Here is a 71,534-nt window from a genome sequence, read left to right as displayed (position 1 = left end):
ATACTATACAGATCCAGGTGATCACTTAGACATTTATGAGGTGTTACCCGTTTGATCTTTTGGAGATTCAGTCACTTCTCCTTCATCTTCTTCTAAAGCTCCAGCTACACCACCTACAGCTCCAGTTCCATCACCTACACCTCCGGTTCAACCTTCTACAACCCCTCCACTCTTGAATTGTCATCATCATATCCAGATGATTCACGTCCTGTACTGGATCCTTCGCCTACTGCAGACTTGTCTCCTCCTAGTCCACGATTGCACTCCGAAAACGTATTCGATCCACTCGTAATCCCAATCCTTGTTATACTTGTTTGAGTTATAATAGTTTATCATCACCATATTATTTATGCCTTTGTGTCATCCTTGTCCTCTATTTCTATCCCTACGCCCACAGGTGAAGCGTTACCCCATCTTGGGTGGCGACAAGCTATGATCAAAGATGCTGGTGATACTTGGGAGCTTGTTCCTCTACCTCCAAGTAAATCCACCGTTGGTTATCGGTAGGTGTGTGCAGTTAAAGTTTGTCTAGATGGTCAAATTGATCGAATTAAAGCCAGCCTTGTTGCCAAAGGTTATACTCAGATGTTATACTCAGATATTTGAGCTTGATTACAGTAATATTTTCTCCCTCATGGCTAAAATAGCATGTGTCTGTCTTTTTTCTATCCATGGTTGTTCGCCATTAACCTCTTTATTAGCCGGACATCAAGAATGCTTTTCTCCCTCAAAGTCGGTTGTGTTGGTCGGCTGATCATTATGTTTCTATCGACATACTACTCATAATCTATGCATATATTTGGTCGTTTATGTTGATGATATAGTTATGACGGGCAATGATGAAGATGCTATAATTCAATTGGAGCAACATCTCTTTCAACATTTCCAGACAAAGGAACTAGGCAGATTGAAGTATTTCTTAAGCATGGAGATCGCAAAGTCCAAATCAAGAATTATCATCTCACGGCGTAAGTTGCCTTAGACATTCTTGAGGAGACATGTATGGTAGGTTGTAGATCCATTGACACTCCTATGGATCCGATATTAAACTTCTACCATGATAGGTGAGCCCTTAATGATCCTAGAAGGTATAGGCGGTATGTTGGTAAGTTGAACTATCTCACGGTGACTCGACCTAATTGCCTTTCCAGTGAGTGTTGTAAATCAGTTTATGGGCTCTCTGTATGATAGTCACTAGGATGTAGTTATTCATATCCTTCGATGTATAAATTCAACCCCAGGGATTGCTTTTTGAGGATCGAGGTCATGAGCAATTATTGGATACACAACTGCTGAATGGACAAGGGTCATCTTCTGATAGGCAATCTATGTCTGGATATTGTATTCTAGGTAGAGGTTGGTGTCTTGGAAAAGCAACAACAACAACAACATACCCAGTGTAATACCATAATTGGGGTCAGGGGAGGGTAGTGTACGCAAATCTTACCCCTACCTTGTGGAGGTAGAGAAATTGTCTCCAATAGACCATCGGCTCAAGGAAAGCAATCCAAAGCAATTTTACAAAAAAACTTATGAAAGTAAAGAAGTCATGACAAATAATATGGAAAGCATTACATAGCATTCAAAAAGAAAGGAACGGGAACAGTAAAAGCAACACAAAATGTGGTTGCTCGATCCAGTGCAGAAGCGAATACCGAGCAATGGTTGTGGCAACTTGTGAACTAATTCGGATAGAACAGTTGCTTAAAAAATTAAAGTTTGGAGAAATCAGTCAGATGAAACTTGTGTGGTATAACCAAGTTGCACTTCACATTGCATCAAATCTGGCGTTTTATGAGAGAACTAAATGCATTTAGATCGATTGTCACTTTGTCAGGGGAAAATACCCTCAGGAGACATCGGTACAAAATTCGTGAAGTCAAATGATCAACTTGCAGATATTTTCACCAAATCCCTTACTGGTTCTCGTATCAGCTATATTTGTAACAAGCTTGGTACATATGATTCATATACACCAGCTTGACGGGGGGTGTTAGAATCTCATGGATATTCTAGGATCTTGTAAATATAGTCTAGCTTGATTTACTCCTATAATTATTTTATTTTGATTCTCTTTCCTTTCTTAGAATATGTACACTTTGCTATTTAAACTTCAATGGCTTGAGGGGATAATCAAGCTGAGTTTTCTCTCAGACTCTCTTCTTTCTCACGGTACGTAACATATTCTCTTTTGGAGGGTGTTATTTAGTTTCTGAGTCAAAGTTCCAATTCTGCAGTTGTATGCTAATTCTATATCCAATTGGAATAAATACAAGCAGATCAGGCTCCAAAGTTTAGTTTTCTGTTTAAAGGCAGTAAAAATTCAGCAGAAGCTTTGGATACCAAAATGGAAAAGCATATTGGCAACATCAGGGATGATGAACACGGAAACAAGTAAAGCTTCATAATTAATCAAGATATAGTTGGACCAACTACAAACCTTTCCAAGAGAAATTTCCATTTGGCCAGTGTTGGTGTTAGAGATCAATGAGGGAGTGGTAGGAGTTACTTCAATTGTAGAATTCTTTCTGCAACCATCATGCGATTGAAACGTCACATTTCCTTGCTCACTGACTCCTCTACTAGGAAAGTTTGAGGTACCCATTGTACACGCAGATACTGGTTCAGAAGCTCCAGTACGTTTTGAAGTCAGATCAAGTCGTTCAATGATTTTAGTAACTCCAGCTATTCCAGCACTCATCTCACGCTGAACTTCTCTGCCAAATTCCTTGACAGAGGTGTTGCGTGCTAATAATTTTTCCTTAAAACCACGAGTACCTTTTGAGATTGAGTCCTTATACCTGTTGAAACAGAAACAATAATCTTAGTGGGGGGGTAAAAATAGCTTTCAAGTAAATGAAAAATTGGAGTTCCTCTACCTCGCTGAAGCAGAAGACCATTTGGATTTTATAGATTCAGAAAATGCAAGAAACTCAGATGAGCTTGACCCCTGGGGACCACATGTTGGTGGTTGGCTGAAGGAATTCCAACAAGTAACCAAATAGTGAGGCATACAATTCGGATCAATTGTCGAAAAACTTAACAAAAAATAAATAAATGTAAAAGTAGTGCAGCCATAATTACATTGCACTCAGTAACCACACTGAGGATTAAGAGATGGTGCATCTTATGGATTTTAAGTAGTTAGCTTCATTACACTGCTGAGTTATTTATCAAGCTTGATAGTCCTCAGTCATACCTAAGCTTAAAAGGACCACTTCCATGGGCAGGAACTGATGATGATGCAGGCCCAATACTAGATGAAGTTGCAGAAGCAGCAGACCCATCCCCAGAAAACCCAAAGCCTTGGAATTGTGCTGTAGATTCATTATTCTGTGTCTGGTCTGAACTAACTCCTGCTGGCACAGAAGGAACAACCTGTGTAGGACCAATTCCAGAAGACGCCTGTCTTCTCCTTCTGTTGACAAGACGAACTCTACTTGTCGCAGCAGCAAAATGTCGCATAATTCGCTCCTCAAAATCAGAATCATTCTGCTGCGCAGTATCCTGGAAACACTAAGACTCTAACTCAGTATGACTGAAGCAAAATGTAATGGAAAGAAATAAGCCAATTCCAAGTTTGGCAATGTCACCCACATGATTGGCTTCGACATCTTCGTTGGTATGACGAACATTAAGCCTTGACCTCATGTTCCTTTCAATCTCCACTGCAGCTAGTAACTCTTGGCTGGAGATCAGAAAAGAGGAAAATAAATACGTCTCAATTAGGTATCAATCAGAATGCTTTGCTCTTAAACATATGAAATTCCTTTCAGAAAAAACAGATATGTAGTTCCAGCTGCATTGCGTGCTGCAGCTAGCAGCTCTTGGCCGCAGACAAAAGTTTAATGTAGGATACTAGAACGAGGAAACCTATGTTGCTCGGACTCTTAAAAAGTGCCGCCGGGTGCGTGTCATATCCTCCAAAAGTAGTGCATTTTTGGAAGATCCCACATGGGTGCGGCATCATTTTTGGAGAGTTCGAGCAACATAGGAGGAAACTACATAAATAATACACCAATTCCACGAGAAAGTCAATGGTTGATTCTTATACAATTGTGTTCTTAGCCATAGAATTTCTTAAATACCTCGCAGGGTCCTTCAATGCAAGAACCCTCCAACAAATTGGGCACTCCTTGCTTCTCTGAGACCTGAACAGAATTTACATGATGTTCAATGAGCATATCAACCAAGACAGTGGTGGCTAAAAATGTGCACACGGGGAGGAACTGAATGTTCCTAACATTTAACCAAAACATTATACAGTAACAAGTTTGGAATGTACCATTCAAGAATGCACTGCAAATGATATTCATGCTTACAATCTGTTACCTGAAAGAAAACACGAATTTAAGAAACTTGGGTAAATACATAATGTAACACAATAATCAAGCATACACAAGAATTGCCACAAGAAGTCAAGAATCAAAGGAAGACATCACCATGAGACAGCAAAAACTTTGCAATATCACTTTGATACGTACTTCATTTACGTCAAACAAACTGAAGAAAACTGTCCAATAATTATTGGCGAAAACGCTACTAAACTAGTTCACAAAGTAAAATTAGTTGGGAGAATAAGACAAATCAATTAATAGCATGATGTTCCACTGCGGTTAACCGGTATCACACTAGACCAGAATAAGTAAAATTCATAAAACTATTGTTTAGATGGATGTATCAGCAAGATCAGAAGAGAAACTAGGCACACCATACTCTCTCTTTCTTTGGAGAAGAGGTAAGAAAGAAAACACTAATCTCATCATACTCCAAAGATTACTATAAAAACAAGCAATTTTAACCATAAATAAGATAAATCATACCACTACTTCGTGCATATTATTTGCATACCCTTCTTCGCAAATTACATTATCATTATGCAAATCCTAATATAAGAGGGGGCAGGGGTTGTTAACAAAAGAGTCCTGAAATTAGACCAAGGTTCAGTTGTAGAAGAATAAGATACACATTTGGTGCACATAACTCCTATTGAAAAGGACAAAAAAGTTACTTAAATTATGTACATTAAAAAACACAAAATCAGAGATTCGATGTAATATGATAATCCACTGATCAAATGACGGTCAATAAATAAATACATGACTATCATCTCACACAAAATTTCAACAAGTAAACCACAAGATCCAAACTTTTTCCTCTTTTCTTGTTTTTTCCCCAACAGATTCCATTAAAAAGTTGTCAGAACTTCCAAAGCATGAAAACTACACACTGGTGGAACTCATATCCATTCGGATCAACATACATTAGAGTCATCTAACATCTCCTAAATAAACAGAAAAGCCTTGACTTTTACAAAACAAACAGCATTTATTGGAACAAAACAGAAAATGGATCAAAAAAGGAGCAAAACTTGGAGACAAGATACCTCAGGAGGACTAGCGGAATTAACAGCTCACGAAAATGCTAAAAGACAGAAGCAAAATTGAAACTTGAAAAATTGAGATATTTTGGAACTTGAAGTTGTGTTTGGACAAGCATTTTACTTGAAAAAGGTCTGAAGTTTTCTGAGTGGAAGTGAAATTCCCCCCAAAAACTGGTCTGCGCAGCCAGTTTTTGGAACTTGAAAATATTTTGAAGATAAGTTTTCAAAATCTGATCCAAAATCTATGGGCAAACAAACGCTAGGTAACTTTTAACAAAATATAGCCAATTATGGAAGAAAAAATGCTACTTACAGAAAATGCAAGAAAATAAGCTTGGAGATAACATACCGCAGGAAGATCATCAGAGCTAAACGAGTAAATAAAGCTCTACAAGAACAAAATCCCTAACTTTTACGCTATAGGAGTATAACAGGAAAATACATAAAAAAAAAAAAAAAAAAAAAAAACAAGAGCGAAGCTTGGAGATAACATAGAGCAGGAAGATCATCGAAGTTAAACGGCTAAAACAAAATTCTACAGGAACACAATCCCTAACTATTACGCAATATATATATATATATATATATAAGAGTAAAATGCATAGAAAACAAAAAGCGAAGCTTGGAAATAACATACAGCAGGAGGATCATCGGAGTTAAAAGGCTCAAGACAAATACTACAGGCATCCTCAATGCTATCATCAACCATCATCGCCGCCGATACGTTCGCCATGAAATTCAGCTACCACTGTAACAATGCAAATATAAAAATATGTATGCAATTATAGGAGATAGAGATAAAATGTAGATATATATATACAGAGAGAGAGAGGGGGGGGGGGGGCTTACAGAGAGAGGGAAAGCACAAATGTGGAGAATAAAGTGAGGGAGATGAAGGAAATTGTTAACAAAATGGTAGAAAATGTGTAAAGAGAGAGAAAGCGTGTAAAAAGGTCAAAGAAAAGAATTATTATTATAGATGAGAGAGAGAGAGCAGCAACAAAATCCGATCTCCATTCACACGGTTGTTGGAACTTGGAATCAATCAACTCTTTTGCCTTTTTTAATCCATTTACTATTTTTGTCTCCATTTTATTCTCTAGTTATTAAAATTATTATATTAATACTCCCTGCATTTCACAATAAGAGCTGTTTTTCACTTACTCATTTGCACACCGCTTAAAAAAATATTAACTCTTAGATAAGAAAAAAAAAATTGGCTAAACCATTCTTAATTAAATATCTATTGGGATTTAATCATATAGCACTCAATAGGGGCATATCTGGAAAAATTGAGTTATTTGTTTCTTGATTTGATAAGTGTATGTTCTTTTTAACTCAAGAAAAAAAATTTAAGTGGACACTCTTTTTTATGTGGGGAAAATATCTATTAAGAAAACTACTCACTTCTAAAAAATAAAAAGTATTTTTAAATTTTTTTAATACTGTCTTAATTTTGTGAAACAACACTTACTTTAAAATAAAATAAAAAGAGTGAAAACACCACCTATTTTTAATAGATGGAGAAAGCATTTGATTAAGAAATATGAGGGTCATTGTTGACTCCTTTCGTCCCCACAGTGCTTATCGAGTTATTTTCTCCATCTCAAAAATCAACAATGACGTACTGAAGAACGAGTGTCAAGTCTACTTTGGGCTCATGATTTTCTAATTTTAATGTAATTTTCATGCTCTAACTTATTTAATTATTTGATCAAAAGACTATTTGCAGCGTGGGTCGTGCCGACCTCGCTTACTATGTTTAGTTTTTAACTAGCGATTCGAACATGTCTATTCATTTTAATTAATCAATCTTTAAAGTTTTTATTTTGAAAATAATTTTTAAAAATATTCTAATTGTTATTATATATAGCAACATATACAAAATGTATTTTATGTACCATCACTTTAGTTATAATTAAAAAATAAAGTTGATGAAATTAAGTCTTTGAGATGGAAAGAGTCAAACTTTTTTCTCATTATCATGACAATGAAAGTTGTTAAATTTTTTCTTTCAAATTCTTTAATATTTTATATGTATACCGACAACTTGATATCCATTTCAGTTAAGTAACTGCTCAGATCTAAACATAAGAACCATTGTTGCATATATTGGATTTTTTAAAAGAAAACTAATAAAATATTTTTATTAAATTAATTAAAAAATATATTATAATTTCTTATATTAACAATTATAGATAAAACAAATTGTTACAAAGAAATCAAAATAACAAAGATATATGTTATATCATTAATCACCAAATTTTAATTCTGAAATGAAAATATAAAGTAATACATATTATAAATGTAAAGAAACAATATCAGAGACCGCAAAGGAGAGTAAATAAGTAAAGTATTGACAATGAAGGAAAACAGAGATAAAAGACACTTCCTCCCTTTACTTTTACTTTTCAACATTAACATATCAAGAAAAAAAAATCTTCTTCTTATTTTACCCTTCACATTAATTATTCATTTTCAAATCATTTTCTGAGGCTATTGAGACTATACACCAATAAATATGGATATTATGATAAAATATATACTTTATTTATTAATTCTCAAAGAACGTAAAAAGTCAAAAGTTAACAAGTTATGTGTAGGAGAATTAAAATAACTTTTGGTAGAAATTTGCATTGCTATTGTTCGCCCTCTCTTTACGTTTAAAGTATTGACAAAGAAGGAAAACGGGGATAAAAGTCACTCCTTTTGTTTACTTTTACTTGTCCACGTTAACATATCAAGAGAAATAAAATAATATGGTAATTATTAATTAGTATGAAACTTTAATTATGTTGAAACTATTATGGTAATTATTAATTAGTATGAAACTTCAATTATATTGATTGTATATAAAGATAACGACTACGCATATATTATAGGCGTACATATTTGTATACATGTCATCCTTTTTCTTGTATTCCTTTATTTATCATGGGGACCATCAAGTTAGGCAACGCAAGAAGAGCGGAGAGAATCATGCAGAAGGGGCTGGCCATTAATTTCCATGGAATTAATGAGTGAATATTTGTGTGTTCTTATTATTAATTTTACCCTTTAATTACTCATTTTTAAATTATTTTCGAAGGCTATTGAGACTCACACTAATAAATATGAATATTATGGTAAAATATATACTTTCTCTGTCCCATATTACTTGTCACTTTCCCTTTTGCGCGCCCCTTAAGAAATCAGAAGTAAAAGATGTATTTTATTATCGTATCCCTATCTTTCTCGAATAAATACATTCTAATCAAAATTGACTATTTTCAAGAACATTTATTACTAAGGGTAAGACGAGAAAGATTTAATTAATTTTATCTTGTAATTTTATCTTGGTTTTGTAAACGAACAAGTAACTTGGACATATGTTTTTAGTAATGTGGCCAAGTAATATGGGACGGAAAGGATAAGATGTGAAAGATTTAATTAATTTTGTCTTGGTTTTATAAATGAAGAAGTAATTTGGACATATATTTTTAGTAATGTTGAGTACTTCATTTATGAACAAGTAAAAGTGCACGGACGAAATAAATATGTGTCGGACAATTAAAATTGAAGTGGTTACTTGTATACATGAGCAGAGAATAAATATTCAGTAAAAAAGCAGTTTAGTAATGTGGTCAGGTAATATGAAATGGAGGGAATACTTCATTTTTTAATTCTTAAAGAACTTGAAAAGTCAAAAGTCAACAAATATAAGTGCACGGAGAAAATAAATGTGTCGGAGAATTAAATTTGAAGTGCATGTGTATATACATGAGAAGAGATAAATATTCAGTACTATAACATATGACCATGTGGGATAAAAAAGTAGTTGGTTAAAATGTACAATTTATATAGTTTGTGGTACAAATTTCTATTGATGTGTTAGTCCTCTCTTCACACTTAGGTATATTAGAAGAAATAGAAAAGAAAAAAAATATAGAATAGAAAAATAGACATATATTTTTAGTGATGTGGCCAAGTAATATGCACGAAGGGAGTACTTCATTTTTATTAATTCTTAAAGAATGTGAAAAGTTAAGTATAGTAATGTGGCCAAGTAATATGGGACGAAGAGGGTACTTCATTTATTAATTCTTAAAGAACGTGAAAAATCAAGTAATGTGGCAAAGAAATATGGGACGGAAGGAGTACTTCATTTATTAATTCTTATAACGTGAAAAGTTAAAAGTGAACAAGTAAAAGTGCGCGGAGAAAATAAATATGTGTCGGATAATTAAAATTGAAGTGCATACATGTATACATGGGAAGAAAATAAATATTCAGCAAAAACGTGAAACGTCAAAAGTGAACAAGTAAAAGTGCACGGAGGAAATAAATATGTGTCGGAGAATTAAAATAAAAGTGCACACGTGTATACATGAGAAGAGAATAAATATTCAGTACTATGACATAAATCCACGTGGGATTTATTAATTCTTTTTAATTCTTAAAGAATGTGAAAAGTTAAAAGTAAACAAATTAAAGTGCACGGAGGAAATAATTTTGTGTAGGAGAATTAAAATTGAACTGTACATGTCTATAGATGAGAAGAGAATAAATATTCAGCTAGAACAGAAAAAGTCAAAAGTGAACAAGTAAAAGTGCATGGAGGAAATAAATGTGTCGAAAAATTAAATTTGAAATGCATACGTCTATACATGAGAAGAGAATAAATATTAAGTACTATGACATATGTCTACATGGGATATAAAAATAGTTGGATAAAGTGTACAAGTTATATAGCTTATGGTACAAGCATTCATTGAGTGTACAATTTGTGAAGCTCGTAGTACAAGCTGGAGGAGCGTGTTCGTCCCTCCTACATGCTTATATATAAATAGAAATATTGTATAGTGGTATGCAATATTGAGTTTTCAATTTTTAATTTCTTTAAGATTAATATAATACACCAGATGAAATATTACTTCCCGTGTATTATTATTGTGGTTTTGGTAATTATTTGTTGATATGGTAGTGAAAGGAGGTGACATTATTACACACCCTTTTAAAATTTATGATCGTTGAAGATCCGTCCAGTGAATAGAGGAGAAATCTGAAAATTACACTTTTGCTTAGTTTAGACAAATGATGTTCATTTTTCCCTTCATTAAAAAATAATTCAAATTAAAGTTATGTGTTCATTAAGCTAATTTGAACTCCACCTAGATTAATTTAATGGATGGCCACTCGATCAATTTATACTTTATTCTATTAACTAGATGGCCGCATAGGCCCAACACTTTGAATTATAGTGTATCTATGTGTATGTAGTTGTGTTTGGATAGTGATAATATATATATATATATATATATATATATATATAATTTGATACCATTTCAATTTATAATTTAAAATTTGAACATATAAAAGGAAAAGATAATAATTTAGCAGACCAATTAAGTAGATTAAATATTCCTGCTAACTAATTTTTTATTTGAACAGCATGAGACCTTCCAGTTCTCAGACAGCAGACAAGGGGAAAGGCATAGCCTCAACCCAAGACACATACAGACAGACAGTATTAGGTAACCTTCATTTTAGACCTACATCTTTATTAGAGAGAAATACAATTCGGAACCAATAACTTAGTAGCTTTCCAGCCATCAAATTAGACTTTTAAAGTATTACCAGAACACGTAATAGACAGACCACAAAGATGCTTAGTGGATAATTTATGAATTTCGCATAATGGAAAAGATGCTAAACATTTTGTAGCTACTATAAATTCTCTCTGTCAGTATTTTACAGACCGAAATTTAGACAAAAAATTTAAATTTTATGTTGTAGTTCACGGTAAAACTAATGGTATTTTTCAAACTTGAATAGAAGTTGTAGACTCTATTAAAGACATAAGAAAACCTCTTTTTAAAAGATTTAATGATTTCATTGAAGCACTAGACTATGCTAGAGGAGTGCTGGGTCCAAACTACTATATTTCTCCAGCTCTCAGACAAAACCCAGACAAAATCCCTCAGTACAATGTACAAAAAGACACAGACAAGATAATTTTTGTGATCACTGCTCTACTATGACTGACGTGGTCAAACGATTAAACCAGCAGAAAGAGACATTGGTTCAAGAAAAAATGAAACTCTTGAATAAAGTGAAGACATTAGAACAAAGACTACAAGTTGTTAAGTTCGAATTGATGCAATCTCAGAGTTCTCCATCTCAGAGAAAAATGGATGAGACGGGTGTGCATTCCCCAATGAATGCAGTCAGACCCACTGTATCGGGTAAGGATGCAGCTAGTCCGGTTCAAACGATAGCCGGTAAAGACTTATCAAATCCGTTGATGGTTGTCACTTTACCAAAAAGTGAAGATGAGGGATGTTCAAGACGGAGATTACCAAAGACACTTACGCAAGGAGCAACTTCTACAAAGAAAAGCACACTTGCAAAAAAGAAAAAGAATGAAAAAATAGAAAGTATAGTAAAAGAGACACTAGAAAATTTTTTCTAGACAAAGGAACAAGATAAACATATAGTTAAAAATCCTAGCTCGGAATTATCTCCAAGTCAAGGGATGTCACCAGTCCATAGTTCAGATTTCGAATGAGATGATATTAATTTCCAAGACAGTGCATTTCAAGACTCTCAAGATCCAAATGATGTAGACTCAGGCATGAGTTTTGATTCTATTGCACTACAAAATTTAGACACATAAAAAAAATTATATATATATGTGTATAATCAAACAGACGTAGTGGAGGAAATAGTTATGATGAGATAAAAGGCTGAAAGATTCGTTGAAAAAAGCAACGACTAGCAGACATTTGCAGAAAAAGAAGGCTTTATTAAAAGCAACTTTAATAAAGTAGTCACAGTAAATGGATAGATCAGCTAAAAGACGAGTAAATAAAGTTTCTTTTGAAAAAGTTCACGTGACGATGGGGCCCAAAGAGCATCCGGCTGAACTCAAGAGATTCTTTAGCATTTGAAATCCGAAGTTGAAGTCCGCCAGACACCTATAAATAGCAGCATTTGTGAAGAAGCAAAGGCATCACCAACAAGAGCATCAGCCACCTTTCTCTAGAAAATTTTCATATTCCCCTTCTATTTCATCAAATGCTCCAATCCCTTGCCCAGTCAAAAACCTGTGTAATATAAACCCTATTGTAAATCTGTATTAAGCTTTTAATAACTACCCCCTAGTGTGAAGTAGTTTTTTGGGGTTCCCCGAAAGGGAAACCTCTCTCCTTCTTCAAACCATGTAAGTTTATTTACTATGTTTTCTGTACTAATCTCCCTATTATATAAATTATTTTGTGATTATTATGTTTAAGCAATTACTTCCTTATCATCATGAATTTGTTATTCTTAGTATATGGTTATTCTCTTAACTTCTTATTAACCTCGATGGATTAACCTGTTCCTAGGTTTTAAAGAGGCATTTTAATGTCTAAATAATAAAGGACGATGTTGGCCGGGGTTACCGGGGTGTGGTTAAAGAAGACTGTTATTAAGAACGAAGGTTAAGAGAAAAAGATGAACAGTATAACAAGATTCGTGATTGCACAAAGTTCAGATTAAAAAAAAAAAGTCCTTATATATATATATATATATATATATATACTAGTTATGTGAGGCCCGTGCTAAGCCCGGGCCCAAACTCAAGATATAAAAGTAGATATTTTAATTAAAGAAATATAATTTGTGTTAGTACAAGTGTACAACAACAACAACAACAATAATCATATACCCATTGTAGTCCCACAAATGGGTAATTACGTTAGTAATAATTAAATTTCATATAAGTATATTTTCAATATATGAAAGCAAAATTTTCATTCCACTCCTTTAATATTTTAACTTCCATTTTGATGAAATTATTTACGTCAAATCAAATGTGGAGCCAGAATTTGACATCTATAAGTTATGTATCCTAATTTTCTGAAGTTATTTAGTTTTAAATAAATAATCTAAATCTTTGGAGGGAGCGCTTCCCCCGAATAGGCGCGATACAATGCGAATTATCTGGATTAATTGGGCTCAAATGCGGATATCAAACACCAAACATAAAATCAAAGAACATGAAAAATGAGGTAGGAGGTTCGATAACTTTTGAAAAGTAGACCTTAAAAAAAATTGACTTAAATAAATAAGATTAGGACCTAAAAGTAATTAATTAAAAAGTTTTAAAAAAATTTGAAAATTCTTGTGAGGACTACAAAAGTCCCTAAGTTTGCTCTTATAGATAGTAGTAACTAGCAATACATGCCCGTGCGATGCACGGGCCGAACATGTCTATTCACTTTAATTAACCAATCTTTATGGTTTGTATTTTGAAAATAACTTTTAGAAACATTCTAATTGTTATTATATATAGTAACATATACAAAATGTATTTTATGTACCATCACTTTAGTTATAATTAAAAAATGAAGTTTAAAAATTAAAAACATATGATGGAATTAAGTCATTGAGATGGAAAGAGTTGGACTTTTTTCTCATTCTCATGACAATGAAAGTTGTTCATCGATGTGAAAAAAAAATTAGTAAGAATAGGAAAATTAATATTTTAATTCTATATTTTTTCTTTTAAATTCTATAATATCTTATATGTATACCGACAGGTTGATATCCATTTTAATAAACTAACTGTTCAGATCCAAACATAAGAACCATTGTTGTATATATTAGATTTTTTAAAAGCAAAACTAATAAAATATTTTTATTAACTTAATTAAAAAATATATTATAATTTTTTATAGTAACAATTATAGATAAAAAAAAATTGTTACAAAGAAATCAAAATTAGAAAGATATATGTTATATCGTAAATCACCAAATTTTAATTCCGAAATAAAATATAAAGTAATACATTTTATAAATGTAAAGAAACAATAATCAGAGACCGCAAATGAGAGTAAAATAAGTAAAGTATTGATAAAGAAGAATAACGAGGATAAAAGTCATTCCCTCCCTTCACTTTTACTTGCCCACGTTAACATTTCAAGAAGAAGAAATTTTTCTTCTTATTATTTTACCCTTCACATTAATTACTCATTTTCAAATCATTTTCTAAGGCTATTGAGACTATAAACCAATAAATATGAATATTATGATAAAATATATACTTCATTTATTAATTCTTAAAGAACGTGAAAAGTCAAAAGTGGACAGGTTATGTGTAGGAGAATTAAAATTGAATCGCATACGTGTACACCTGAAAAGAGAATAAATATCAGTACTATGACATATGTTCAAGTGGGATAAAAAAGTTGTTGGTTAAAATGTATAATTTATATAACTTTTGGTACAATTTTGCATTGCTATTGTTCATCCTCTCTTCACGTTTAAAGTATTAACAAAGAAGAAAAACGGGGATAAAAGTCACTCCCTCCGTTTATTTTTTACTTGTCCATGTTAACATATCAAGAGAAAAAAAATTATTCTTATTATTAATTTACCTTTTACATTAATTATTCATTTTCAAATTATTTTCGAAGGCTATTGAGACTTACACCAATAAATATGAATATTATGGTAAAATATATATTCCTTCCGTCCCATATTACTTGTCACTTTCCCTTTTGCATGCCCCTTAAGAAATCATAAATAAAAGACATAGTTTACTATCTTACCCCTATCTCTCTTCAATAAATACATTCTAATCAAGATTGACTATTTTCAAGAACATTTATTACTAAAGGCAAGATGGAAAAGATTTAATTAATTTTATCTTAGTTTTGTAAATGAACAAGTAATTTGGACATATATTTTTAGTAACGTGATCAAGTAATATGGGACGGAGAGGATAAGATGGGAAATATTTAATTAATTTATCTTGCTTTTGTAAATGAACAAGTAATTTGGACGTATATTCTTAGTAATGTTAAGTACTTCATTTATGAACAAGTAAAAGTGCATGAAGGAAATAAATATGTGTCGGAGAATTAAAACTAAAGTATATACATGTATACATGAGGACAAAATAAATATTCAGTATTATGACATATGTCCACGTGGACTAAAAAAATAATTTAGTAATGTGACCAAATAATATGGAACAGAGGGAGTACTTCATTTATTAATTCTTAAAGAACTTGAAAAGTTAAGAGTCAACAAGTATAAGTGCATGAAGGAAATAAATGTGTCACAATTAAATTTGAAGCGCATACATGTATACATGAGAAGAGATAAATATTCAGTACTATGATATATATTCACGTGGGATAAAAAAGTAGTTGGTTAAAATGTACAATTTATATAGCTTGTGGTACAAATTTGTATTGTTGTGTTAGTCCTCTCTTCACACTTATATATATTAGAAATATATTTTATATTGATAATAAATATACATAAATTTGTACTGTTTTTATGGATATATATATATATATATATATACTATGTTCAAAACGCGATTAATATAACATTGTAGTTTATGCTTCGTATCTAAAACTTTATTATATTCGTGTTTGCTACGAATACAAAGTCGGCAAAAATTTATTAATACTTTTTAAAAGAGAAGACTTGTTTAAAAGGAAACTATTTTCCTCTCTTTGAGATAAAACAATAGCAATATTTAAGCATCAGTTGATACTTTCAATTTTAATTCGATTAATTTAAAGGTGTAAAATACTTATTATTTTTTATTAAATTTTGATTTTCTATTTAAATGAAGAACTACTATTTTTTAATTTTTGGTAAATATTTTTGGTTTAACTCATTTTACTTGTCATGTTGTCTTTTGCACGGTTTTTTAAGGAAACGTCAATTAGAATTATAATTTCACTAATTTACCTTATTAATTATTTGATCTCCATTTAATATTATTTTTTCTTTTATGACATTAATCTCTTTTCACATTTATTAGAGTAAGGAAAAAATGAAAAAGTAATTACATTCTATCTTATTTTAAAATATAAGTATTTTAAGTGTATTTATTTTAGTAAACATAACAAATAAATAACATGGTGGAATAGCAAATACAACAGTTCAATATCTAGATTACATCTCAGGCTAATATAAAAAAAGAAAGAAAATTGTATGGTTTGGCTACTTAACCTTTTGAAGAAAAGCAATAATATGGGGTTCATGTTTTTTGCTGTACAATAATTTCGTTTGCTTCCACTAATGAGTTGATACGTATATGACAATGAATCCATCATTATTGATTTAATGAGATACTTTGAAAATTACATGAATATTGTTTGATTTTTTAATATGGGATGCACTTTTTTTTTTTTTTTACATTGTTTGTTTTTTTAATACGGGTCCACTTTTTTTTTCCCGTGAGTTTGGAGATGGTGGGTCCCATTTTTTTAATATTGGTTGGTGTTTAATACGGGGCCCACACTTTTATTTTTTTATTTTTTATTTTTTATGGACAACAAACGAAGAAGCATGGGTCTAAACCCATGCTTCTATATAGTTAAAATTAAAATTGTTAAATTATTTTTTCGTAACAAAAGAATCCGCCAACCCAACCTAAATATGACAAAAGTCACTAAATTATTTTTTATAACAAAAAGATCATGTAACTTTGTATACGTATCACAGAAAGTCATCATAAGAAAACAAACAAGACATTTTGCAATCATACCTATGTAAAATTGATGACTTTATTGTTTCAAAAAATGGTCTAGTGGTTTTTTATGTTACCTAGGCAAAGTTCATTAACTTAGGGTGTGTTCGGTATGGAGGAAAACATTTTTCAGAAAATGTTTCTCAATTTTCTCATGTTTGTTTGGTCAAATATTTTGGAAAATATTTTCCTCAAAATTGGGGAAAATGACTTCCCTAATAAAAGTAGAGAAAACAAGTTTACAAGTTCATTCCACCAATCACCCTACCACCACGCAACCCAACCCCAACCACCAACCCCAACCACTCCCAACCCCCACCCACCCCACCACGCCCACCCACCACCCATCCCTCCCCCTCCCTCCCCCGCTAAAAAATATTCTTTTTATTGGAAAAAAGTTTTGACATTATTTTTGGTTTTTTGCACCCCCCAAACCCCGCACCCTACCCCCGCACCCCCCACAAAAAAGTTGTTTTTTTTGAAAAAAAAGTTTTGATTTTTTTTGCACCCCCACCCTACCCAGCACCCTACCCCACCCCCGCAACCCCCACAAAAAAATTATTTTTTTTGAAAAAAAAGGTTTTGACTTTTTTTTGCACCCCCACCCACCCAGCACCCTACCCCACCCCGCACCCCCACCCCCGCCCCCACAAAAAAAAAATTTTGAAAAAAAATCTTTGACTTTTTTTTTTGCACCCCACCCTTACGAAGCCCCCCCCCCCCCTCCCCCCCAACGCAAAAAAAATTAATATTTCGAAAAAAAAGTTTTGACATTTTTTTTGGTTTTTTGCAACCCCAAGCCCCCCCACCCCACACCCTACCCCCCCCCCCCCCCAAATTTTTTTTTGAAAAAAAGTTGACATTTGGGTAGGGGGTGTAGAAACCCGCAAAAGACAATAAAAAACTTCATAAAAAATTGTTGGGGTTGGGGGGGGGGTGTTGGTGTGGTATGGGTTCCACGCAAGGGGGGTGATGGGGGATGTGGTCGTGTCGAAAATTCAGAAAAAAAATTAAAAACTTCAAAAAAAATATGTTCTGGGGGGAGGGTGGGTGTGGGGTAGGGTGCAGGGGAGGGGTGGTGTATGGGTTATGGGAGTGGTTGGGGTGGGGGTGAAAAAAATAAAAAAAATAAAAAATAGAGGGGGGTGGGGCGTAGGGGTGGGTGGGTGGGAGTGGGGTGTGGGGTATGGGGTTGGGTTGGAGTTGGTGAGGGTTGGGGTGCAAAAAATAAAAAAAATATATTTTTTTTTTGGAAGGGGTGGGGGCGTAGGTGGGTGGGTGGGTGGGTTGGAGTTGGTGAGGCTTGGATGAGTATTTTTTAGAAAACGTTTTCTATCAACCAAACGAACATGAAAAAATAAGTAAGAAATTCACTTATTTTTCACTACTCAAACGAACATGAGAAAATAAGTGGAAATTCACTTATTTTCTAGGAAAACATTTTCCTCCATACCGAACACACCCTTACTTTTTTGTCACAAAATATATTTTAGTGATTTTGACTAAATAAATAAAAAATTTAACTTTTAGTGAAATTAATTCCTGACTCCTCTAGTCCCCAAATTATTAGTGAAGACATGTTTCTGTTAAGCAAAACTTTATCTCTTACATTCTTTTGTGGAATGAGATATATAAGGATATGTTTTTGTTAAGCAAATGTATCTCTTTCCATCTAATGAGTTGTTTGGTTGGTGGGATAAGATAAACAAGGATATGTTTTCATTAAGCAAAGTTCTATCCCTTTGACTCTTATGGGTGGTTTGGTTTGGTGGGATGAGATAAATAAGAACATGTTTTTGTTAAACAAAGTTCTATCTTTTGCACTCTCATGAGATGTTTGGTTGGTGGGATGAGATAGATAAGAATATCCCATGGGATTAGCTGTCCCCACTTTCTATATGGGATAACAAATCGCACCATCTTAGTACAAAATGATTGTAGGATTAATTAGATTCATAACCAAACGAAGGATCAAATAATTCCATAGTTTATCCCAAGATGTAACTCTTATCCTATAAACCAAACGACCCGTTAATACTTGGTGGATCAAACCAAATTAATACTTCAACATTAAACTGAAGCCAATCCACTTAATGTTTGTAGGCGTTTGACCATAGAAACCATAAACTTTTTTATTTTTTTTTGGAATTTTGGAGTTGGAGTTGTGTTTGGCCATAGTTTTTGAAATTGTATTTTTTGGTTGAAATGTACTTGTTTTGGTTGTGAAAAAAGTGAAAAACCTGAAAAAACAAGTTTTTATTGTTTTTCAAATTCCAAATACAACTTCAAGTTGTATTTGGAATTTTCATGGCCAAACACTAATTTTCGAAAAAAGTGAAAAAAAAATTCTGAAAAAAAGTGAATAATTTTTATGGCCAAACGGGTCCAAATTGTCTCTCTTATTTGAACTGAAACTCAAAAAGTATGTACAAATTAAACCATTTAATTAAGATACAATTGATTTGGTACAAAAACAGAACGAATGGACTAATATTAATAATAATAACCTAATATTAATAATAAATAACCTTTCAATGTACATGGATTAGAACTTAAGACCAAAACGAGCACAAATCCTAACGTTCCTTTAGCAAATAATTCAGAAGGGATCATTTTGGATTCATATAGTATATGTTTTCAAGGTCAATATAAAGGTTATATTTTACCTACATTTATTATAAACTTTCAAGTTTGATTTTTTAATCAGTTGTGCATAAGTCAACTTCTAGAGTCAAGTCTAGATATGATGAGGATCAAATAATCAAACACGAGCTTGTTTAAAAGACTAGAACCATTGAGAAATGAATCTTTGTTAGTGAAGAATGTTTTTGTTAACCTTTAGTGAAATTAAATCCTTACCCTTCTAGTCCCCAAATTATTAGTGAAGAATGTTTTTGTTAAGAAAAACTTTATCTCTTACATTCTTATGAGTCATTTGGTTGATAGAATGAGATAGATAAGGATATATTTTTGTTAAGCAAAATTCTATCTCTTTCACTATTATGAGTCGTTTGGTTGGTGGGATGAGATAGACAAGGATATGTTTTCATTAAGCAAAATTTTATCGCTTACACTCTTATGAGTAGTTTGGTTGGTGGGATGAGATAAACAAGGATATGAAAGTTCTATCTCTTACACTCTTATAAATAGTTTGGTTGGTGGGATGAGACAAACAAGGATATGTTTTCGTTAAGTAAAGTTCTACCTCTTACACTCTTATGATCAGTTGTTTGGTTGATGGGATAAGATAGACAAGAATATCTCATGAGATTAGCTATCCCCGCTTTTTATATGGGATAGCTAATCGTGCCATCTTAGTACAAAATGATTTTGAGGATTAATTATATTTATAACGAAATGCAGGATAAAATAATTCTATAGTTTATCCCAAGGTGTTACCCTTATCCTACAAACCAAAAGACCCCTTAATCCTTGGTGGACCAAACCAAATTAATATTTCAACATTAAACTGAAGCCAATCCCCTTAGTGTTTGTCTCAATTATTTGAACTGAAACTCAAAAATTATGTACAAATTTAAAACCATTTAAGTAAGATACAATTGGTTTGGTACAAAAACAGAACGAATGGACTAATAATAATAACCTTTCAATTACACAGATTAAAACTTAAGACCTAAACTAGCACAAATCCTAACGTTCCTTTAGCAAATAATTCAAAAGGGATCATTTTGGATTTATATATACGTTTTCAAGGTCAATATATAGGTTATAGTTTACCTACATTTATTTTAAACTATCTAAGTTTGATTTTTTAATCAATTGTGCTTAACTTCTAGAATCAAGTCTAGCTATGAGAAGATCAAATAATCAAACACGAGCTTGTTGAAAATACTAGAACCATTGAGAATTGAATCTTTGTTGATTTATCTCATACAACAAACAAGTCAAGCAAAGATAATGACTTTCAACACTAATTATATATTTATTTTAATTTACATATTTTATTATTATTACTTTTTATTTTTTGACCCTGGATCTATAGTATTTTCATATTTTTCATTAATCGTGACTCGAATCTGAATCTATCGATCGTGGGTGGAAGTGTTTTACCAACTGAGCAACACACATTTGTTATTTATTTTTTAAGTTATTTTACTCTTTGGTGAATTGTAAAAAAAAATTATAATTTATATTTTAATACTAACTTCTTAATTCAATATCCAACGTAAATTAAATTTAAAACCATTTAATTAAGATACATTGGTTTCGTACAGAAACAGAACGAATGGACATAATAATAACCTTCCAATGTACACGGATTAGAACTTACGATAAACTAGTACAAATCCTAACGTTCCTTTAGCAAATAATTCAAAAGGGATCATTTTGGATTCATATATACGTTTTCAAGGTCAATATATAGGTTATAGTTTACCTACATTTATTTTAAACTATCAAGTTTTATTTTTTAATCAATTGTGCTTAAGTTAACTTCTAGAATCAAGTCTAGATGTGATGAAGATCAAAGAATCAAACACGAGCTTGTTGAAAAGACTAGAACCATTGAGAATTGAATCTTTGTTGATTTATCTCATAAAACAAACAAGTCAAGCAAAGATAGTGACTTTCAACACTAATTATATATTTATTTTAATTTACATATTTTATTATTATTACTTTTTAATTTTTGACCCTGGAGGATCTATAGTGTTTCCATACTTTCGTTGTGTGACTCGAATCTGAATCTATCAATCATGAGTGGAGGTGCTTTACGAACTGAGTAAAATACACTTGTTATTTTTTTAAGGTATTTTACTTTTTGGTGAATTGTAAAAAAAATACAATTTATATTTTAATACGAACTTCTTAATTTAATATCCAACGTGATTATATGTTTTAGCTTAAAAATTTCAAAGGATATTTTGATTTATTAAAACATCATCTTTTAGTTAGTTTAAAAGTTAAAGTTAGAAATAATCAAACATTTCCATATATTTGTATATACCTCAACTCCGTAAACGACGTCGTACATAATTTCATCATCCTGTTCAATTTACCTCTGCGCACTTACTTTGTCCAGTCCAATGTTTTTTTTCATTTCCATGGCGTGTTTGTCTGCAACTCAAGTGCATACTCTTTTATGGACTTCATCCTTAAACCCTACCTTCCAACATTTCAACCCTATCTCTACTTATCGAATTCCAAAACTTTTATTGTACCCAAAGCCTTTGAGAGCTTCCTTCAACTCATCCAATATCACCAAGGATTCAACGCTCCGGGAACTCTGTCATGGTCACGTGCCCGAGCACGTGATTCGACGGTAAGCTTTCATGGCAGAATTCACACTTAAACTTGGCCTCTACTGTCATTGAACACTCTAACTTACAAAATGATCATCTAGACACCTCCCAAATTTGTGTGCCACGTCAGCGTCAGGTGTCCACGAGACACCGTGGGGACGAGTTGAGGTGTCTAGATGTGCATTCTCAAAGTTGGAGTTGGAGTTGGAGTGTATAGTTGCCAGTTGAGGCAAATTGAGGTTTCTATTTATGTATTATGCCAAACATTGAATTAAAAGTATGAGTAGTTTTTAATTGACGCTTTAGTCTAGTTGCTCAGTTTTTGATGTACACTGTGGATATTAAAGTATTCAGTACTTCATAAGCTCCAACTTTTGATTAAAAAAGATTAATTTTTGCTTGTGAAGTAATTCTGTAAGTGATCTTTAAATTTTAAAGCTTTAGACAATACATTTGATAAAAAAGATTAAATTTTGCTTGTGAAGTGATTCTCTAAGTAATCTTGAATTTTTAAAGCTTTAGATAATATTTATCGGAAATCTTTATAGTATCTGTTTGAAGTTTCCGACTATAGAGTGGTTGAACTTTTAGTTTTGTAATAAAGGCAGCATACATTTTCCTTAAAACTGCTCGAAATGATAAAGTTTTAAACTAAAATTCAACGCACAGACTGGAATTTCAGATTTTTGGAAAGTGAGTTTTTTTTTTTTTTAAATTGCATTATTTAAAAGGTTGGATCTAAGGACAAACTGATATATGGAGCACAAACTGTAGGGCAGAAGAGATTGGATATGTGATACCGACAGAAGTGCAGCTACAGGCATTGCCTTTCCTCTTTTCGGGACGTGATTGTGTGCTTCATGCTCAGGTTGATATATGCTTTTGAAACATTCCTTCAGTGTTGTAATTGTTGAAACTTGACTGCATGATTGTTGATATTTTTATGCATTGCTTCTGAAAATTTTGCAATAATGATTAATGTATGGGGTGCTGTTTCACTTTTCTCAAACTTCAATGTTTTTTTGAAGCTACTCTATCGTCCTTTGCAGCATCTCTTATTTAGTAGATAATGAGCTACTCTAGGTGGGTGAAGATTTGTTCTAACTTACCAAATTATAACAGTACACACATCCTCCTTTATGTCTCTTTGGGTAATTCTAGTACTATGTACCGTTGAGCATATTCTTACAGATACTGGGGGTGGATGTTACAAAATCTTATCAATTTTAGTATATTTCCTCTCAGTTCTTTTTGTTTCGCTGTGTCCCACTTCTCACCTCCAACAGTGAGGGCTGAATCATCTTCTTAGTTATGCTTGCCATTTCATCATTTAAATGATATCCAATTATCCATCATATTGTTTTTTTCAGGGAAAACGAACTGCTAAAAGGGCCTCCAAAAGTTCTAAGTTTCATAGTAGGAGAAATGTAGAAGTTGAAAACATGAAATGTCAAAAGAGATCAGAACACATTGACAAGTCCCTAGCAATAAATGAACAATTTGTTGACCCTTTCTAACCATTTCCCCTTCTCTTCAGTCTTCTCCCATTTCCAACTTGCTTCCTATGTTGTTAATGAAATTGAAGTCCTTTTGCTTTCTAATTTATCCCACTAGACAGGTTCTGGAAAAACCTTGGCATACCTGCTCCAGGTACTGTCAGTCATTGACAGTCAAAGGTCAGCAGTACAAGCATTGATCGTGGTGCCTACTAGGGAGCTTGGTATGCAAGTAAGTTTTTGTGGGGTTATTCCTTTTTGCTTTCCACTTATAATGTATGTTTGCTGAAAGTGGGAACATTAGGATGCACTGACATTGTTTTCTGCTTTATCTAGGTTACAAAAGTTGCTCGGATGCTTGCTGCAAATCCTTCAGAACTTAAATCAGGATTGAAATCATGCACTGTTATGGCTCTTCTAGATGGGGGGATGTTGAAAAGACACAAGAGTTGGTTAAAGGTACAAAAGCAATTATTGTCGCTTGTAAATTTCATATATTTGAGCGAGGAAAGCCTAAACCTGTTCTCTCAATTTGTATTATTCATATATCCCCAGAGTTGATCTTTTTGAAATTCGTCTACTTGCCTCACTTGAATATGTTGACATCAGAACTCTTAATTAGGTTTTAATCTTTCGTTCTAAACCTTGATACTTCTGTTGCATTTTGTCTAAAGTTTGTTCTCGTTTGGTGTTTATTATTGTTGTTATTGTTGTTGTTCTATCTTGCATCTTGAAGTTTACATTCTTCACAGTGGAATGACATGAAACATGGACTTTTCAAATGCATTAGTGCTTAAAAATAAAAGATTAGTTCAGAACCACGTGAAACAAATTTAGGGTACAACTGAATTCAAGCGCAACCAACTGAAACACTACTAGTATCCCTAATCTCTCTCTCTCTCTCTCTCTCTCTCTCTGTTTCTAACACACACACAATACTTCAGTTTGGACTCGGTCTGTAGGTTTCCTTTGTACAGGGGGTATTGCGGGAGTATTTTCTTTCTAAAGGTACTATTGTCGAGCTTTAGCTCATTTTGCTGCACCTTTGCAGTTTTCTTTTGCAGGATAGTCTGTGAACTCGTTCTTACTTCTGTTGCCTCTCAGCCTACACCTCTGTTTTGTTTACTACTGCTCTTTCTCCCATAAATTAAGAGGAAGCTTAAGCATATTTTTACAAGGTGTGATTCTGAGATGATTGTACCATTACAGGCTGAGCCGCCCACCATTGTCGTTGCAACTATAGGAAGTTTGTGTCAAATGCTTGAGAAACATATTTTGAAGCTAGATTCCTGCCAAGTACTAGTTGTTGATGAGGTAATCAAGATGCATTTTCTATCATATATTTTCTCTTTGTTTGTTGAAAATTTAATTGAACAGGATAATATGAAGAGTGAGATTAACGACATCAGCATATGGATGCTGCTGAGCAATTGAAATGACATGCTGCCAGTGTCATCATGACTTTCCTTTTGTATATTTGCTCTTTCTGCTTGAAAAAGAATCAATAATCTATTCTTTAGAAAATTCGATATTATGAACAAGTCATGACAAGCTATCTAATTTAAAAATATTCTTAAGCCTCTAACAAGTGAATCTTATGCATGCTTGTATTTTTGCAATTATTTTGCTCAACTTCAATTCAACTCTTAAAATAGAAATACATGTTCATTATTGCACCGGTTCGTAGGTGTGGAACTATGGTGAGGAAATGCGTTAAAAGGGACGAAGTAGACCTAAAATCACATAGAAGGAAGTTGTCCGAAAAATTTACAATTTCTTGGAATCAATGGAGACTTAGCTAACGATAGAGCTCAATAGAAGAAAAAGTTCCATATAGCGTTTACTAGCTGAGAATAGGCTTTAATCTTGTTAGTTCCCGCCACGAGAAAGATGCACGGAAGAGGTATTCCCAGGGCGCTGAGGATCCGTTGAGAGTTTGTCTCGATAGAGAACTGTAGGACCTTTCCCCCTATCGTAAATCAATCAAAAAAGGGAGGCCCGTGCTACGGCCCCCTATCTTTTGATTTGTTGTTTTTAAACCTATTGCTTTTCTAGGAGTATTTTGACTCTTTGACCATATTATTGATTTATATGCCAGTAAAAAGTTTGAGAACTTTTAATATTGTTATTATTACTACTATTATTTATATATATTTGACTTCTTTTTCATTTTTATTTTTATTTGGTATGATGATGACATGAGTAGAGCTTAATTGTAGAAACATGGGCAGTGAGGATTCATATAGCCGACCCAACTTGTTTGGTATTGAGTCGTAGTTGTTGTTTTTATGTTCATTGTTACATATTTTAGGTTGATTTCATGTTCAATTCTTCAAACGAAGTCAGCTCTCTTAAAAGGCTGCTGACATCCTACTCATCCAGCAAGAACCGTCAAACTATCTTTGCTAGTGCTTCAATTCCCCAGCACAGAAGATTTTTGTATGATTGTACGCAGCAAAAATGGACGGGGGTAAGCTGGCACAAGTATCTTTGACATGATACTTTTTGTGACTTTGTTTGACCTTATGATAATCACATTACAGATGTACTTATCTAAGTTATAATGACAGGCTGATGTAGTTCATGTCCATGTGAATTCAGTAGAGCCGATGCCTTCATGCCTCCATCATAGATTTGTGGTGAGACTATCATAAACTTATACAGCTCTCTTTAACTTTTTCTTTTCTTGAAAATTACCTCACTTACAAATGCCATTTACTGGAGTAAGCTCATTACTTGTCATTCTAGATTTTGTTAATTTCACTTCCACATGTTTACTGTATCCTAAAAGTATTAGATGGAACAATCCCCAACAAACATAGAGCAAATAAAATCAGCAATCTTTTTGTTAACTGGTGTAAATGGGACTGCCATACCGAAAAAGTGACCGCCAATAATTAGATCATTCTCTTTCATGTTGCTGGATCTTATTTACTATGTTCCTTGGTTATCTACATTTCTATAAATGTTTAACTGTTGTAACTTTTCATGTGTCAGGCATGCAGCAAAAGGGAAAAACATCCAATGTTACTCTCCTTACTGCAGACAGATTCACCTGAATCTGCCATAATTTTTGTCAACGAGCAAGTTAGTGTCTTCAACCCTCTTAAGTCTCTATGCAGTAATTTGTTTTTGTGTTTCGTTATGAACGATAGGAACCTTAATTCGTTATATAGTGTGATTAATTGTGATATTGATCACTTCCAAGTATTGGCACCCCTCTTTATTCATAATCATGAAGCACACACAAAAACTTCTCGAATTTAGAGGTCGGGTGAGTTTCCAGAATGATCTTATAGAGAAGAGCTATGTGAGCATTCTCACCCCCTCTGGACAGGAGCTGCAAGAAGTTGCATTTTGCTGGGCATGTTTCTTATGCTTCCTTTTACTTGTCTTTCTAAATGTGGTGTTATTTGGAGACTACGTAGAACTTCTAAATATCATTATGGGAATGCATATGACGTTTAGTAGCTTCTTTTTAGCTGTGTGTATACAAACCTGTACACTTCCCCTATTGGAATATTAAAAGATCTATTCTCCCTTTTCTTTCGTTATGTTTTGGATTTTTACACTTGTTTACATCAGAAGAAATCAGACCTTACTTCAAAGAAAACCAGTTGTTGGTAAAGCACATGTCTATTTGAATAAATTGGAAAGAACCATGGTCATACGTGATTCGGAAAAAATGAATTTTACTTATCTATGCAACTTCTGATATTCTAGTGTCACTTGTTTGGCAGTTGTATTCCTAATTATAATGTTTAACTTTCGAGCAGTCTGAGAAGTCAAAAAAGACAGGAAGTGCACCAACAACAACTCTTTTGGTAGATTTCCTAAGGTCCTCTTCTGGGAGATTTTCTGACGTCTCTCTTCTAGAGGAAGATATGAATTTCAATCAACGAGCATCATTGTTATCTGTAAGTTATGCTGAGATGTTATTGGTATTTGGTTGATTTATCATTTTAGATTCTAGGAAATGGAGATTTAGTTTTTGTAGTGTTGCCATATAGTAATTCCTATTCCTATCTTAGTGTGTGGTCTATATGTTATTGGATACAGGAGCTTCGAGGAGGCGGAGGTTATTTGTTAGTGGCAACAGATATAGCAGCCAGAGGGGTTGATCTACCAGAGACAACCCATATATACAATTTTGATATCCCAAAAGATGCGGTAAATTACCTTCATCGAGCTGGCAGAACTGGTAGGAAACCATTTTCAGATAAAAAATGTTTTGTTACCAGCATTATAACAGTGGAAGAGCGGTTTGTGTTACAGAAATTCGAAAATGAATTAATGTTTTGTTGTGAACAATTATTCTTTTAACTGTACATTGAGTTCTTCTCCATAATTGTTGGCCTCAAAAATCAACTTTGCCTCTCTGTTGCTATTTTCTTTTTAAAACCCAGGAAAAGATAAATAAACAGCTAATACTACCAATTAGTTGTGTTTGGTATAGCTGGAAAATGTTTTCCAATTCTCCAAAGTTGGGTAGGTCAAAATGCTCAGAAAAATATTTTCTCTAGGAAAACAAGTTTCTAAATATCAGGAAAATACTTCCCTAGTGGGAGTAGGGAAAATAGGTTCGAAAACTGGCATTCCAACCTGTCTCCTCCCCAAGTCCCCATCTCCAACGCCCCCACCCCCCGCCATCTTCAACCCCATAGTGTTTTCCTAGTTTACATATAAATACTTTTGGGATAATATTTTGTTGCTTACTTACCAGACACCAGAAAATAAAAAAGAAAATCACTTAATTTCCAATATAACATTTTCCCGGAAAAGATTTTCCGGAAAACATCTTCCTTTGTACCAAACACACCCTTAATTTGGCTCAGAATATTACATCAGAGAGTATTTTAGTCCTTTGGTTCTTATAAGTTCTAACAGCTGTGTAAGTTTTCAATTTAAGCAAGCCATTTCGCTCAACAAACTGGTAAAATGTTAAAATTGAATGGTTCTCTTCAAGTGCTCTTTCAAAAATTTAAACTCTAAGTTCCTTTATCTTTACTAAATTGTCAACTACCACCTCAAATTCGCAAAAGAAGATCCGGTAGAGCAGTGTTGGTGAGGATGCAGTACACATGTTTTCTCAAAAAACAGGGGATCTAGTGCACATAAGAAAACAGAAGAAAGATTTGAATAATGCAGCAATCTAGTTAAAGGCTGTACAGGTTTTGACGCATTAAGTAGTCTTACCTGTATGTTTAAACTTTCTACCTTGTTTAGTTCTGACTAGAAGATGTTTGTTCCCGACTATTATAAAAATATTATTGTGAAAACCACACTTTGTTAGTGTCATCATCGGAAGGTTCATTGTGAATGTTCACCTAGATAGACATTTTACAAAATTCATCAATGGGAGAAACAGCCCTTTTTAGCATCAGCCTGTAGTTCAATATTTACTTGCTGAATGTGGAAAGTTGATAATGTGAAACTTCTCATATTTCACAATTTTGTCGTTGCCAATGCTACTTGAAAGAAAGAAAGAAAAAACACATTGCCGCGCTTGTCATATCACAGATCCATCTGGGATTGTTGAGTTCTTCAATATGACTGTGATGCCTGATCGGATGTAAAATCCTTCTGAAGGTCTCTCTGCCTCTTGTACACCCTGCAAATTGATGTATCAGAGGAAGATAAGTGAGTCCCAGTAACAACAGGGTAAAATTTGATCTTGCTGTTGTTGGGAGTATGGGAGGATCATACCTCTGAGTTTGCAATAATTACATTCTTTCCAATTCTTGCATTCTTGTCAATGATGCAGTCTCTGCGTATTAGTTGAAATAACGTGAGAAATGAAATTAGGATCACATTCATTTTCTCGCTTGATAGACACAAAAGGAGAAGCATCTTAATGATTTACTTTATTCTGGTATTCTCTCCTATTCCAATAGGCACTTTCCCTTCAGCTAGCTGCGAGGCAATCTCAGCATCAGTTTCATATAAGTCAGCGCCAAGCATCACTGTGTCCTGTATAGTTTTCAACCAAGTGTGAGGAATTAGCAGGAATACAAAGTCAAGTAAACGTAGCAGTACTTAACGTGTTTGTATGGCATGTGCTACTTGTTTCAGTATGAAACATGAATGTATGTGTATTGGATCTACGTGGAGTCTAGTTGGAGCACCAACTTTGGTTTTGCTGTTCAAAAGCATAGCGCTGAAATTTCAACAACATAGTATGCAGTTTTATTAGACTAACCTTCAAGTGAACGTTGGTGCCTATGCGGGATCGGATGCCGACAACACTGTGCTCCACGAAGCAATTGGTCAAGAAACTACCATGTGATACAATTGAATCAACAATCTGGCAATAACTAGACTTGATTAATGGAAGAAAATTCAAAAGATATATTTGCTTAAGATTGAAAAATTGGGTCTGTGCCTTAAACCTTGCTGTTATCAATAGCTGATGGAGGCAAGTTTCTCCTTGACGTGTATATTGGCTTTGTTGCATCATAGAAACTAAATCTTGGTGGCTGAAATGAAAAAAGAAAACATTAGTTGACCTTATTATTAGTACGAACAGTCTTTTTCATATTGTCAAAAGAGATTGGCAGGTGTTCAATAGCCAGATTTCATCTTACTCAGGTTGTTTGAGAAAACAAAACCCTGTAAAGACTAAAAACATATAGTAGTTCTCTGATTCTTACGTGTTCAGTGAGTGCAAGGTTTGCGTCAAAAAAGGATCTGATTGTACCGATATCTTCCCAGTAATCATTGAATAAGTAAGCCTGCAAAATCAGGTGAAGCATGCTTTAGTCACCATAGAGGTTGAAGCTAGCTGTTTAGGAAATCATAACCGAGATAGTGAATTGAAACTTTTTGGGACGATGAAAACATAGAGGGTCTATTGGAAACAGCCTCTCACTGGGTATGTTGTTGTTGTTGTTGAAGACATAGAGGGAAGTGAGTAAGAGAATAGCGGGGGAAGGGGAAAGATTGGATGTAGTAGTAAAATGCCAACCAGAAATGAAGTTGTACACACCTTGATACAGAATTCTTTGGCAGAGGCAGGGATAATCTCTGAACCAAAGTCATTTGCAGTCGGGAAACGCCATCTAAAAAGACAATAGGTAAGCAGTTCATGATCTTCCTTTACCTGATATCTTCAGCATGTTACTATAGATAAAGCATGAGGGAACTCAATATTAACATATGATTTTATATGACCTCTTTCAGCTTCGTTATAGCAACTAAAATTTGCTGCTTCTTTTTATCTTTTTCTTTTTTCAATTTGCTTCTTCTGAGTGTAGCTACCTACCTCTATTAGCTGGATGCATTTAGTTTCTTGGTTATTCTTGCCCTCTCTTCCCCGAAATTTCATTGATTTGCATGTTGACAGGACTATGACACCGTCTAAATAAGGCACTTTAGAAGAAGAAACTCTCTGCATACCTTAAGAGATTCAGGAGGATCTCCTTCTTGAAGACGTAAACTCCCATTGAAGCAATGTAAGGTTTCTCCTTAGCCTCTTCTGGGGATAATCCCAGAACAGTTGTGTCTACTGCCTGAAGTACTTGTTGTGAATTGTTTGCAGCAACTTTGAAATTTAAATTAGATTAAACTGAGACTGTCAATTTTTCTAGAATTACCATCGCCTTCAAATCATCTCCTTTTGGCTTTTCGCTGAAGGACAGGACCCGTCCTGTGTCATCAATTTTCATCAATCCAAAATCTGAAGCACGTCTATCATGAAAACATAGAAGCGATTCAATAGAAGAAATCGTGTTTTCTAGTGGTTTTCAAAGCTATATTTGTCAAAGAATGCTATTGCCGAGAAGAAGACATAGCCTTTTCAGGATCTAGATTATCCCTCCTAATGCTACCTGTCGTCTATTGGTAAGCTTGATATGGTAATGTCTGCACCACTTTGCCGATGATTCTGTCAAGAAGTGGAGATGGATATTTTCACTGTTTAGTAATAGCCAATCTTCTGAAAAAAAAAAAATATCAAGCAAGGTACTTGTAGATTAGTGTAAAGCCTTTACCTGAACAAAGTCCAGGTAGTCCATTCTGTACAAGTGATCTCCAGAGAGAATGAGCACATCTTCTATATCCTTGCTTCTTGCATCCTTCAGTTATGGAAAATCAGTGTGAATGTCATAACTTTAAAGTCTAACATGATTCATGTGTATAATTAATTTATATGATGACATAAATGTGGTGGTGGTCATAGCTGAGTGCAGAAAAAGTATTTGCTTATAGTTACTTGCTGCATTTTTCTCATGTGATTAAGTTTTCGGGGAAGTAAGTAAACTGATACAAGCTTAGTTAACCTGCTCCTGCATATTAGGGTTTGTTTGAGGATGGAAATTATCACTGGACCTTGACAGGTCTAAGGCTGGGTTTCCTTCTATGCCATCAACAATGATATTCAGGTCGATTGCAATTGAAATCTCCTGATGACGTATGAATATATCCATTTCGGTTCCTCTTCAGATAAATTGTTATTTCTTTAAGAAAAACTGGGAGGAAAGCAGTAGTAATACGAAGTGGCATATGATGATTATAAGGAAGACAGAAGTATTGCAGTTCAGGAATTTATTATTACTTGCACTGTCATTAGGATAAACTATGAATATTGCAAATAAATCTGACCATGTGAGTACCTCAAAAAGCCAGTGGAATTGCCTCACAGCATCTGCAGTACCTTGGAACCATCTTTTACCTAATTCACCTGGTGTTTGAGTTGCTGCTAAGACCTGTGTTACAATTTATCAGCCATGATGCTACGGCCAATATCATCAAATCCTGAAACTAAATATATGGATACTGGAAAATGAGCATTGGTGTTCACCTCGACATAGCCATCTCCGAATGTGATACCATTACCAAAGTTGTAAGCACGAGAGATATGCCTGTTAAGTGAGGCTGAGTTAAATTGAGTGAGAATGTATACTTTGTTGATGCCACTGTTAATACAGTTGCTCATTGGTACATCAATTAGCCTGTATGCTCCTCCGATTGGAACCTGAAACGAATTAATAATGACTCAATGGTGAGATGCAGATAGCTCTGCCAAAACGCGAAATATTTTCTCTGATAATCTGAAGAAAACTTACAGCAGGCTTAGCACGACGCTTGGTGAGGGGGAAAAGACGAGTACCAGCTCCCCCTCCTAGAATGATTGCTACTACTGTTCTTGCATCCTCCTTCTTCGGTTCAAAATCCTTTAACTGTCCACATATTGGCACTTGGTCAAATGGCCATGGCCATGTCATAAAGTATAGTTTGAGACAAATTCAAGATTTGATGTTAAAGTCCAATACTACAACACTCATTACTACATAGTGGTATGGCACGATCACATCTATTAATTAGTTCAATTACATGTTGGGTGATTAGTTAAGTTGTTTTAGCATGAGGTGTGAAGCTCAAATTAGTTTCTTTTTTTGCTCCCCTTCAGGAATGAGAAATGAAAGGAAGGACATTGGTCACACCTACTACAATTTAGTCCATCTCATGATTATATACGTCAACTTCATTGATGAAACTTATGAAGCAAATAAAATAAAGTCATGACGTGTCATTTGATCTAACTTGTTTGTGAAGTCACATTTTGTGTTGAGAAGTGGCCCATCTCTTTATTAAAGTAGTCCCAATGCTCATTCAATTGTAAATGAAGCAAAGAATTACATGGCAGGTTGAACTATGTGGGGCTAAATGCAAATTTAGAACACTCACCTTAGCCTCACCTGCAACATCAGCTATAAGTGACATGCAGATATTAGGCTTCAGCACATTGCTCCTTAACTGAAATTTTGTAAACTTGAGTTTCTTCCCCATCAACTCTCCATTGCAGAACTTCACCACCCTCAAGTTTCTCCCTGTCAATGTTGCAGGGTTACTATGAAGTTTGCTGGGTGCCGATAAGGCGAATCGGCCGTCAGCAGTAACAGCCATTTTTCTTTTGAGAATTAAGAAGAAAAAACCAAGTGAAATGAGTTGTTTATATTTGTTATATGTGGTGTAAATTTAAGTTTTTGATGTTGAACTAGAGGACTAGGAACCAAGAAGGGTATGTTTACATGGGGTGGGGGGATACTATTGGTTGACTGACCGCGTTATCCACATTTAATTGTATCCACCAATTCTCTTCGTCTCATGTGAACTTTCAAAAGAGAAAATCTACGTGATTTTTCTTCTTTTATTCTTTTCTTTTGCAAGAAATCCTTTGTTAAGATTTGCAAATAATAACTAGTAAAGATAAGGATATTCTTTTGGGTTCTTTCTTTATTTTTAATTTTTTTAATTTCTTTTTATTTTTAGTGAAGTACAGCCCAGCAGCTAGTTGCCAATTTGCCTTTTTTGGTATCTTCCTGCTAGAAAATATATTCCCTAGAATAATTAGAAAAATTAATCTCCTTAAAATAACAGGATGTTACATTTTCTCATGGATTTAACCTAATTTAACTGACAGTATAAAGAACTTTTATATTATGATTATACTTTTAGCCTAAAGGACAACAAATGTTTGAAAAAAATAATCCAAATGACACATCAGGTTTAGACCTTCAGGTGGTATCATACAGAATTGTAGGGAAAATATTGGAAAGAAGTGGAAGACTAGAAATAAAAAAATGATTGTTAACTCTTGGTCTTGATGACACACATTTTAAAGAGGGAAAAAGCATGTAAAAATTTATTTGCATTAGATATTTATACAAAATTAGTGGATATATAAGATAAACGTGTTAACCGGTTTGAACCGGACCAGTAACCGGTTAACAAACCGGCCGGTTTCCGGTTAAAAAACCGGAACGGGTCACCGGTTCCGGTTTACCGGTTAAAACCCCGAAACCGGAGCCGGTTCGGTTCAAACACGTCCAAACCCCTTTTTTTTTTTGTATAGTATATATATATTATAGTATTTATTAGTATATTGTAGGTATATTTACATATGTTATATAAGTTTATAAGTAAAGTTTATATATTTACCGACTAACAGGCTAACAGCAAGTCAACAATACAACATATACGTGTATATATATATATATATATGTTTAAGTTATATGTATACTATATAAGTATATTCTTATTATATTTTAGGTATATGTAGTATCACTTAAGCATATAACTTAATATATATATATATATATTAAGTTATATGCTTAAGTTATACTACATATACCTAAAATATAGTAAGAATATACTTATATATATTAATATACTTAGGTTATATAACTTATATATATATATATATGTGTGTGTGTGTGTGTGTTTAAGTTATATGTATACTATATATTATAAGTATATTCTTAGTATATTTTAGTTATTTTTCAAGTATATAGCTTTCTAGTTTTTAATTTAAGTAGATGTATATTATAAGTATATTCTTAGTATATTTTAGGTATATTCCTAACTTAATATAAGTAAAAATATGAACACAAGTAAATAGAAGAAAGCTCAATGAGCCATATATTTTATTCATTCTTGGATAACATTTATTTGCAAGTTGTAGTTTTTTTTAACTTGCAAATAATACATGAGTTGCAAAGAAATAGTAGAATAATAAAATCACCAATTCTCAATCATTTGGTTAATTTCCCCATATCATATTCGGCCATAGAGATATCTTCAAAGTCTTCCATTTGGTCCGGTCCACTTGCTATCAAATCTTCAATCTCTTCCTCTTCGCCTTCCTCCGCTTCTAAGTTTTGGTTGCATCGTTCCGATCTAATCCAATCGCGAATGCACACTAGTACTTGTAAGCTAAAGTCGGATAATGAGTGTTTATGGTCTCCAGTTTGTTGTCTTCCTTGGCTAAATGCACTCTCCGAAGCCACGGTTGATACTTGAACCGTAAGGATATCTCGAGCCATTCTTGAGAGTATCAGATGACTTGTCTTGTATTTCTTCCACCATGCTAAGACGTCCAACTCATCTAGTTCCTTGATATCACATTTGGCTGCATCAAATAAAAGTGATATTCATCAAAGTTTGCACTACAAGAAGGAGTTGGATGTGAATGTAAAACTTTTAAACCCGACAAACCCTTTTTGCTACTTTGAGAAGTAGTAGGGCGTGGAGCAACGAGTGTAGCATGTTCTTCTAAATTAGAATAATGAGTAAAAACTTTTCTAAACTCGTCATCAATAGCGAGTTCGACTTCAGCAAAAGATAGTTGAACTCCCTCTTCAATTTCTAAAAATGTATAAATTTGACCAACCAAAGCTTTAGTATAAGACACTTTTAAACAAGGATTTAAAAGAGAACCCAATATAAATAAAGTTGGGATGGGAAAAAAATACTTCTTAAATTTTGTTGTCATATCAAAAATAGCCGCTTGATAACCGAGTTTATATTTATACTCTTGTAAAACTCTAGCTATTTCCGCTAAGTAGGCTAAAATTTCGATTACCGTGGGATAGAATTGTTTAGAAAAAGCAAGAGTTGCATTATAAAAAAATTCTAAGAGTTCAACACATTCCTTAACATCTTCCCAATCCGTAAAATTTAACCAATCATCACTATTAATATTATATTTGTTGTGAACTTGTTGTATGGAAATCCTATACTCATATGCTTGTTGTAGCATAATGTAAGTGTAGTTCCACCTAGTCTCAATTTCTACTTGAATTTTCCTAGGTCTAAGGTTATTTTCCACACAAGCATTCTTAAAATCTCTAATTCTTCCCCTATTAGCATTACAAAAAAGAAACGCAATTGCATCTCTAACTTTTTGAATAGAATCGTCAAAACGCACAAGACCATCTTTAACAATTAAGTTTAAAATGTGACAACTACATTTTACATGAAAAATATTTTTTAGCGGAGGGTTTAATTCTCTTTTTAAAAGACCAATCGCCTTTGTATTATTAGAAACATTATCTAAAGCAATACAAAGTGTTTTTCCATAAATATTTAAAAATCTCATAATAGTAGACATTGAATCCGCTAAAATTTTTCCATCGTGACGACCTTTTCCTTCATCATATAAAAAAGCTATAATTCTTTTTTGCATAACCCAATTGTCATCAACCCAATGACATGTAATAGCAAAAAAATCTAACTTGTTAAGACTAAGACCCAAATCAACGGTAAGAGAAACATTACAATTTAAAGAATTAAATACATGGCTCAAATAAAATCTATATTTTTTATACAAATTTATAATATCCGCTCTACAAGTACTTCTAGGAATACCCTCAAATAACAGATTATAACAACGTTGAATGTAAGTAACAAACCCCAAACCCGAAGGAAAGGAAAATAGTAAACAATCATAAGCTACCATTTTAGCTATTTCTACACGCTCTTTTTTCTTGTCATACTTAAATTTTTTACCGGTTCGTGGGTCTATCGTTTGAACCCGTTTGCTCTCCCCAAACATCCATATGTTTCTTTCTCATATGAGCATTTAGTGTACCCGTTCCACAATCCTTACTAGTTTCTTGCTTAAAAGTAAATATTTGTCCACATAGGGTACATTTAGCTGTTTGGCTTTCCCTATCCTTAGTCATAAATTTTCAAATTTTAGCGGTTGGCTTACGAGATCTAGGCGGTTTGTCTTATGTATGTGATTGTGCAGGACATGTATCTCCAATGAGATTTTCGGGGGCTTGTGTTTCATCATCATCAATTTCATTAAAAGTGTCGGTATAATGTTGTTGCATTGCCTCATGACCTAAAAGTGGATTATTTCCACCAACATCAATGCCTAAATTAGGTGTTTCTTCCACAAATGTTTTCTCATTAAGCCCACGCCTAACAATACCACTACTACCGGCACCACGTCTAAATCTCTTCGCCATTATTAAATAGAATTAATTTAAATCACACTCAAATAAATCACAAGAAAATAAATTGCAACAAATTAAATTGCTAGAATTAAATTGCGAAAAATAAAGATAGAGTTGGAACGAAGGTACCAAATTGCCGGACTAATTTCCAACAAAGTGAAGGCGGCTAGAATTGCAAATCCACTAAAACTGCTTCGGATTGTTGCAAAATCACCAACTCCACCAACAATATTATAATTGCAAAATTAATAATTGAAACTATAATAAGACTTTATAATATTTATTTGAGAGAAATTTAAAGTGGCTAATTGTTGCAAAGTAACTATAATTGAGAGATTGAGATTTGAGAGAAAGAGAAGAGTGAATTGGTGTGGATTAATGGAAATGGAGAGGGGTTTATATGGAGGTGGGGGATGGGTTAAAGTGTTAAAAAAAAGTTTGGGGGTTGGGGGGGGGGGGGGGGGGATGGGTTTGGGACCGTTTGGCAACGACCATTTTTGCAAATGGACCGTTGCCCAACGACTACAATTAAAAAAAAAAAATTTAATTCCACTGGTTTTACCGGTTTAACCGGTTCCGATTTCAAAAAAATTGAAACCGGAACCGGTATATAATAAACGGTTAACCGGTTCAACCGGTTCCGGTTCCGGTTTTACCGGTTTGAACCGGTTGACGGGTTTAATATAAGAATATAAATAATCATTCACTTAACCGTTATTGGTTGATACTACAGTCAAACCTCTATATAATGACAGTGTTTGTCTGAAAATTTCATGGCTGTTATAGTGAGGTGTTGTTATATATGTATACTGACATTTGATGTTTATATCTCATTTAGCTGTTTTAAACAAAAGTGCGCAAATAATTATTTTCTGTACTTTTTATGTTACATATAAACGAAAACAATATACTTGTTAAGTTTTAAATCTCAATTGATTTTCATATTTCAATAATTAAAAATTGAAAAGAGTAATAAATTACTAATAAATTCATAACTAGTTGTACCATACCGATAAAGAATTAAACATATGCGTTTAAAATTAATTTAGAATTTAAATATTTCAAATATTTCAAGTTTGACGCAATAATTCTATAATTGTAGGTTGTTTCGTAAATTACAGTCTCTTAGTGACAATATAATGCTTGAATTGACGAAGAATTTTGTCTAAACTTTCAGCAAAAGGGAATTCAATAGCTTTACCTTGAAGGCTGTCTAAGAGCTTAACCATTGACTCTTCTATCTCAACTCAAGTAACAGTTGACTCTTAACAAGAACTTTTTATTTTTATACATAATATATTTTTTCCAAAATATTATTACACAATATGTGAGTATGACTGGTATAGAAAGGTAATTTTACAAAGAGTGTACCGCTATAATGAATGTTATTGCTGTTATAGGTAGAATGTTGTTACAGAGAAGTAAAATATAACATAAAAAATAGGTTCCGGAGAAAATCAGGTTGTTACAGTGAAATGTTATTATAACGAATGACAATTATAGAAATATTTGACTGTATATATTTTCACTTTACTAAATTACATAACTATGATAGATTAAAACGGGTATGTATTTGCCGGAAAAATCATTTGGAGAACCTTAATAGGTCATTCTACCAGAACGTCTGTCTTGTGAAAATCAGAGACCTTTCAGTTGACTTTTTTATCCAAACAAAGGAAGATATTTTCCGAATAAAAACATTTCTTTTCAATTACACATGTACAAATAGAGGTAACAGGCCAGATTGGTCCCCTAACAAGCCAGAGGTCTATTGCGTCATTTCAATGTGGAAATTGTCACTACCCCAAAATTAGCGCCACCAAGTCTTTTTGTGAGTTCAGTATTCTAAAAATGAAACACAGTTAAGTACCTCCCCCAGGCTCCAGCAGTTGCATATTGATATTTTTCCAGATACTTCACATCAAGTAATTTAACTATATGGCATATATTTTAGTACTTGCCTTAATTATACCGACTTTCTTCATAGTAAAACCATGTTCTTCTTCTGAAAAAAGACAAGTTCATCCTCAACTAGAGGAGAATCTAGAATTTTAATTCAGGAGTGTGAAGTACAGTTGCACCTACTACTATTTTATGAAAATGTAATAATCTTAGCTCTAATTCACACTTCAAAAGCTAGCTATTAAGGTGAGAGAGCCCAAAACTATTTAAACTCCCGTGTGGACATAACAGAAAACGGTTGCAAACTCTAGATAGATATACATTTTAGAAAAAATCAACTATGCAAGAACTGATCTCGTGTTTATTTATTCCTAAATGTAAGCAATGTTTTGGATCGCCAGTCTATAAAAATTAACTATAAGAATATGGAAACCTACCTAATGGGATCTCTGTACAATTCTGATTACTGCACTTTGAAGTTAGATCTAGATTTCCCAAACAAAATACTCCGTAATAATTTATTTTCAAAACCAAAAAAAAAAGAGCTTCACCAAAATCGACCTTTCGCTTTGTTAGAGCTTCTGTGGGCCGCGCGGGTCATAGTCGTAGTCAGAAGCTTCCTTTTGACGTTGATTCTACAACTAATATTTGTAAGCCACCAAACTGACTATAAATTAAATCTAATTTCCTATTCATTATTTTCCTGCTCTTTCCTTTTTAATTTAATATTTAACTTTAGAATCATAGTAAAATTTAACTTTGGGACTGAATGTAGGATAGTATGCTTAGATAATCACAAGCTTGTTACAACTAAAATAAGATTTAGCTTCTCAGTTCTCACTTACTAGCACTTACTACATGAAAGCAAAATACTCTAACTTCAAAATGAAATGCAACCTAGAGTGATAGGTTGGCTGAGCAATTGTTCACCTCGCTTGGTAATTGATCGAATGCAAGATCATACGGATTTTTGCATCGTCTAAAAATCATTTCAAACATATATTCTACAGATAACTTCAGCAACACTCTCATAAAAAAAAAATTGACAATCTATATTTCCTTTTCATGTTTCAAGCAGTGGTAATAAGAAAAGACACTATCAATTTAATTGGGTTAGTAGATATTAGACATATTACTACTAATTAACTTGGTACTGAGGAAGTGATTGTTAAGGAAAAATGTTTTTTTTTTTTTTTTTTTGGGATTGGTGTTTGGTTGGTGTGCCAAAAAGTTTTTTTTTTTTTTGAAAAAATATATATTAGAAAACAATAATCATATTAACAAATCAAAGGGTATTTGGTAAAAGTTTTGAGTATTCAAGATTGACAATAATATCTACTGATAGTTGAAGCAAGTGATATAGAGTTAAAAGTACATAATTCTATGAAAAATGACTTCTATTCATAAAAATTATTTTCCCATTTAATAGTAACCAAACACCAAAAATTTAACTTTATCATGCAAAACATTTTTCTAAAAAATAACTTCCATAGTATCAATACGCCCTAAATATGAATAGTAATCGTTTCTTTTTCCTACTTTTTCAGCTATCTTGTTTTAAACAAAACATCTTAAGGAAAATAAGACCAAACAATACATCACCTCGTGCGCCCTTTCTAATTGGGTCTTATTGTAAACAGTCGAAGATCTATCGGAAACAGTCTTCTCGCCACTTTCCCAAGATAGGTAAAATCTCCTCAGCCCTACGTGGCGAGATAGTCCCCACCTAGTGAGATTATAGCTATTATGTTGTTGTTTGTTGTTGTAGACAGTCCGAGAAAAGGACAAAAATGGTCCCTTAACTATGATAGTAGGTTCAAAATAGTCTCTTAACTATGCACTTAACGGTTTTAGTCTTTTAAGTTTGTTACAAGTTAACAAAAATGGTCCCTTAACTATGAGAGTGGTTCAAAATAGTCCCTTAACTATGCACTTAACGGTTTTGGTCCTTTAAGTTTGCCATAAGTTGACAGAAATGGTCCCTTAACTATGAGAGTTGGTTAAAAATAGTCCCTTAAGTATGCACTTAACGGTTTGATAATGTCAGAAAATGATGTCTCGAAACACAAAGACCGACAGACTCTATCGATTAAAACTGAGGGAATCCATCGACTAAATAAAATACACTAGACTTTAGAAATAAATTAGAAATAGCAGAAACTAAAAAAGTTGTCACTACAAAAAACAAGCGAAAAAATGATGGACGGAAACCGATGGATAAAATCGAGGGACTCTATTTTTATTTTTATTGTTTTTTACGAAAACCAACGGAATTGCATCGGTTATTTTTGAGGAAAAATGCGCAGAAGTCCATCCTATAACCGACTAACGTCCGTCGGTTTTGTCCCGAGTTATTTGACCGATCTAGAGTTCTCACTAATTTTTCTCTTTTTTTCATAGTTCTCGTCAAATCTAACAAACAAAGTTCGATGAATATTTTGTCAAGACTAAAACTGTCAACTTATGGCAAACTTAAAGGACAAAAACCGTTAAGTGCATAGTTAAGAGACTATTTTGAACCTACTCTCATAGTTAAGGAACCGTTTTTGTTAACTTGTAACAAACTTAAAGGACTAAAACCGTTAAGTGCATAGTTAGGGGACTATTTTGAACCTACTATTATAGTTAGGGACCATTTTTGTCAATTTCTCTAGACAGTCCCGTATAGCAACTTTCTTATAAAATCAAAAAGCTCTAAACTCAATCACAAGTAGAGAGGAAAAGGAATATCAATCCAACAGGGAATAACAATGGCATCTCTTCCACGTTACCTCTTCCTTTCTCTTCTTCTTCTTCATTCTCTTCTCTTCTCCATTGTCAAATCTGATGGTAATGCTTCAATCTTCACTTATACCAAAACTGTTTAAATTCTTGATTTTGCATCAAAGCTACTATTTTTATTGTCATTTGTCCTTCATTGTAGCTTTATTTGTTTTTATTTGATTCTTGATTGTTAAATGGGTACTTATATGAAGTGTTGAGCTTATTCAATTTAGCTCTGTTGTTTCGTTTGGATTAAAGATCTGGATTTGTATTGTTGTTTGATAGTTTATTGGGTGATCAATTTCAAGATTTGGGGTTGTACAGTTCAACTTAAGTCTTTATCTTGCTTGCTATTAGTACTGTAGTAGTAGTAGAGTTCTTGGATCCTGATTGTGCATTGAGTTTCTGGTGTTCCAATTTTACTGTTTATGAAAAAGATTGAGCAAGCGTCAAATTAAGCTATTCAAGTGTGTATATATACATATGGAGTACATTATCATATAGGGTTAGATCTGCTTTCCAATACCTGAATATTTGATGAATGAGCTAGATCTCTGACTTTGTTTAATTACCACCTTTTTTTTTTTTTTACTAAGTAGTAATTTGGAATCTAAATATTTACACCTCAGCTAAATGATATATTGATCAATGGGAAAGTTTTCTGACTTGAATCCAAGGCTAATCTTACTTTAGGTTGATGAGTTTTGATCTTCAATGCAAGTGATTTTCTTCTCAATGAGGAAGCTTCATTATTTTGGAAGTTGCAGAACTTACGCTAGTAAAATGGGCTTAGTTCTATGAAGGGAAAAATCCTTTGTGTTCAACTGGTATAGTTTGAACTCTTCATAAGGGATGATATCTGATCCCTGTAGGTTCTTGATCTTTTGCGATAAACTGGCCTTATAAATCAACCAGTTTTATTTATTGGAAATGGTTTTTAAGCCAGTTCCTCTTATCATCTTTATCAATCCACATGCTGAGATCACGGGCGATCATTTCTACAAATCTTCTGGCCTTTTCCACTAAACGAGGAGCAGAGTCAGTCATCCGAGAAATTCATTTGACCTGGTCTACTTTTACTCAGTAGTATATCAAGCAAATCAAGTCGGAACCTCTCTTCGATTGAGGAGTGGGGAGTGTCAATGTTTTGCTTTGAGAAATGGATATTAATTGAAATGTGGAAAGAGCTTTTAGCAGAAATTTCTTTTCAGCTTGGAATTATTCGGGTTCTATTTGGTGGTAAAGGAGAGGGGTGTATTGCGTATACTAAGGGTGTGTTTGGCACGAAGGAAAATGTTTTCGCTGAAAATAAGTTATTTTCTTATTTCCTTGTGTTTGGTAAGTAGGTAGACCATATTGTCAAAAAGCATTTGTATATAATTCAGGCAAACGCTATGTGGAATGAGGTGGGGCATAGAGGGTATTGGGATGGTGGGGATGGGGGCTATGGAGGTTGGGGGTTGGAGGGTGAGGAGGACCCAACCAATGTGGAATGTCATTTATGGAACTTGTTTTTCTTACTTCTATTAGGGAAGTCGTTGTCCTCATTTTTAAGGAACTTGTTTCCCTAGAGAAAATGTTTTCCAAAATATTTACCAACCAAACATGGGAAAATTGGAAATGTTTTCCTCCACACCAGACGCACTCCAAGGGAAAAACTTGACCGTGTGCACCACTAACATTCCATGAACATCCGTTATGAATTTCTGATTCACTTCCTACACCATATGATGAGTGCATTTTAGATATCCTCGCTAATTTATATCCCCTCAGGAGACTTAACTTTTATATTTTTTATATGGTTTATTATCTGCACTTGGAGTTTCATATTTATCACCTTGGTGCAGATGAGGAAGACAACCTTCTTAAAGGTATTAACAGTTACAGGGCATCCCTAAACTTGACAACTCTGAAGGAGAATGACAAAGCAAAATGCCTTGCTGATGAAATAGCTGACCAATTCAAAGATCAACCATGTACAAACACAACAGGTGCCAATACTGTACCCGGCACTGAACCTCAGTTCTCTGAATATCCTAAACTTCTATCCAAATGCAAATTGAACGCCACAACCACCAGAGATGGAATGATAATGCCTGCTTGTGTTCCCAACCTTGTCCCGGACCTTGTTCTTTCCAACTATACAAAGTCCCAGTATTCTAATTCTCTCAATGATACCAAGTTTACTGGTGTCGGAATTGGTTCTGATGATAACTGGGTTGTTGTAGTTTTGACCACAAGCAACCCAGAGGGAAGCTTTACGCCTGATACTAGTTCATCGAACCTAGTTTTCCAGCTTGGTCTAATCTCTCATGCAGTCATTCTGCTCATGGCATTTTTCCTCTTACTGTGAAAATGTTGAACCTTTACACTTTTTTGTAGTTTCGTATACCAGTACCTGATTTTGTTAGCTGGTGATTTGTGATAGTGTAATTGAAAGAGGGAGATTATCAGCTGCTATCCCTACAGAGAATGTACTTTGAAAGACTACAAAACCTTTTGGCACAAACGCATTTCCTTGTCTCATTTACTTTTTATATTGTACTTTGAAATATTGCAGCTTTCGTTCTCAGGTATCAAATGTTCTTGGCACAAGACTCCACATTGAGTTATAAAGCTTGAAGTCCTTATTGCCCATTTGGATTGTCTAATTTCGTTATCCTTTGTGAAAGATTTAAACCTGTAACTTTTTTCTTATGGATATAGCAGTAAGAGAGAATGACACCTACATTCATGGAATTTAACATCCCGCTTATAGTGCCTAAGAAAATTCTCAGAAATTTTGACTTTGAAAGTTACAACTCACATTGCCAAAATAATTGAACTATCAAAATGTATAAGAACTACAGGGACACCAGAGATTCAAGCAAATTGAATATGAAGTCTTCAGCCCTCAGAAATACTCGAGAATAGTCAAGAAAACAAGTAAAATGGATAGGAAGATTAAGGACTATAGTTGAATGAATACAAAACCCAAGCTAAGATCTACTTGAACCCTTGTAAACACAACCAACAATCTTAATATAGGATTGAAAGAAAGAAAGAATTAATCAATATCTAAATGCAATTAGATAACCCCAAGTAATGAAAGTACACTCGAAATTGATTAGATTAACATTCAAATATGAGATACAATTGGAGAGGTTTTGGGATACTGCCCAACTCACAAAGAGTCTTCATCATACAGAAACAAGCTAAGTGTAAAAGAAAGACCTAATATCCTATTTATACTTGAGGCAGAGTGTTTCACGCGTCAGCTGAGCCCTTGATCCGCATAGACCAATGGTGAACACCTCATCGTTTACAGCATGGACGGATTCAAAGCCTCTAAAAAAAAAAACTAAAATAGCCTCTACATTAGGGCCTTCTTAATCAAGACTTTGAAACTTCATTAACTATCTGGGACCTTGGTCCAACAATTCCTTCAAACATCCATTTCAGCATACTAGAATTGTCAATCTTGATGATTTTGATAACTCCTCTGAGGATACATCTCTCTCCTGTAAGCCTTAAAAAGATCAATTCCTAAAAACACATTAAGCAAATTCATCCCAGCCATACCAAAAAGAGCAAGTGGAAGTTCAACACCGCCCTTATCAAACTTGTCAGCATCTCTTATCAGCTTAACAGTGATAAGAACATGAGACACAACTCTTGCTAGAACAAAACTTGTCCAGTTAAGAACCCATTCCACCTTCACAACAACACAAGTTGAATCACGAAAACCCGCCATTCGACGAACTTTACGTGTATGCAGAAACACAGAATGCAGCTCACAAATGAGAGTAAGTATAAGGTAATTAATCGTAACATTTCGATACAAAGCAAGTGTGAAGCAGATAAGAAGCAAGAAATGATGCACTAGGATTGAAGGAATAAAACCGCTGTATAATTTATGTATTAGCATATCTAATTGATCATAAGCGAAATAACCAGATGAAAAGCATAAAGCTGGAAATGCATACGGCCACGTGTGTTCAACAAGCTGTGAGTGTTCAAACATTTGATTAACGTTGTTTAACTTAATAAACTGATTGGTTAAAATGAAGAGAACTGAAGTGGAAGTAGTGAATGAATGGAGGAGAGATACACACGTGTTAACAAAGAGAGGGTTGTGATTTAGCTGTGAAATACGGATGACCCAATTTGCTGACTGGTAGAATAAGAAACCAAGAATGATTGGGATGAGTTGGGTGCGGTTGTTAATTAGTATCTCGTAGAGAATTGAGATAACCCATATGATTAGTGTGGCCATGAAAAATGTTCCACTTCCCCTAGCCATGGATTCTCTCGAATTTGATGGTGAATTATCTCGATGTTTTGTATTGGTTCTTTTTTCTGTTTAGTTAGATTTATCTTGGCATAGAAACAAGAAATAGAGGCGTGGAGAGATGAGGATCGTCAATTTTCATCTGTCCACTTTCCTTTTGAGGAGTTAGGCTCCAAAGAAGCTTTTGGAACCCATATATGTAAATTGTAATTGGGTCTAGGAAGGTTTTAGGTTGGGTCAAATGGAGGAGGCTTCAATTGGGTAACAATTTAGGGGTCTTTTGGTAGCCGGTTAGATTAATTTATGTATTATTTTATGCAGTAATTAGTTATGAAGAGTTTCTTTATTCTTGCAGTATTAATTATTCCATTTTTTATCTTGAATAAAATAATACATAGATTTTCTTATACTTATACATGTATTAGTTATGCAGGTTTCTAATTTGCAAACCAAACACCGTATTAGGTGTGTTGTAGTTTATGTGTAGCAAAAGAATGCTACCAAACATGGTATAGTATTACTTATGCAAGATTTCATACATGAATAACTTACAAGATTTCATATATGAATAACTTAATTCCTCACTGCTACCGAACGACTCCTTATAACTAATTGTGAATCTTCACTGCACAAGAAATTATACATGTGATTAACAAAAAGAGTCATTGATTATCGATTCCAAGGCAGAGGCGAGTTGTCTAGAGTATTGTCAAAATTGCATAGCTTGATACTATAAAGAGTCCCTTAAGGTCTATGTAGACCATGTTTAAGGTCATATGGAGACCTTCAAAATAAGCTTTCTGGAGGGGGCAAAAAAATCTTTTGTTATGCTTGCTCTAGTATTAAATAAAGTTTGTATTTTAATTTTCTTGCTAGAATTGCATGACATCCGAGTTACCAAAGAAATTTATTAGACAACATTAAGAGAATAAAAGATTTCCAATGCAGAGTGGGACCGCAACTAGTCTTGGGGTATGTGGGAATCCATTCTGAATATCCATAATGGCAAAACATGAGAGCGTATCTCACAAACTGACCAAACTTGAGATGAAAAATGCTTGGATATAAAATAGATGTAAAGCTGAAAGTGAACAGCTTTGGAGATTGTATAGTTCTACTGAATGAATATCGGTATGTACATGGAGACCTTGCACAACTGTCAATTACAAGGGCAAATGCAAACAGAAGCAGAAATATAACCAAATCCTCACGTTCCTTAGGATTTGTAGAGTAGAACTCGAAGAAAGACAAACAAAAAACCGTAATTACTGTATACAGCAGGAAGACATAAAAAGATAATATGACACATACCATTTCAAAAGAAAAGACAACTGAAAGAAAATTACACTATTGGATGAAACATTTTATTCATGCAAAGGCCGCTCCGTGTCTCGAACAAGGCCCTACAAGCTAATTGCATTGTCCCATCTGAATCATACATCAGCTCTTGTAAGAGAATTTCAAGAGCTCTTTAATCTGGCCCTCGTTAGGAACAGATATCTCCTCACTGCTAAAAGCAGAACCCATGTGGTTTTTGAGATCTTCTCCTTTATCATCAACAGCAGTGCTGAGCTTAGAACAGTCTTCAGGATCTGAGGCTGTAACCCTTTAAAGAATCCCATTAGCCCTTCCTTTTTCCATATGGCATGAAGGGATCCAGAGATTGTTTTTCGGGCTTTTAACTCCGCTTCATCCTCTGCTTCTGATTCAGCAGATTGTATCATGACTTTACACCTATACACAGCAAGAGTTAAGATGTCAAATGTAATCTGATTATCTTATTAATACCCAACCGAATCTTGGTGACTCTGGCACTGCTATTCTAATTTTTGAGCAAAAAATGTCTGTCTAAGTATATAACAATAGAAAAGGAGCAGATGTTCAAGCACCCTTTAACTTGTTTGACACAACTGGCATAGACTGATTCAGACAAGTTTATCAACACAGGATCACATCCAAAACTTTAACAGGTATTTAGAGATACTCCAGGCTAGAAATTCCCCCTGATAAGGTATCTTAATAGAGTGAAATTCTGAAATGGGAAAGGTAAACACTTAAGTAAGAAATGCTCAACTGGATACCTTATTAATGGGTATGTAATGCAGGTGGCAAAACATTTTGAGACTGCCCCCAAAACAAAAGCAGAAAAAGCAGAAAGAGATTCTGGACTTGATTCCACCCCTCTATTGCTTTTCATCTTCTTCTTCAGGATTCTTTGTTTAAATTGATCAAAGGCCGTGTACTGCACAACACCACATATTGCAACAGAAAATTATTCATTAATGTCACTGAACATAATTTGTGGTCACCATATTGTCATTGTCGAGACAAATTGTGAATATTTGGAAGGCAAACCAATAGCATGCAAGTGGTATCAGGTGAGCATACTTTAAGCATCACAAACATATGACATTGAACAAACGATAGAAGGCTCACAACAGAAAATAAAGCATGTGAATACCTGAATTGCTGGATTTGAAGTGAGAATGATAGATATTCCTAGACCATCAAATGCTTCATTCCAAGTGCCCTCCGAGAGGGTTTTCCAGAATCCCTTGGATTTCCCAAAATCACTAGTTTGCATTCTTGAAGATGCTGTATCCAGAGGCTACAATATCAGAGTAAAACTTCAGATCAATGGAAGAACAAAATAGAAAAGAAACCTTAACAGAAATAAACGTAAACAAGATGGAGCAAACAAAGTCCAGAAGGTGCAACCAGAACAAAAGTAGAGACCACTGCCAGAAGAAGCCTCCTCCACATCCACTGCCAGAGACCCTTTCTCTACACAGTGGCGGTACAGATAGTTCCATTCTAAATGAGAAATACACCTTTCTTGCTCTATTTAATCTTTAAAAGCACTAAGCACATAACTGAAGTAACAGCTTCCTGGAGCTCCCTTTCATATATTCCAATAAACATAACACCAAAATGATTCTCTCTGATCTCAACCTCTGTTGAACAGAGCCTTACCGGCTTACAGATGTAAACAACTCAAAATGAAAGGTAACTTTAAGTATGTTGTCTTAATCAAGTAGATCGACTATGCAAGCCAGAATTGTATGAGGGTCTCAATGATTTAAGAAAACCAACAGAAAATACTTTATGATAAGAGAACCACATGCATGAGTTCATGGGTCAGTATACATCACCAAAGTTTGAGTTCTAACCATCAGCAGAAGCACAGTTTGAGTTCTAACCATCAGCAGAAGCACACAACCTACTTTAGCATTTATCCAATTTCCAGAGGCACAGCCTTTAAAGTCAAAGAAAAAAGAGTGTGCACTTCACGTGGGAAATCACCTTTCTTTTTGCAGTTTCAACTAGGCCGGGAAGCAGGCCATCGCAGTTCTAAAGCGCAGCAATTTAGATTTGCCAAAACTTCATAAATTGGCTAATTGCAGGCAACCTTCTTTTCAATATTGAGAAAATTAAAATCAATTTTAGTCAAAGTAGAACTGCCAAGTATGGTTCACCTGGGTTATTATGACTGTAAATGCCCCAGCAACAACAGCAATTATTAAGTTAGCTCTAGTTCCAATGGATTTAAATCCACTTTTCTTCAAGTATAGTTTCTTGAAGAAATCATATCCATAGAAGTAAATAAAAGATGAAACGAAAGACTGCACATTCTTTGTCCCAAGACCCTGGTAGAGTGAAAGAACTTGCCGAGAAGATATGGCCTCCAACAAGACATCAAGAGTATTCCTGCATTTCAAAAGAAGTTCATACAATCACATCACTGCTCATAGTTGGGTACAGAATCCAGTAGAGATATTTAAATAAACTGTTAAACATGGGAAAAGTCGATATTATATAAATGTAGAAAGATTCCAAAATCCTTTAATTAAGTGATAAGGAGATACTTGCATCAGGGTAGGCAGCCTACATCACAACCCCTTGGGTGCGGCCCTCCCCGAACCCTGCGTGGAAGCAGAAGTTGTGTGCACCGGGCTGCCCTATTCTCTTTCCTTATTTTGTGTTCCTTGTAAAGGTTATTTAAACCAATTGGCTTGAGGGAATGATTAAGCAACTAATTCCCAATTCTCTTCTTATTCTTTTATTTCATATGGTATCAGGGTCAGGTTCATCCCAACTCTTTATTTATCTGATCTTGGAACCTCATATGATGTTGTTCACGCTCCAATCGGCGAGCCTGGACAAGCGGGGTGTTAGTAACCCCACGTAATTTGTGGTATGGGCAATTGGACTCTATATGATTTTGGCAACCCCTCACCTCATGAGTTAGCTTTTTGTGGTTGAGTTAGGCTCAAGGTCAATTTCTTACGCATTGAGGTGGTATAGTCTGGCAATGGCATTGTCATTTTATAGCGGAAATATGCCTTAGACATTTTGGAAGACATGGGTATGTTGAACTGCAAACCTATGGATACTCCCATAGACTGAAGTACTAAACTCATTCCAGGACGAGGGGCCTCTAAAAGACCCAGATAGATATCAGACTTGTTGGCAAACTCAATTATCTTACAATCACACGACCTGACATCTCATTTGATGTTAGTGTGGTTAGGCAGTGTCCAATCAATTTGGGATAGTCACTGGAATGCAATAATTCGCTCTTAAGATATGTGAAAGGCTCTCCAGGACAAGGTTTATTGTATGAAGACAAGGAACATGCACACATTGTTGAATATCCTGATGCAAATTGAATAGGATCTCCCTCGGATAGACGGTCCACTTCAATTTATTGAATTTTACTTGGATGTAATCTAATATCTTGGGAAAGTAAAAAACAAGATGTGGTGGCTAGGTTAAGCGTGGAGGCAGAATATTGAGCTATGGCATTGGCTATTTGTGAGCTTATGTGTCTAAGCCAACTTTTTCAAAAAATAAATATTGGAGGAATTGAACCTATGAAATTGATTTGTGATAATCAAGCCGTACTACATACCGTTTCAAATCCAGTGTTTAATGAAAGAAAGAAGCACATTGAAATGGATTGTCAGTTTCATTCGATAGAAGATTGAGTCCGGTTGCATTGTTACGAGTTTTTTAAACTCAAAGGACGAGCTAATTGATGATTTCATAAAACCACTCCTAGGATCCCAAGTTGACTATATTTGTAACAAGCTAGGAGTATACGATATGTACTATCCAACTTGGGGGATGTGTTAAATATGACAAAAGTCGATATTTCCTTATTTTGTATTCCTTGTAAAGATTATTTAAACTCAATGGCTTGAGGGAATAATTAAGCAACTAATTCCCAATTTTCTTCTTTCTCCTTTGCTTATTTCGCCTAAACAATGAACAAGAGAGAGCACATTTTTGAGCAAAAGTGACATCACACAATGAAAAGACACTTAAATCAATACCATAATGAGGGAAAGAGCTGTAAAGCAATGCAGGAATTAGTGGGGGTATGCTAGCAGATATGTCAGTATGGATGCAGATGTGCATGTATAGTGTGTATAAAGAGGGAGAAATTGGACCGATGATGAATTCGGTGTAGATGCTATAAACATTAAGACTATTCTATACTCCACTGTCCCAATTTATGTGATACACTTTCCTTTTTAGTTTGTCCCCAAAAGAATGATACATTTCTATATTTAGAAATAATTTAACTTGAAACTTCCCCTTTTACATCACAAGTTTCAAAAGTCTTCCCTTCTTTCTTAGACTCCGTGCCTAGTCAAACTATATCACATAAATTGGGACGGAGGGAGTATATCTTTTTGGAAAAATATTGAGTTATCAACCTCATTTTTTTACCAGTCAAGACCTACTGTTGTGCAAACCAGTTTTTAGCAATCCGCATCCAACATAATTTGCATTGATATATAAAGAACAAATAGTGAGATCTGTACATGTAAAGGATCCAATAGTTAGAGTCTTAAAGGAGAATATTTATCTTCCATGATAATAACTTTAGATAGTAAAGATAGTTAAAAAAAAAAAAAAAAAAAAAAAAAACCTTACTCAAAATCCTTCTTTCAGAAATATTTGCAGTAATTGAAGTTTATAGAGACACTTCCTTTCAGGCTTTTGATATACAAGTACTTGCAAACCAAAAAAGTGGATGTAACAAACACGGAGTAGTAAAGGACCTTCACCCTTGGGCCTTGGTGGTATAGAAATTAAGTATTGATTGCTGAATCATAATTCGAAGCTCATGCTAATAAGGGCCACACTCCTACATTTTCATCTATAAGTACTCACTATATGTTGTAGCCTAACAAATATCACATCTGGATCATCTTAGAGTCCCTAGCCCTCCTAGCTAAGCACATTTCTCAACTATGCACCTCGGCAGTTATTGTGACATAGACCACAAAAGAGTGTTGCACTTTTCCACTATCAAGAGCAACTCTAACTACCATTTCTTTCATCAGACCGCTCCACCTGTACACAAAAACATGCCTCTTGTGTACAGATGGCACATGCGACAACGAATAATAGAAATGGGCCATGTTCTTGTAGCTCTTATCCCAACTAACCACAAGATGAATCAAAAGCACAAATGGTATCTGGATATCGGGATGTATGAAGGTGTACGCATAAAACACCACATGTTATGTTATGTGGGAGGGACCTCTTGGGCTTGTTAGTTTGACCACCATTTCACAATCAGGGGAAGACCCAAAATTTTCATTAAAGGATTCAGAAAAAGGTAGTGAAATTGTGCTGACGGGATTGGAACACGAAGTCTTGAACTAATCTTGAACCTCCTTAACCACTCCTCTAGTGACATCCTCAAGGGAATTCAATAACATAAATAGGGCTTCAATAGGTCCACTGTTGTTCATAACAACTCTAAACTGAATCATGTGGCATGGCATGTATTAAGGATAACCATTAAGGAGCTTTTTCCGCCCTAGCTTTTGCAAGACACAATCATGCCGACCACCAAGTAAGAATTCTCGAGTGGGTGTTTTGAGCTCTTTTCCATGTTAGGTACTTAACAAGAGTCTCAATAACCAAACCCAAAAATATTTTGATAACTTGGTCTTCTTAACTTTCAATTTCTTTTAAATATATAAATATATCCCTTTTTCAAAGCAATAGATGACTCTTACAAAGTGCATCAACAGCATATTTACTGCTTGAAAAGCACAACTGATATTATAATTACTTATTTATCAACTCAGAAATTCGACCATTAAATATTTATATTAGTTTTGGAAGTCTCACGCAGTCATGCTCACCCAGCTTTATGAATGATGACATTTTTCATGCAATTAACGTATACATTTCATTTAAAGGTTTTGGCACCCTTGAGATTATTTTTCCTCTATTAGTTGTTCACTTCTGTCAACCTTCCCCTCCTTCCCTCCCCCAAAACTACCAGTTAGCTAAGACATCATGAAATCCCATTGGCAGCTTATCCCTAAGCTTCCTAAGCCCCCTACCTGATTTGGCGAGATGATGATGCAATTTCGAGAAAGGTTACATACATATTGTCAGTCTATCAGACGGCAAAATGGATATGAAGAAGAAATTTATAACTTCATGGCCTTGAACCTAATGGTTTTTTTATTTTTATTTTGGATCGGTTGATGGCCCTGAACCTAATGTTGGAGACTAGGTCGTAAGCTCTAGCCAGCTACCTCTTTCTCCCCTTTTAAACAGAAGTCATGCTATTTACATTCTCAAATGTCTCAATTGACAACCTTCTCCTTTGGTGCTTTGAAGTTCCAATCTCATGTAATATCAAGCCCTTGTTTATCCTCTCACCACTGAGGCTCAATATTTCAGAACTAACCCGCGGAGAAACCAAAAGTTTTGAAAGTCCTCGAAAATGAGCTCCATTTCAGGTGTCAAGAGATTGACAGGTGATATAATAGCCTAGGGTATTGTGGATTCAGATCCAAACATTTCGACGAAAATATTATCACTTTCTTTTTATAGCCATGGTGTCCGGGCCAACTTGCGCGCACCTCGACTAATTTCATGGGATACCTGCCACCTCCCACCAGCAACACGTACTTGATATCATCATTTAATCAGACTCAAAGAACCCTTGCTATTAGAATTCATCAAGAACAAAAGCCTTTTGTTAATTATACCTTTTCAAGGCAACAACACAATCCAAAAGTATTGTATCCACAAGAGATGTAACCTAGTAGTCAATGAAATGGATATAAACCTTAGAAACGAGGGTTCAAATCTTGGCAAAGATAAAAACACTAGGTGATTTCTTCCCATCTGCCTAGGCCTTGGTAGACAAAGTTACCTGGCAAAGACAAGCACTAGGAGAATAGTCGAGGTGCATGCAAGCTGGCCCAAACAGTCCTACCAAGTCTTTTACATGAAAGCAAACAGTGGAACAGTTAAGAATTTGCTCTTGAGGCGAGAGAGTATGTTCCGCTTCCTAAATTGATGTCACTCTACTTCTTTATTGAGGATGTGGTATATATATCCAAAAGTAATTTATCAAGGGGAAAAACAAAAGTAGCTTGATCAACCCCTCTAACAGGAAAAACCCATAACACCAATTTCGACCGCATGTCCATTACTACATACATTGGTATCTAAACTCCAAATTCTTGAACGAAAGCCCATCAATAAACCAAACAATTGATGCATCCAAGGGTCTGGCCTTCTGGTCAATGTCTCAGGTTCAATTCCCAGTAGAGACAAAACACTAGGTGATTTCTTCCCATCTGTTTTAGCCTTGGTGGACAGAGTTACCTGATACCTGTTGCTGGTGGCAGGTCAGGGGCGGATGCAGTAAGAGGCATCCGAACACAGTGACAAAAAATTACAGTGTATATTTAGGATAAATTTTCTGTGTTCATGTACATATATTAACTTTTAAACACCCTGAACATATATTACAGTGTATATTTAGGTCCAGTTATTTTTCCGAACACCCTGAGTGAAAATCCTGGATCCTCCACTGTGGGAGGTGACAGGTATCTCGTGGAATTAATTGAGGTGCGCGCAAGGTGGTGTGATTATCCAACAAAATAAAAAAAAAAAAAAAAAGAACCAAACAATTAATCAACTCCAAACTAATTGAATTCCGCTATATGAACTGCCACATCACTCTATTCCTGACTCATTTCTTTACAACATCATAGGTTCCAAGTTCCACTAAACGAGGAGGGTACAGGCTGCCTGCTAAAGGAATCCTCTGAACATTCCATGAAAACCCATAAATTATAATGTAAAGTTTGCTCATATAACAAACAACTTTTTTAAAAACAAAAAAACAAAAGAGCAGAAGGGGAAAAAAAAAAAACTGTTCATAGGTGGGACCAGATGAAAGGCAAGAAAAATATGTAAAAAAGTAAAGACCTGTATTTGGCCCGACCATGAACTTGAAGTTCAGCTTGGTATTTGCTCTTACAAGTATCCAAAGGATACAAAATAGTGGTGCTTAGCAAAGATCCTATGGCCCCAGAAGTTGCCTCAGCCAAAGACTCCATATTGAAAGCCATAATAGTACTCTTTTTTTATCCAAAAACAACAAAAAGAAGCAAGAACAATTAAATTTTACTGAGTTATGAATCAACCCCAAATTCAGAACAACTGTATGGAAATGAAGCAGATAGAATTGTGGGTTTTGAGGTGCTGGCACTTTGCAAGAAGAAAAAACGATCACCCAAAAATCCAAATTGGAGTAGTACTTAAGTAGTAGGCGCATTGGGAGCGGAAACGTGACGGGATGGGCTTGTCATGCTGTTGTACAGTGACAAGTGATGACTGTTTGGCTCATTTGTCCCTATTTTGTGCTGGTCTTTAATTTTTATCACTCGAGAATATAGTAATATTTTGTGTGAGTTTATATTTTTATATTATAATATTATATCCTGCGTCAATAAAAAAAACTTTTGATTCGCTAGTTATAAGTTTCGTTTTAAAGGACAAAAATTAAAGGCTAGCCCATCCATTTAAAGGATAAAGCGTGAAATATCAAATTGGCGGTTATTCTATTGAGAATCTTACATTATTTCACAAAAGAAATTCTTACTTATCAGTTCTAAAGATGCTTTTTATTATTTGGTCAGTATAAACATACTTTAAAAAATATTGTAACAATTTAAGATACTAAATTCCTTAATTTTTTCTCATATTTTGATCTCTCTCTACTACTCATTAACCCTAAATCTTTTATCTCTAGACCGCTTTCGCTCCCCGCATGCGTTCATCTCCTATATACAGACCCAATAAATTTGGACTTTGGAATCTGTGTGCTTATGTTCGCCCGTCTATGAATGGTATTTCTATTAAATTATTGATGTGAAAAAGCTCATTAAAAAAAATGACTTGTTTAGCAGTTCTTTCAGTATGGTTTTAGCACGAAATATTTTTTCTCATTTCGAGTAATTGATAAAGTGCTTTACGTAATGATATGCAAACTTCATTTAATCTATCTAATAAATTGTGAGGATTTAATTCAACTTCAGATTTCTTCTCCTCCTCCTTGATTGTCGGTTCCTTAACCGGAGAACAAAATTTTTCAGATCAAGAGTGAAACTCTCTTCTTCTTCTTTTTTTCTTTTATGGAAATATTTTTTGGATTTCATGTAGAATAAGTGGTGGTTATGCTGATTTTGTGGTGGTTTTTTTAAGTGGAAATAAGTATATATGTGGTGTATTCAGGTGTCTATTTTATATTTCTCATTGGAATACAAGTACATACAATGACACGCATGTTGTGTGTATACCAATGTATATTACTGTATGTCATGCATACTCAAGTGTATACATTGATATGCATGTGATATACAATGATAAACTAGTGTACATGAAGAGGAGAAGTTGTGTATAAAAACGTGTATAATCATCATGACTTAGACAAAAATTTCCTAATTCTACATCTAATGAAATATTCTAGATATCCAAATCTTGCATAAAAACGTGTATAATCATCATGGATAAGTGTAGAATTATTACCTAGAGGCCAAGTGATGAATCCAAATTGAAATCCCTTCAACCAGTAAATCTCAAAAATGGGCTTTACATTCCCAAGTGCCCTTCACTATTGCGGTTGCTAGCCCGCAATTTTGATCCCACAAAAGAGACGCTCACCAGGGCCTCTCACCTTTGCAAAAGCATCCTGGACCTCCACAAAAGTGAAGGTCAAACTTTGTTCGAGTTTTCACAAATGCGACTAATGTTTCATGTTTAAGAAAGAGTAGAAAAGTCAAGGTGGTTCGCTCTGTCAAATTAAGGAGAAGCCAATTATGACTTAATTAGAATTCGGGTCGTGACGTAGAGCAAAAAGGGAAAAAAGACTCAGTTGCAAGCTGCAACGAACAAAATAAATAAATAACATTAGAGTTGTTTAAACTATTAAAAAGTTATTCAAAAACCTTATGGGTATTTCTACAAAGAATTCGTTATTTAAACAATCACAAGAATGTAAACCAAAAAATAAAATGAACCAATGTAATTTACCTACATATAATCTAAACAATCGTAAATTGTCTAGAATTTTATAAAAACTCACAAGTTGTTTAGGTTTGTCGAGCTAAACAACAACATAATACCCTTTCCTTAAGAGTTTAGTCCTCTCATATTCTTTGTTTCTTTTTCAATCACTTTAAATAATTAGAAAAAGCAAGGGAGGAGGAGGAGGAGAAAGAAGAAGAAGAATTTTTTCTGAATAAGAAGATGAGTTTTTTTTTTAAAATATTTTTTCAGTTGTCTTTTTCAACTCTTGGTGCTCAGCCATTAAACCTTAACCTTATAAAATAAAGATTCTTCTGTATGTTTTGATTATTTAATTGAGAACCCAAACTTTCTACAGTAATTCAATTCCAATATCATTTAGTTTTTATTAAGATTAAGACATATAAATCTAAATACAGAGTTGAATATTATGATGTGCATTAATAATTAGATGTTTGAATAGACATCTAAATATTAAGATGATGTATTGAGATCCAAATACTAAATATTTAAGACTGTTTATTTTTTCAACATCAAAATGTATAAATGTATCTTTATTTAAAAATTAATACATATGAAATTTAATAAAATACAAATTAATGCTATATCAACAAAATATTTAAAATATATATATATATATATATATATAGCGGTTGGTGGTGGATGCCCATTGAGGATGGTGTTCTGGGGTAATATATAATGGTTATGGTGACTAACAATAGTGGTTGATGGTGGCGGCTGATAGTGATAGCTACTAGTGGTGGTGAATGATGACGGTCGTAGGCTATATATAATGGCTACTAATGGTGGTGCTTGTCAGTAGTCATTGATGGTTGGTGGTGATGATTTTAAATGATGGCTAGTAATGATGACGACTAATTGAAGTGATTGACAATGATGCTGGTTGAGGGCGGTGATAGTTGATAATGGTGAATAGATGAAATTGGTAAACAATCATATTTGTAGAAATTCTTGAATAAATATCTTAATGATATTAAGAATTTTAAGCGGGTTGTAACTTAACAAACACACTTAACCCCTGTTTGGATAATTGTTTCCCATGGTTCATTATTGTATTATTTTCTATGAAATCATGTTTGTGTCCATTATTTTTAAAATTATATTGTATGGTGTTGTAAATCCGTTGTAATCCCATAGTTATATAACCATTAAAAAGTCTAACTTTTGTAAGCATGAATTTGGTGATTTTTGCGTGGTTACGTATTTCATTTCTCCATTATACCCCCACCCCATCCACCATACTCCATCACACCTAAACCCCCGCCAACCCCACCCCCCGCCACCCACACACCTCACCCCACTCCACCCAACCTCTAATTCCACCCCCACCCGCCACCTACTTATTTTTAAAGATTCTCTCTCTCTCTCTCTCTCTCTCTCTCTCTCTCTCTCTCTATATATATATATATATATATATATATATATATATATATATATATATATATATATATATATATAAGGTATTTTAGTAAACTTACATGTAACATATAGTACCATACAGTCAAACCAACACAATAAAAATATTATTAAACTATAACAAACGATACAATCCATTCAAACATTGTATTCATTAATACAGTACAATATAATACAATACCATATTGTACATTATGAAACCATGGGTAACGACCTTCAGAACAGAGGCTTAATGATTGAGATATGAATGATTAAGATTCAAATTTTAAAAACATAAACGAACTTAATAACTGAGATACGAATAAATTTTTAAAATTGCCTGGATACACAACGGAATTGGAGCTTTATTTAAACAAAATTCATCCTAACTGTGGATTGAAACCTCAACCACATATTAATTCTAAAATGAAAGCGTGAAAGAGGGATTATGGGACTATAGCTTTATTAAAAAGTCGAAGTGGTTTAGGCTTTCAATATGGTGAAGGAAGAATTATAGTGGATGATCCAAGCAAATGGGATGAGTTTGTTAAAGTAATGAAAATTTTATTTTCAAGTCATCGAATATGTTGTTAATAAAGTTGCAATTTCCAGCCTCGTTATTATATAGGAAGATGCTGACAACTTCATAGTATGGAATTAGGCTTTTTTTCCGTTATCTTATCATGTGTTGGAAAATAAAGCACATCTTTTTCATCTAACTGGTCTTGAATGTTAATGGAAGTCCCATTGATGTGGAAACCACGTATTAGTAGATTTCTTTCTTCTATAGCTTCATTTGGACAGAGACAGGATGTTAATGTACATCCATAGGCTACATATTAGTACTATTTGTTCCTCCTATCCATGCAGTAGTTTCAGTGAATGTAAGTGCTAGAAATGTTGTAGATTGGTTTTCAGAGTTCAACTAAAATTTCTACTTGAAGCGTATACGTGTACTCTATATATAATAAGATCACACTCATTCTGAACCCACGAAATCTATATATTGGATTCACCCAAAAGGATCTATAGATTATTGAAACTCTAGAGATCATTTGCTCTATAGCAGATAAACATAGTAAAACATAGCTGGGACTTGATACCTGGAAAATTAGATGGACATTATATTGAGAGGAAGGATGAAAGTGGCAGATACATCTTACATTGTGAAGATTATTCTGCCAACATCTTCGCAAGATGTACCAGTGTTGCTGCTAAAACATAGTATTATAGGTTTCCACTTTATGGGGGACTCTTTTTTGGTCAGATATCTTGTTCAAGATTTAAAGGAAAATTTCCCAAAGATGTACATTTCCTTGGCTACCTTTAGCATCTAGGATAACAATAGATGTTAGGAGGAACTTTTGAACCAAATAGCATTGAGAATTACAATAGTAACTCAACTCATTCTTCATTAAATGAGTTAAAACAACAACAGTAAAAGCAAAATAAAACTCCCATTCCCACCAAATTGGGTAGAAAATTAGTAGAATATTACTTTAGTTTATTGATATTAAAAAGATAAAATTCATACTACAACATGAGCTATTTCTACTTCCTATACTTTTTAACTAGTTTACAAGCATAGTTCCTGTTGACACCCAATTTTGTCTCACCTTTCCTCCGAAATACCTATTTTTCGCTTCCAATATTTTGGCAAACTTTAAAAAATAATTATTTGCATTTTTTACTATAATTATTAGCTTTTATTAATACCGGCATTTCATTATCCTATCATTATCTTTTATTGCCGTCACTACTACCACTATTATTATTATTATTATTATTATTATTATTATTATTATTATTATTATTATTATTATTATTATTCGCATTTTTTTATCATTTCAGCATTTTTACTAGATTATGCACACGCATCGCATTTATCTTCGGGTAATTTAATAATAGCATTCATTTACTGTTGATTTTCAAAATCTTATTGCACGGCTATTTACAACGGCATATAATTTTATTGTCCGAGCACTAATAATTGCATATTTTATATTAAGTAATATTTTAACACACTTTAGTATCGAGTTATTTAAATAGATCTTTATTTAAGATGTAGTAGCCCAATCAACCCATACTATTTCGGATCAATTCATCAAAAAGCAGCCCAATGTTTTTCATCCGCCCAGCCCACATTTTCAACCAATTCAGCCCAAATAACTACCCCAATGGACCAGCCCATACCCGTTTAATTTTGACCCGAATCCGACCCATCCATTTCAAAATAAGGGAAACCTTTTAGGGTTTCCATTTCATTTTTACTCATCGCCGCACACCCCATCCCCACGCTCCCTTCTCTCTTTCTCCTTCTTCATCTCTCTCTTTACCTTCCTCTTCTCTCCCCCCACGTTGCCTCTGCCATTTCCACATTCCCCTGTTCCCCACGCTCACTGTCATCCCCATTCCCTCTATTCCCCACGCGTCTCTCTTTTATACAACACAAAAAAAGAGCAAAACCCAATAAATATTGGCTAGTTGAATCGAAGAGGGAGGTTTTTTTGGAGCGGCCAAAATCCCCTAAGCAATATTAGTGCATCAGCTTTATTTCTTATTATTGAGTCAAAATCCCATCATTTTTGTTTTAGTTTGCGTCGGTTGTGCTTTAAATAGCAGATCATATTTTTTTCCCTCTTTTGTCCTTGGGTATTGGTTCGAATCTGAGCATCGCAAGCTCAGATTTAATAGTTTTTGAGTGTAGATTGGAAACCCCGTACCCACTTCGCTGCACCCGAAACAGGTAATTCCCCTTTTCCATTCATTTCTGCATTTTTTTCATTTCTTTAGTTGCTATGTGTTAGCTTAAATTTGTCATTTTTTTGTGACTAAGAATGTTCATGTGATGAGTTAATTAGCTAAATAATGTTTTTTCGGTGTTAGCTCATTTTACTGTTTCTGTGTGATTTGTGTACGTAGTCTAAACATATGTATATGTGTTAGAATAGTTGGTCCGTGTTGAGTCATATTCGTGTTCAATCTTGATTTTAGATTGAAAAGGAATAAAGATTATATGAATCAATTTAACTAGTAATTTAATTAATGATTATGTGAATTAATTTAATAGTGGTGATTAGTTTGCTGTTGCATTCATTGGAAAGTGTACTATGTTTAGTCTGCTCATATAAACATGCTTTAGAAGCCATTTGGTCTAGGCTGTTTATGCTAAGTATGCATTATATATTGGTTGTGTTCTAGTTAATCATGATTTACAGGTTGTTTTGTTAGAATTGATTAAGTAGGCAGATTTAGATGTTGTTTGATCAAGCGAGTTAGTAAGGATTTCAATATGTTGTATAAAATGTTCAGGATGTCTGGCATAATACCATGACTCCTTAAAGTTGATTATGTCATAGTTGCTGTGCTGTTTGTTATTTCCCTTTAGATAGGAGTTGATGGTATATTGTGTACCAAAGAGTCTGTTCATTTGTATCTAATTAATCTGTTACTTTTTTCTTAGAACAATAATAGCTTTTGTCACAATTGGATGCTAATCTTTATCTCTTTTCCCCTTTCTTTTACATGTACACATCGGAGCAAACGGAGTCTTAATTCGGGACTTTATCAAAACAAAGTCTCAAGATGAGACTCGGCACACCCATCCATAGAGTCATCTCGTTCCGCAATTCTTAGATCACATCGTGCAGGCGAAACTCGTTAGAGGCCGCCTGTAACATTTTATTCTCTTTTTATTATCATTCATTTTCTTTCGTCCATCTTTATGATTGCTAATTTGTCTACGTTTTGGATCATGCGTGGCTTAAAGTTAGGTGGAGAACCTATAGTTCATGTAGGATTAGAAAGGGGTAGATTCTATCATTTAAGATTACCGCTCTGAACGTTAAGTACTTATTTTCACCATATAGAGTGCATCATTCATATAATAATATTTTAAACTTTGTTAGTTCTCAAAGCTATTTTCTTAAATTTTAAACCTTAATTAATTAACCTAAGATTGGCCGGATAACCGTATTTAACGGATTCTAAAGGATGCCTAACCCCTTCCCTTTAGGATAATATAGAACCCTTACCTAGAATCACACTGATTAAGCAGACTATTAACGGAGGTTTAGTTAGCTTTACCTTAGTTAATAATTAGGTGCCCTAATTCACCTTAAAAATCAATTAGGTGGCGACTCCTTAAAACAAACAAAAATAGGAATCACCAATATGTTGTACTCCGCTTCAACTCGGTTAAAATGGGGTATAACAGCTTGGCGACTCCGCTGGGGACTTTAGGTTCTAACCATAACAAACTTAGGTTAATTAATATTTTGTTGGGTGTTTTGTTTGTTTGTTTTCTTTATTTTTGCTTTATATGCTTTTAAATGGCTTTATTATTGTTTTATGCCTTATTTGCCTTTGCTATGTAATATATATGTTTTTGCTTCTATTAAATTAGCATTCCGTTCATATTTCTTTCACTCCTGGAAAACTCACACATATTCACACACTTAAAGCGGTTTCGCGGTTCGCGGCCGTGCACTACTAAATTACCCTTTAGTTGGATCGATCTGGTGGATTTAGTCGATTGGCGGTGCAGTCGACGGCCACGGACTTTCCACTCCCAAGTTGTCCGCTTGGGGGAACCTTGCGTCATAGGAAACAACTCCTAGTCAGCCTAAGATAGAGCTTGCCACCAATTTTATTAAGTCATGCATGCATAAGCCTTAGGTGGGTCGGTCCTAGGTATCGACTCCACAGTTAGAAAACCTACCAATTGTCGATGGGTTTCATAACCCAACGACCCACAAGCATATTATGTGTAACGTGATAATGATAGAAGGATCGAAGCCTAACCATGACATGTCGAGTTTGGGAATCATATCCTTTTGTAGGATGGATTTTAACATCCCCAAGTTCTGAATTTTTCAATTACGTCGCTTAAAACAAAAAATTTCTCTTGTAAATCGAGTCCTTGAATTATTGGAACAAGTTAAAATATTTTGAACTCGAGTTAGTTATCGCGTTATTTCGAAGTTGATTCGTAACTCTTGTCGCCCCCGTCACTATACGATAAAAATATAAAATTCCTAATTTTTCTTTCCTTTCTTGGTTTCTGTTTAGATTCGTAGAATTTGTGTTATGTGTTTAGCTTAGTTAGTTCTGTGGTGGTTCTTCGAAAATGCTCATTTTCTGTTAGTGTTAATTTAAGTCACTAGTAGTTAGCTATATGATCACCGTATAGTGCTCAGCTTATGGCTCATTACCATGATGTTAGTCATCAATAATCTGTTCTTACTCGTTCCGCCATTAGCTTGATTATATCATTTGTTGTTAGCTAGTTATTACTGTTGGGCTAAGCTGATTACCATTAACTAAGGATGAGGATTAAGGTAGGTGTTTAAGTGTAATTGTTGAATGGTATTTGATTTTCATCCCCTTTACATGATTAAGTTCTAGATTGGTTGGAGGTGGAGTTCAGTTTGGACCTTGGATGTGTGGTAGCTCGATTTTTTTTTTTTGGAAACAGCCACTGCTTTACATCTCAACATCGTTAACTTAGTTGTATTCTTGAGTTTTTGATAACTTTATTCTGTATGTGTTGGATTCAAATGTTAGTATAAAGTTAGAAATGCTGCCTTTTGGCTATGTTCCTTCATCAGATTAGCTTAAATCAAAATGAATAGAGCACTGATGTATGTTTATGTCCATAATCAGAAATACAACCGTGTACTTGCAGCATCATTATATTAACTCAAGAACCATAATTTGATTAAACGCAATATACTTCCAGTAGGAGCAACATTTAAAAAAAAATTAAGTGTTTACTTTGGAATTGAGGTCATTTGAGGCAACCAGTTTATTGAGAAATGAATTCTCTTCCTAACCTGTTATGTTGTTCACTCAAGCATACTTCATTATCACGAAAGATTGTATGTCAATCATACGATGGTAAAGTTACACTGAAATTGGATAGAATTGCAAATTCTCTTATTTAGGGGAAAGATCCCACTTTAAACCAGTAGTTAACCAGGGTTTCCAAACCAGACCATACACTCTTAGTTTATTATGTGTTTGATTGAGGTTTAACTTGTGCAAAGAATCTTTAAAAGAGCTACTGGACATGTTTTTGAAGTTTGTTTGGTTTTAGTCAACCCACTTTCTTTAAGTATATATGGAGTTTAAGATACATACCAGCTCTGTTTGAATTAATTGCTTTTAAATGTTAAGATAAAGGATAGTCTTGTGGATTTGATATGAGCTTTAATTTGTTTAATTGTTAAAGAGTTGTTTGTGCTAAACTAAGTGATCAACTACATTTATATCAGCTCATGAACTGTGGTGTGTGCTTTTCCTGATCCTGCTCCTGCCCCATTGAGAATGTCAGTTGAAACAGTTAAGCTCCATCACTAAACTTCTGTTTTAAGCTAAAACTTCTGTCATTTTCATATGATTCAGAGTTCTTTTTCTCTTAGTGGTTTCCCTGTTGTCTTATGATTGTCATGTCGGCCGAAAGCCAAGGCAAGCTTTGGGTTTGTTTTAGCCTTCTCCGATAGCCTACCATGCCTAAGATTCTGGAAACCCTTTGGATCTTGCGCGGCATTGGTAACATGGATGGTAGTAGCCCCCATTGTTTCCCTAATATTTTTAGCCTAATGCTTTGTTCTATATGGCCAGTCTAGGAAAGTTTTTTTTTCTTTTTCTTTCTTTCTTTCTTTAAGAACAATGTTGAGTTGATGCACTCCTTTTCATGTATTGGTTTACTAGCTGTTAGTTGGAGTCGTTTGAAATGGTTCGAGTAAGGGTCTGTTGAGGTTTAGTGTAGTTTCCCTCGTGTTTTAATCTTAATAAGGATTCCTATTTTCTTACAAACTTGACCTGTGGCTAATCCTCGCTCAAAAAATGACAAGGAGTTGTCCCTGTTTTGTTTTAGTACAGGTTAAACCCGGTAGTTTTTCTTTGTTTTATCATGTTGTAGCATTAGTTCCAAAATGTGCATTTGCTTAGATATTAGTGTGACTAGCTACTGGTTCCTGCCCTTTTATGTTAAACTTGTTCTCTCTGCAAGATAGTCTAACTACTCGATTTAAAACTTCCCACGAGTATTAGATCAAAATGCCTATACTCTCAAGACATGATAAGGTGGAACCATTTAGTTTGACATTTTGTTAGATAGAGGCTATCTTAAAAGGTGTGTAAGACAACTCAAATCGTTCATGTTTGATCGAAATGCTCAGCTTAAGGTCTTTACAAATGGAAATCTGTTTACCATGCATAACTTCCCCTCCCCTTAGTTAGCTACTGTCAATGTTTGTTACACCATAGAATGACTATATGTCGAATTCAAATCTGGAGTTTGTTCACCATTATCTGTAGTTTAGTATATTCTTGTTTCCTTGTCTTTACTTCAAATCACTTGTTGTTTTAATGTAGAAATATTATGATGCTTCTACAAAGGATTTTCAAAGTTTGAATGGGTAAGCATGTTTTTATCCGTGATTTGTGGTATGTGACCTCTTTCATTAAGGACGTTGAGGAGAACAGTTTAAATCAGTCCCTAGGTTTCATCTTGAGATTTAAAGAGGGAGTTTCAAATCCCAAAATGTCATGGACTGATTGTTGCACGCTTGAGTTACTACTGATCCTTGAAGATTTGCTTACACATGTAAAATCTTCAAAGCGCTGGGCCTTGACAAACCAGCTGCTGCATTTTAAGGATGGCTATTTTATTTTACCACCTCATTTTGGGGTAAACTGCTGGTGTGTTTCGAGCCATCTGATGTTACGTTTTGGCTGAATGGTTGCTGCTTTCAAGAGGAAGCTGCTACTGCTTTTGAGTTCTAAAAGAGCTGCTGCCAATGCTGCAGTTTAAGATGCAGCAACTACTGCATGTTTTTTGGATTTCTAGTTTTGTTGTGTTGTTACATTTTGCTGCTTTGTTTTTGCTGAAGTTTGGGGTGCTTCTACTGGATTTAAACTGCTGCATATTACTGAGAAACAGATGCTACATTATGGTTTGTTCATTTTCTTGGAATAGATGCCATCACTTCTAGTATTTTGCTAAGGGATAATGAGATTGTATACATAAATCACCTGATTTGGAATGTTTCTCAGTAATATGGAAACAAAATGTTGGAATGTTGAGCTTTTCACCTGATTTGGAATGTTGAGCTTTTCACCTGATTTGGAATGTTGAGTTTGTAGTGAATAATGAGATTGTATACATAAATCACCATTCCTCTGTCAAGACCGAGTCTTTGCTGGATAACTAGTATGCATATGTTGAGCTACTTTTCTCTTTTGGAAACAGAATAACATTTTCCTAATTTGCGAGCTTGCTGAAATAGGAAAAGGTTTTCCCCACGCATCTTAAGAAGCCGGAGCCAATATTTTCTGCTTTCTGAACTATGTTAGTGGCCCTGGTTTTAAGGTCCATTCACGACTATCTTCATGTCGACGTCATGTGTATTTAGTTGGGATAGTACTTCCAATTGTATGTTATATGCTTGACAATCCATTGTCATCCTAGAGGGTTATATGCTGCTAACTGATACACACCACACTGTAGCAAAGCCTTCTTTTTCCCTATATTCATAGCTTTGGAAATGCTTCTGATGAGGTTGCTTGGTGAGCATTAATTGCGCCCAGCAACAGCCCACGGTTAATCATTATAGAAAGAAAAAGCTTCATCAAAAAGATTTCTAACCCATGCAAATAAAACTATAATCATGCTTCTATTGGTTTCCTCATAGTGCCCTACAAGCTAAATCCTTGAGAAAGATTTTAATCGTCGATTAAACAAAAAATAGCAAGCAGTTTAAGGAACTAAAACGGTTCATGAATACACTTCCTCATTTTTCCTTTTCAGCTTTCATTCTCATATTGGCATATGTGATATTTTCATGCTCTTATCACTTCATCAGATTCACACGGTTTACAAAGTCCTTTTGGTGCTAACTGGGGGATCAAATGATGCCTTGAACCATCTAGTAGTAGCACTATGTCACCTTTTATGTATTTTGGTTTATTGTCTCGCTTTTGTTATTTTAATGAAACTTGGCCTTTTATTTCCAAACTCAAGTGTCTCAATTAAATAGCTTGGATCCCTCTATCATAATCTCGAATATGTGGCGTTAGGCCTACCTCTGGCATAAAAAGGTCCCTGCATATTAGGACGTGTTATTAATGCTGGTGTTAAAACTTTGTAAGTCGTTGGCTTGCTTACTTGCTAAGTGATTTACTTGAATATGATCGCTTTTGAATTTATTTGTGATTACTTGATGCTAAGAGAATTACTTGAATTTATTTTCTACTTGTTTAGTTTTAATTCTTTAGAGGTTGCCTAGCATTGAACATTGTGTTGGCTGCGAATCTGCGTTAAAGACAAAATACAATGGCAAAAAGATTTGAATCATTCAACATCGGTGTGGGATTGGTGCAAGCGCAAAATGAGGATAGCGAGAAGAATGTGGTACAAAGAAGCGTGTTGGTCAATTTAGAAAATACCTTCATCCTTCTTCCTAACACAAGTTCAGCTTCCAGCTCAACCCAAAACATTTCTTTCACTATTTCTCCTCACCCAGCTCCTACATATATACTGCCAAGATACTCTATTAAACCAGAAGCTTTGCAAGTCACGTTGATGCCTAATGTCCAAAAGCCTGCACTTGCAGCACCCTTCACAGAAAATCAGCAAAATCAGCTAGCGGTATGCCCATACAAGAGATTGAGACATGAAACGAATGCATTCAATTGGGATGACTCGGATAGAGAGCTTCACAATTTAAGGAGAATTGTCGAAGAAGAAATGCGGGCAAGAAATGTCCAAAGTTTAAGATATGAAAACTTGTGCATGCTTCCAAATGTTGAGTTGCCGCCAGGAATCAAAGTGCCAAAATTCAACACCTTCAATGGTAGAGGAAGTCCTGTTACGCACTTGAAGGACTATTGTAGCAGATTAATGGGAATTGGACAAAATGAAGCCATACGAATGAAATTGTTCATTCAGAGCCTATCAGGGTTAGCATTAGATTGGTACACAGAACAAGACTTTCGCAAATGGTACACATGGGAGGACATGGCCCGCGACTTTGTAGAACAATTCAAGTTTAACATCAGAATTAGTCCAAATCTTTATGATATGTGTGAGATAGAAAGAATGCCACATGAGTTTTTTCAGGAATATGCCATTCGATGGAGATTGGAAGCTTCAAAAATACGCCCTCCGTTGCCCGAGAATGAGTTGATTTCAACTTTCATCCAAACGCAAAAGGGCATATATTATGAAAAGTTGTTATGTGCGCGGTTACGTGACTTTTCTGATCTAATTCAAGTTGGAAAGCAAGTAGAAGCAGGCGTTCGAGCAGGAAGAATTGTTGACACTTCATCAGTACAAGCAACTTCTCAAACTGAGACATTCAACAACTTACAAGGCAAAAAGAAAGAAACCGACTCAGCTGTCAGGTCTACATATCAGCCGCAATCACGACAGAAGCAGCAAGTTTCGCATGATCATATATCTCTTCACCAACAAGGCTTTCAATATCAACCCGATCAAGCACAGTCTAGCTTACGACAGTCGGAGCACGTAAAATTCCGCACTTTTACTCCTCTTGAAGAATCATTAACCAGCATATTTGAGAGAATGAAAGCCAAGGGACTCCTGAAGCCAAAGAAAGGATGGATCCCTAAAAGACTACCGCCAGATTTTGATTAGTCCAAGAGTTGTGCTTACCACTCTAATATTCCAGGTCATGACACAGAGGACTGCCCAGCACTTAAGCATAAGATCCAGAACATGATTGAAAAGAATAAGATAAGCGTGCAACAAAATAAATTGTGCGATAATGATGGCCCTCCAGTTGTAAATGCAATTATTGTTACCGGTGATCCATCAAGATTGGCACCGAGACATTTGAAAAGGAAGCGTGGAACCAAGTAGGATGATTAAAAGGATTTACCGTCACTAGCATTCTCCAACCACCCGCCTTGTCATCAGCTTTCTTTCTTGTAATTTTGCTAAACCTTTGTATGAACTACTTTTGACCTGATTCCTTCGGGATAAGTAGGCAGTCCATTCTTGGACACGGTCTTAATATAGTGAAAAATTCCGTTTTCCCATAAAACAACACTGGGGCAGCTCTGCAAATGGCCTATCATTATTTCGACAAAAGCATGAGTCGAAACCCCGAGCAATATATTAGCGTCACCAGATTTGTCGCAATGCCATCACCACGAGAAATGCAGATTCAATGCCAAAGCTTCAGTGTTCAATGCAAGGCAACCATTTTATTTTACACTAACAAGTTTTCTTTGAGCGAAGCAGGGGCATATTTTAGCTATTCTTGAAGGATATCACACAGTATCAAGAACTTTTTAGATGTAAATTTTGGCAGGGTAAAAGATCCCCAAATGTTTGGCACTGCATCATGAATATTTGCTGCTGCAAGTCACGCACTGCGTCAAGCTCGACTCGCCGCATATGAATGTTCGCTACTACTCAAGCATCGCATCAAGCCCTTCTCTCCGCACCAATTTTAGTAATCATAAACCAAGCACCGCATTTAGGCTCGTCCGCCTTTAATAGAACATTTTAGGCTCGTCCGCCTTTAATAGACATTTTAGGCTCGTCCGCCTTTAATAGGATATTTTAGGCTCGTCCACCTTTAATAGAACATTTTAGGCTTGTCCGCCTTTAATAGGACATTATAGGCTTGTCTGCCTTCAATAGGACATTTTAGGCTCGTCCGCCTTTATATGTTGCATGGGTTGAGCACCGCCCTCTTGAAACTTCTGCATAAGGCTGAGCACCGCCTTTTATATGTTGCATGGGCTGTGCACTGCCCCTTTGGAATTTCTGCAAAAGGCTGAGCGCCACCTTCTATATGTTGCATGGGCCGAGCACCGCCCTCTTGACGTTTATGCTAAGGCTGAGCACCGCCTTCTATCTGTTGCATGGGCTGAGCACTGCCCTCTTGATGTTTCTGCATAAGGCTGGCCTTCTATCTGTCGTATGGGCTGAGCACCGCCCTCTTGATGCTTCTGCAAAAGGCTGAGCACCGCCCTCTTGATGCTTCTGCATAAGGCCGAGCACCGTCTTCTATCTCAATTTTATTCTGCTTTGTAATTTGAACTACGCTTGACCTGATTCGCATGGTAAGCGGCCTATATAAGGCTCGGTCTCGTCATTTTAAAAGCTCAACATCCTCCTACACCAGAAACTGGGACAAATTTTAAGGGCATCACCGCAAAAGCTCAATATCCTCCTATACCATAAACTGGGACAAATTTTAAGGGCATCACCGCAAAAGCTCAATATCCTCCTATACTAGAAACTGGGACAATTTTAAGGGGCATCATCGCAAAACGACACCCTTCTATACCAGTAACTGGGACAATTTTTAAGGGCATCATCGCAAGAGACATCGAGAAACATGAAAGAGTATATGGCCAACAGAGTCATCATGCAAAAC

The 71,534-nt window shown here is 34.6% G+C and overlaps 6 protein-coding genes across 11 annotated transcripts in view; 2 read left to right on the top strand and 4 right to left on the bottom strand.

Moving 5' to 3' along the window:
* The window catches only part of LOC132644975 (E3 ubiquitin-protein ligase RHF1A-like), a 7,876-nt gene extending 1,491 nt beyond the window's left edge, over positions 1 to 6,385 (bottom strand). The window contains exons 1-8 of one of the 2 annotated variants that reach the window (XM_060361675.1): positions 6,233 to 6,385; positions 6,021 to 6,131; positions 4,286 to 4,332; positions 4,089 to 4,151; positions 3,598 to 3,688; positions 3,200 to 3,516; positions 2,880 to 2,975; positions 2,441 to 2,801 (exon numbers count right to left, since the gene is read on the bottom strand). In XM_060361675.1, the coding sequence (XP_060217658.1) occupies positions 2,441 to 2,801; positions 2,880 to 2,975; positions 3,200 to 3,516; positions 3,598 to 3,688; positions 4,089 to 4,151; positions 4,286 to 4,332; positions 6,021 to 6,116 (1,071 nt within the window). In that variant the 5' untranslated portion in view covers positions 6,117 to 6,131; positions 6,233 to 6,385. The remainder of the gene's footprint in view (positions 1 to 2,440; positions 2,802 to 2,879; positions 2,976 to 3,199; positions 3,517 to 3,597; positions 3,689 to 4,088; positions 4,152 to 4,285; positions 4,333 to 6,020; positions 6,132 to 6,232) is intronic. The other variant, XM_060361677.1, reaches the window with a different exon arrangement.
* A 15,510-nt stretch (positions 6,386 to 21,895) lies between these two features.
* Positions 21,896 to 31,817, top strand: LOC132644973 (DEAD-box ATP-dependent RNA helicase 58, chloroplastic). Of its 5 annotated transcripts, none has more exons than XM_060361672.1 (11): positions 21,896 to 22,182; positions 22,937 to 23,030; positions 23,777 to 23,890; positions 23,995 to 24,117; positions 24,868 to 24,972; positions 25,970 to 26,128; positions 26,229 to 26,297; positions 26,656 to 26,745; positions 27,435 to 27,575; positions 27,718 to 27,828; positions 31,001 to 31,817. In XM_060361672.1, exons 1-11 carry the CDS (start codon positions 21,947 to 21,949, stop codon positions 31,016 to 31,018), a joined length of 1,260 nt encoding a protein of 419 aa, XP_060217655.1. In that variant the 5' UTR covers positions 21,896 to 21,946; the 3' UTR covers positions 31,019 to 31,817. The 5 variants fall into 5 exon arrangements, with proteins under 5 accessions (XP_060217655.1, XP_060217654.1, XP_060217653.1 ...); XM_060361671.1 differs by having other exon boundaries at positions 27,718 to 27,859; XM_060361670.1 differs by lacking the exon at positions 31,001 to 31,817 and having other exon boundaries at positions 27,718 to 28,026.
* LOC132644972 (glucose-1-phosphate adenylyltransferase large subunit 3, chloroplastic/amyloplastic) lies at positions 28,968 to 33,738 on the bottom strand. Its single transcript, XM_060361669.1, has 15 exons — positions 33,343 to 33,738; positions 32,721 to 32,834; positions 32,456 to 32,629; positions 32,268 to 32,360; positions 31,647 to 31,730; positions 31,485 to 31,540; positions 31,251 to 31,344; positions 31,054 to 31,166; positions 30,644 to 30,716; positions 30,309 to 30,389; positions 30,048 to 30,134; positions 29,858 to 29,962; positions 29,522 to 29,628; positions 29,365 to 29,425; positions 28,968 to 29,269 (listed from the first exon to the last, which is right to left on the bottom strand). The coding sequence occupies exons 1-15, from the start codon at positions 33,559 to 33,561 to the stop codon at positions 29,168 to 29,170; spliced, it is 1,563 nt and encodes a 520-aa protein (XP_060217652.1). The 5' UTR covers positions 33,562 to 33,738; the 3' UTR covers positions 28,968 to 29,167.
* Positions 33,739 to 41,964: 8,226 nt separating this feature from the next.
* LOC132644971 (uncharacterized GPI-anchored protein At5g19250-like) lies at positions 41,965 to 44,702 on the top strand. The gene is made up of 2 exons (XM_060361668.1): positions 41,965 to 42,131; positions 43,913 to 44,702. The coding sequence occupies exons 1-2, from the start codon at positions 42,053 to 42,055 to the stop codon at positions 44,416 to 44,418; spliced, it is 585 nt and encodes a 194-aa protein (XP_060217651.1). The 5' UTR covers positions 41,965 to 42,052; the 3' UTR covers positions 44,419 to 44,702.
* Positions 44,703 to 45,145: 443 nt separating this feature from the next.
* On the bottom strand, positions 45,146 to 46,509 carry LOC132644969 (uncharacterized). The gene has a single exon (XM_060361667.1). It carries the CDS (start codon positions 46,345 to 46,347, stop codon positions 45,520 to 45,522), a length of 828 nt encoding a protein of 275 aa, XP_060217650.1. The 5' UTR covers positions 46,348 to 46,509; the 3' UTR covers positions 45,146 to 45,519.
* An 896-nt stretch (positions 46,510 to 47,405) lies between these two features.
* Positions 47,406 to 56,013, bottom strand: LOC132644968 (peroxisomal adenine nucleotide carrier 1-like). Its single transcript, XM_060361666.1, has 5 exons — positions 55,600 to 56,013; positions 49,812 to 50,043; positions 48,797 to 48,943; positions 48,417 to 48,577; positions 47,406 to 48,069 (listed from the first exon to the last, which is right to left on the bottom strand). The coding sequence occupies exons 1-5, from the start codon at positions 55,740 to 55,742 to the stop codon at positions 47,796 to 47,798; spliced, it is 957 nt and encodes a 318-aa protein (XP_060217649.1). The 5' UTR covers positions 55,743 to 56,013; the 3' UTR covers positions 47,406 to 47,795.
* Positions 56,014 to 71,534: the final 15,521 nt, after the last annotated feature.

This window comes from Lycium barbarum, chromosome 6 (assembly GCF_019175385.1).
Source record: "Lycium barbarum isolate Lr01 chromosome 6, ASM1917538v2, whole genome shotgun sequence".
Taxonomy (NCBI): Eukaryota; Viridiplantae; Streptophyta; class Magnoliopsida; order Solanales; family Solanaceae; genus Lycium; species Lycium barbarum.
Note: the sequence above shows the minus strand (reverse complement) of the source record. Positions and strands in the feature narration are given on the sequence as shown.

Bases quoted from the DNA above. Each gene is read 5' to 3' on its own strand.
- LOC132644973 (XM_060361670.1), top strand. From the start codon at position 21,947: ATGTTTTTTTTCATTTCCATGGCGTGTTTGTCTGCAACTCAAGTGCAT. The intron at 24,118-24,867 runs GTACAAAAGCAA...GTACCATTACAG, and splicing joins GACACAAGAGTTGGTTAAAG to GCTGAGCCGCCCACCATTGT. The intron at 27,576-27,717 runs GTAAGTTATGCT...TATTGGATACAG, and splicing joins AACGAGCATCATTGTTATCT to GAGCTTCGAGGAGGCGGAGG.
- LOC132644972 (XM_060361669.1), bottom strand. From the start codon at position 33,561: ATGGCTGTTACTGCTGACGGCCGATTCGCCTTATCGGCACCCAGCAAA. The intron at 30,717-31,053 runs GTATGCAGAGAG...TTGTCTTTTTAG, and splicing joins ATCCTCCTGAATCTCTTAAG to ATGGCGTTTCCCGACTGCAA. The intron at 29,426-29,521 runs GTAAATCATTAA...ACTAATACGCAG, and splicing joins GGAGAGAATACCAGAATAAA to AGACTGCATCATTGACAAGA.
- LOC132644971 (XM_060361668.1), top strand. From the start codon at position 42,053: ATGGCATCTCTTCCACGTTACCTCTTCCTTTCTCTTCTTCTTCTTCAT. The intron at 42,132-43,912 runs GTAATGCTTCAA...ACCTTGGTGCAG, and splicing joins CTCCATTGTCAAATCTGATG to ATGAGGAAGACAACCTTCTT.
- LOC132644969 (XM_060361667.1), bottom strand. From the start codon at position 46,347: ATGGCTAGGGGAAGTGGAACATTTTTCATGGCCACACTAATCATATGG.
- LOC132644968 (XM_060361666.1), bottom strand. From the start codon at position 55,742: ATGGCTTTCAATATGGAGTCTTTGGCTGAGGCAACTTCTGGGGCCATA. The intron at 50,044-55,599 runs GTCTTTACTTTT...TTTGAAATGCAG, and splicing joins CATGGTCGGGCCAAATACAG to GAATACTCTTGATGTCTTGT. The intron at 48,944-49,811 runs GTGAACCATACT...CTGATATTGTAG, and splicing joins TTACAGTCATAATAACCCAG to CCTCTGGATACAGCATCTTC.